The sequence below is a fragment of the Gymnoscopelus braueri genome, assembly GCF_963280865.1.
Source record: "Gymnoscopelus braueri genome assembly, chromosome: 10".
Taxonomy (NCBI): Eukaryota; Metazoa; Chordata; class Actinopteri; order Myctophiformes; family Myctophidae; genus Gymnoscopelus; species Gymnoscopelus braueri.
In genome coordinates, this window is record NC_137611.1 from 32,070,250 (window position 1) to 32,142,338 (window position 72,089).

The 72,089-nt window shown below is 42.6% G+C and overlaps 2 protein-coding genes across 2 annotated transcripts in view; one reads left to right on the forward strand and one right to left on the reverse strand.

The window, feature by feature from the left end:
- The first annotated feature begins 18,074 nt into the window (after positions 1-18,074).
- On the forward strand, positions 18,075-41,134 carry LOC308093289 (polypyrimidine tract-binding protein 2-like). Its single transcript, XM_080439584.1, has 16 exons — positions 18,075-18,127; positions 19,528-19,549; positions 21,091-21,142; positions 21,791-21,954; positions 22,411-22,482; positions 22,578-22,649; positions 22,896-23,054; positions 23,520-23,630; positions 23,773-23,944; positions 26,297-26,409; positions 29,552-29,585; positions 30,351-30,443; positions 30,773-30,889; positions 34,303-34,402; positions 34,495-34,572; positions 35,164-41,134. The coding sequence occupies exons 1-16, from the start codon at positions 18,120-18,122 to the stop codon at positions 35,291-35,293; spliced, it is 1,497 nt and encodes a 498-aa protein (XP_080295710.1). The 5' UTR covers positions 18,075-18,119; the 3' UTR covers positions 35,294-41,134.
- Positions 41,135-53,414: 12,280 nt separating this feature from the next.
- The window catches only part of plppr4a (phospholipid phosphatase related 4a), a gene marked incomplete at both ends in the record, with an annotated part of 30,555 nt that continues 11,880 nt past the window's right edge, over positions 53,415-72,089 (reverse strand). The window contains 8 exons of the mRNA XM_080439850.1: positions 53,415-54,337; positions 56,411-56,558; positions 59,565-60,171; positions 60,912-61,149; positions 61,671-61,806; positions 65,059-65,232; positions 68,388-68,445; positions 70,882-71,077. Coding sequence (XP_080295976.1) covers positions 53,415-54,337; positions 56,411-56,558; positions 59,565-60,171; positions 60,912-61,149; positions 61,671-61,806; positions 65,059-65,232; positions 68,388-68,445; positions 70,882-71,077 — 2,480 coding nt within the window. The remainder of the gene's footprint in view (positions 54,338-56,410; positions 56,559-59,564; positions 60,172-60,911; positions 61,150-61,670; positions 61,807-65,058; positions 65,233-68,387; positions 68,446-70,881; positions 71,078-72,089) is intronic.

Genomic DNA, 72,089 nt, shown 5'->3' on the forward strand with positions numbered 1-72,089 from the left:
AGTTTACAGTTACTGCTTTGTGTATGCTAGATTCTTGTGTATGTTAGATATGGCAGTGTGTTCAGTATGCACTTTTTTTTTTACAACTTTTTAGGATTTATACAATCCGACATAACCCACATATACCCCACCCTCCCTGGTTCCCTCACAGAAAATAAAAATGACAATAAAACATTTATAAATGGGGGGGAAAAAATAAATAAAAATAAGGAGCAGTAAATAATTTGAAGTTGGAAATAAGACAAAAATAAAAATAAAATGAGCCTAGTAAGCTTAAGGGGGTTTAGCGCATCCAGACCATTCAATTGTACAATTGATTTGACAAATATCGGCTACCACACATCCAAGTATCTCTATAGACATGAAGAATTACAGTCAGAACAAGAGTGACCAATTTTTCTAGAAACTACAGTAAACGGGAAAAAATGAAAACAAAGACATGCGTCATGATACGAAAAACACTTATTCAGTCAAAATACAGTATCACTTCCAGTAGTTGTAGAAAAAGATAGAGAAAGGGTGAATTCAATAAAGGGGACCAGGCCTTTATACATTTTTGGCAAGACTTGTATCTGTTGTACCTGAGCTTTTCGGTATAAAGGACAGCACATCCTTGACCCAACTCGCGAACATTGGTGGTTTATCGGATTTCCAATTGCGGAGAATAAGCCTCCGGGCTATAAGTGAAGAGACTGCTATAAAGTTGGCCTGAGGAGAGGTAATTGGTTCATCATCAGTATGCACATTTGTACGTAACGTAATTGAGGTCGCACCTGTATTAGAACATTGCGCGTTTGAATCTGCGTGCTCGTGGCATGATGATATCCAAAGCGCCCTCCCTGTAATGAAACGCAGTGTGTGTGGACACGGGCCGTAAATGAAAGTCCTTAATAAGTTTGCAGCATTCGAACAGTGGCCATGTGCAGTTTGATCATTCATCCCATAGCTTGGGGTGTTATAACCATGGCGACGGCTCCCATAGCCCAAACACTGAATCTCCGGTATTGACATAAAAGCGCTAATAAACAGCTTACATTTTGGGAATGTTAAAAACGGGCAACGTTATTTGGTGCATATGCTAATGGTCAATGGCCGTGTGCAAATTCAGATCAATTGCTCCAGCCATCGAGGAGAACCTGGCAGGACAGAGAGATTCTGAACAAACAGATCCTGTCCACAGTGGTTTCCTTAATTATATGTCCCTGGACAATAATAAGTTGACCGTGATTAGCGTTTCTTAGTTGTTTTGTCATAAAATATCGAAATTAGAAATGTTACACTCTTGAATGTTCCCCTAAAGATAGGTATTCTGAACATTTTGAGCACCTCAGAAAATGTGTGGCGAGGACGGCCAAAGAGGAGATTCATGGATGTAGTGAAAGAGAACATTAAGTTTTTTTTATGAGCCCTGTTTTAACCAAGCACAAGAATGCTTGGTTATACTGTACTGTACCGTAACTATATAATGATAAGTTATGTTTTTCTTTTTTACTGTTCTTTTATGCAAAGATAATTATTGATTCTCATTTCATCCTGTGTCATGGCAGAGAGAATGTCGACACCACAAGCCAGCATCAACACAGCCACAGATGATGGAGGCGTGAGATAAGGACCTACAGGAGAGACATTTGTTGTCCAAGAGAACAACAATGCAAGTTCAGCCAGTGAAACCGTGGATGAAGAGCTCATTGTTATTTCAGCTGAATCATCTCCAGGTGTGATATGATGCATGCTTCACTTACCAATATTCATTTTAGAATCTCTGACAGGCCAGGAAGCGGATGGTATGTTTTCGCCTGTCTGTGTGTCGGATTGCAGCTGATAATATGCGATGCGAGAGTGCGGTCTAGCCAACACCAACTCTGGACTCCTGAATCGCTGCCCTCCACACTCGCCTATCTAACATAGGGTCTTGAGCTCTAGAAGATAGAGCCATGTTGGAAGTAGCACACAGGGTTTGGTCATTTTGAAAAGGTTGTGGTCATTTTCGGGTATTTCTCCCCGGATAGAGAATTTCTCAGTTCCTAAGAAATACGGGCTTTACTGGTGAAAGTCCAGGGCGCACTGGGGGGGTGGTAACTAAGACTCTCAAATACATCTACGATAGCCAAGACTAACTATTACCTAACTAGTACGCTAGTCCAGTGGTTCTCAACCTGTGGGTTGGGACCCCCAGGTGGGTCCCCACATGATTTTCTTTTTTTGTGAGGGGGTGGGGGTCCCCAGATGACAGTGAAGTGATAATTTAAAAAAGAAAGACCCATTACTTCATCAAAAGTAACCAACAAACTACATATATATATACTATAAAAATTAGTCAAACATTGGCCAAATTGTCAAATAATATAAGAAGGAGGCAAACATTGTCGTTGTAGATCCTTGTAGATCTGCTATTTTCACAATGTCTGTGGAACCAAGTCAAACTAAATGTAATGCCTCAACTCCTACAATTCCAAGTGCTTGTCAGGGTGGGGGGTCTCCAGTTCAAATATGATTTATTTTACAATACATTACAGATCAAAAGTAATTTGTTCGACTCTGTCTCCCCTCAGAAACCTGGGATACAGTCATGGAACGAGCTCAGTCCACCAATCGATGATATTAGTGGAATATTAAAGATACTCGATGGCATTGTTGTTTTGGCCTTCAGTCCGGCCAGAGAGGATGACGAAACTAAGATGAAAAAAAAAAATGAAAAAAAAGGGTCATCTGTCTCGATGAAACAGAAGCTTGGAGATTGGCCTACCGGTTCCCTGGAATGGTTGTAAAGGCAAAAATAAAGCTGACTGAGGCAGGCAAAAATAAAGCTGACTGAGGCAGTACAGGAAGAGGATCTGAAGGACTGGACTTTTGGGTTTGTCCAGGGAGTCACCAGTCACAGGATAGAAGCGATCTACAAAGACTCAAACTCAACGTAATTTGTTGTGACAGGTGAAGTGGTCAATGTCCACCATGACACATATAGGCTTTAGGCTAACTATGTTAATGCTCGACAGTTGGGATGCTCCACAGAGAGTTAATTAAGGAACGGTGGGCGTAGTCACATTCTAGTACAGCCCGAATACCCAAGCTCAGCACTGGCCTCAGTGGCGCACCTCGCTAACCATAGATTCCCAACCCACTACTACTAGGAGTCTGGGTTCGACTCCCGCTTGAGACATTACGTTTTCAAACAACCGCGGACTACTTTTTTTCGCCGATAAAGTATAGTTTTGGACCGGACCGTGACGTAGGGGCGCAGTCTCAAGCGAACTTGAGCCACGAGAAGCACCACCGAGCGCGATAAAGCGAGCGAGGTGCCGAACATTGCGAAGTTCGCTTGTGCCTACTCAGCCCCGTCCGAGTTATGTACCGATAGGCACATGTGACTACTGGCCAATCACAGCGCGTCTTTGCCGGGACTTCCCCAACTCTCAACTTCCGGTCCCCAACTCCCGTGCACTAACATAGCTTGCGTGTGTATGTGTGCGTGTGTGCCCACGCAACATGTTTGCATACATATATATAAAAATCCTTTCCCCCCCCCACACACACACACACACACACACACCGGCAGACTGAAGACCTGTTAGCCTGTTTATTGTCAGTGAATCTCTGTCTGTCCTCCTCCATCTCTCTCTCTGCTCCAGGTTTATGAGATCAGTCCAATCAGTGATGGAACGAGATGGTGTGGCGATCTGTGATTCGAGCAATTTTTGTGGCGGCTGGGCTGGACGTACCAATAACCCTAACGAGAAGCAGGAAGCAGAAGTGAACTTCTGTGACGGCATCGGAGGAGGAGACACTTATCAGTTGTGTTCCTATAAGCGACGGATGTCAGCGAGAAACTGGCTGGTCGCCAAGCACGAGAAGTCCAGGGTAGGACTAGACCCACACCCATGCCAGATTCTTGGGTCCGATGCCGATCCCAATTTAGGAGAATGCTAGACCACTGATTGCCGATATTTGATTTGAGGACAATTATTTTGGAAGACCTATGAAAACGTTTGAAAAGTGGGATGCCAACAACATAATTCACAACAGCACTCATTAAATAAAGAAATTACATACAACTGAAATATCAAAATACCTTTCTTCACAATTGTAATAATAAATTCAAACGGGGGGGGGGGGGGGGGGTCACTAAGATATAAAGACTCTCGTAGATATAAAAGTCGAAATCGATAACATCTACTGTATCAAAGTCTGCCCTTCCCCAACACTTCACTGCCAGGTGACCCCAATCAAGGCCTAACGAGGTGAAGGCATATAAAACTGCTGGCTTTTTAATTCCTAATCCTTTCCAGACCAGCTCAGATGGAGTGAGCACACAGTTGAAGAGCAGCGTTTTCTTTGTCCTTCATGACATGTGCACAAACGACGCAAAGTAAGAATGGACATTTGCAATGATAGTTATGTTGCCTCCACTTTTCTGTGTCGTTTGCTTTTTTGGTTTTTGTGTTTGTTCAATTGGTAATTTGTTGGTTTAGTTTACAGTTACTGCTCTACGTATGCTAGATTCTTGTGTATGTTAGATATGGCAGTGTGTGTTCAGTATGCACTTTTTTTTTACAACTTTTTAGGATTTATAAAATCCTAAAACCTATGCTAGGTTGAAAGTGGTTTTTAAAAAAAGTCACTATATCTGTGGGGCAGCGGGCTCTGCTAATTATAAGACCTGTTGAATTCTACATGCATGCACACTCACAGGTGCCGAATTATGTGCGTGCTCCCAGGGGCTAACCCCTCCCCCCCCAGTGTCCAAACAGAGAATGAATCTTGTTGATCCTGTAAATTCTGCACATATGCTATTGTTGATCCTGAGATCTGGTGTGTTTTCAGATTGCAAACCTGATGTTCGCAGAGAAAATGTTAAAGGAATACGGCCTGCATTTTCTTGACTGGACATCGCTCATCGGAGACGGGGATATACAGAAGACCATACTTTTGGCACTTGCTGACCTGGTGAGACTCAGATCCATAACAGTTTCAGATTTACTTTAACCACTGAAGCCCTATATACTTTGTATGATGAATTTTTAAAACGGCTGATCTAAAGCTGAAAGCTCACAGTGCGTCACATTGTGACAATGCATGTTGTGAGCTTGCAGAGCCACTACTTTGGCTAGTTTTGAAAGAAAAAAATAAACAAGCCCAAAATAGGGACTCCAAGTTGAAAATGGTTAATTACGGTAAAAGTGTTTTTCTGCAGTGTCTGCTATGCAGTATAGATGAAGAAGGGGCTGACCGGAGGAACAAGAGACAGCAAGTTGCTGCACTGATTGCAAACCTGATGTTCGCAGAGAAAAGGTTAAAGGATTACGGCCTGCATTCTGGCCTGCATTTTCCTGACTGGACATCGCTCGTCAAAGACGGGGATATACAGAACATACTTTTGGCACTTGCTGACCTGGTGAGACTCAGATCCATAACAGTTTCAGATTTACTTTAACCACTGAAGCCCTGTATACTTTGTTGTATGATGAATTTGTAAAACGGCTGATCTAAAGCTCACAGTGCGTCACATTGTGACAATACATGTTGTGAGCTTGCAGAGCCACTACTTTGGCTAGTTTTGAAAGAAAAAAATATAAACGCCTAAATCATTAGAGCATTCCCTGGGTTACATCTGGGCCAAATGTGGTGCTTTTACACTGATTTGTGCAAAAAAAAAAGGCCCTGGACAATAATAAGTTGAATGTGATTAGCGTTTCTTAGTTGTTTTGTCATAAAATATCGAAATAAGAAATGTTACACTCTTGAATGTTCACCTAAAGATAGGTATTCTGAACATTTTGAGCACCTCAGAAAATGTGTAGCTCCAACGGTTTAGAAGATAGAGCCATGTTGGAAGTAGCACACAGGGTTTGGTCATTTTGAAAAGGTTGTGGTCATTTTCGGGTATTTCGCCCCGGATAGAGAATTTCTCAGTTCCTAAGAAATACGGGCTTTGCTGGTGAAAGTCCAGGGCGCACTGGGGGGGTGGTAACTAAGACTCTCAAAAAAGATAGAATACATCTAGGATAGTCTTGTCTAAGGCTAACAATTACCTAGACTAGTACGCTAGTCCAGTGGTTCTCAACTTGTGGGTTGGGACCCCCAGGTGGGTCCCCACATGATTTTCTTTTTTTGTGAGGGGGTGGGGGTCCCCAGATGACAGTGAAGTGATAATTTAAAAACAAAAAACTAAGAAAGAAAGAAGACCCATTACTGCATCAAAAGTAACCAACAAACTATATATACTATAAAAATTAGTCAAACATTGGCCAAATTGTCAAATAATATAAGAAGGAGGCAAACATTGTCGTTGTAGATCTGCTATTTTCACAATGCCTGTGGAACCAAGTCAAACTAAATGTAATGCCTCAACTCCTACAATTCCAAGTGCTTGTCAGGGTGGGGGGTCTCCAGTTCAAATATGATTTATTTTACAATGCATTACAAATCAAAAGTAATTTGTTCGACTCTGTCTCCCCTCAGAATCCTGGGATACAGTCATGGAACGGGCTCAAGACACCAGTCAAAGATATTAAGGAAATATTAGACATATTCAATGGCATTGTTGTTGGAGACCTTCAGGCTGTACAGAGAGGACGACAACTCGAAGGTGGAGACAATAGAAAAAAAGAAAATAATAGCATCGGATCGCGGTCCCAGTGAAGAAGAAGCTTGGAGATTGGCCTACCGGTTCCCTGGAATTGTTTTAAAGGCAACAATACGGCTGGCGGTGGCAGTAAAGCAAGGGAATCTGAAGGACTGGTCTTTTGGGTTTGTCCAGGGAGTCACCAGTCACAGCATAGAAGGGATCTACAAAGACTCAAACTCAACGTAAGTTGTTGTGACAGGTAAAGTGGTCAATGTCCACCATGACACACATAGGCTTTAGGCTAACTATGTTAATGCTCGACAGTTGGGATGCTCTACAGAGAGTTAATTAAGGAACGGTGGGCGTAGTCACATTCACACCGGCAGACTGAAGACCTGTTAGCCTGTTTATTGTCAGTGAATCTCTGTCTGTCCTCCTCCATCTCTCTCTCTGCTCCAGGTTTAAGAGATCAGTCCAATCAGGGATGGACTTCGCACCAGATGCGAAGATTCTCTGTGATGCGCGCGATTTTTGTGGCGGCTGGGCTGGACCTACCGAGAACCCTAACAGGAAGCAGAAGTGAACTTCAAGGACGGCATCGGAGGAGATGTTGGCATTCTGAGAGAGGAAGACGACACTTATCAGTTGTGTTCCTATAAGCGACAGATGTCAGCGAGAAACTGGCTGGTCGCCAAGCACGAGAAGTCCAGGGTAGGACTAGACCCACACCCATGTGTATGTATATATACTTTGTCGTATGACAAATTTTTTAAACGGCTGATCTAAAGCTCACAGTGAGTCACATTGTGACAATACATGTTGTGAGCTTGCAGAGCCACTACTTTGGCTAGTTTTGAAATAAAAAAATAAAAACGTTTTTGCCTGTAATCACAAGCCCAAAATAGGGACTCCAAGTTGAAAATGGTTAATTACGGTAAAGTGTTTTTCTGCTATGCAGTAGAGATGAAGAAGGGGCTGTATTCGATCCTTCTGTGACCTCCCCTCTGCTGTAGCGCCGGAACTCGATCACATAAAGCGAAGATCATCCGGCTTATGTACGTGTATTTCTGATCATCGTATCAAAAAAGGTTGTCCCGGTATCTTACAGATGCATGTAGTTCTGACTATCTGGAAAAAATAATCAACGGGGATGAAACAACCTTTTAAATAGTCTTTTTTGCCAGCCTGCACCGAATGTAACGAGAATCACGTTCATAATCAGGAATGCGGTGCCTTGATAGAGGCGTGTTCCTGATCATCATAATTCTTACCTATGTAATGGGTAAGAATATAATATATATTGTATAAATGAGTTGTGTATGATGCATGTGGCTTGTCTTGCATCTGAACACACTCTGTCAATGAGTTCGAGTCCAGTTTACAGACATGGCCACAGACTCATTTCGATTTTTAAATGCCACCTCCCCTTCTCCTCCCCATGCTCAAAACTAACCTTGCTAAAAACTGACCTGTTCCTCCTCTCCCATACATGTTTCCTCTAGGTCTCCAAGGGGGGTCTCGGCGCGACCAGGTCGCCGACAGGCCACGGGCTCCAAAGCCAAATTACCCAGGGTCCATGCCCCAGACCGCCCAGCCCACTCCTCTCCATCCTCCTCCCCATCACCTTCTTCAGGCCCCTCATCCCTCCCCTCCACTCACTCAGTCGCCACCCAACCACATCATCCCGCCTCCATCCTACCACCTTCATCTACTACATCCTCCACCCCTCTTCCCTTTCCCCCCCTTCACGCCCACCTTCCACACACACACACACACACACACACACACACACACACACACCCAACAACGGGACCCCCTACTCCCAACAACGGGACCCCCCACTCCCAACAACGGGACCCCCCACTCCCCCTCACGCCCTCTTCCCATACACACTCCCAACAACGGGACCCCCTACTCCCAACAACAGGACCCCCTACTCCCAACAACGGGACCCCCATCGGGCCCCCGATCACGCCTCTCACACTAAGGCGCCCCTTCCACTCAACCCAACAACCCTCTAACCCTACCTTCAATGGCATTGTTGTTAAGACCTTCAGTCCGGGCAGAGAGGACGACGAAACTGAGGTGAGGGAAATAGAAAAAAAGGAAATAAGAATACGATCGGATAGCGGTCTCAGTGGAGCAGAAGCTTGGAGATAGGCCTACCGGTTCCCTGGAATTGTTGTAAAGGCAACAATACGGCTGAATGTGGCAGTACAGCAAGAGAATCTGAAGGACTGGACTTTTGGGTTTGTCCAGGGAGTCACCAGTCACAGCATAGAAGGGATCTACAAAGACTCAAACTCAACGTAAGTTGTTGTAACAGGTGAAGTGGTCAATGTCCACCATGACACATATAGGCTTTAGGCTAACTATGTTAATGCTCGACAGTTGGGATGCTCTACAGAGAGTTAATTAAGGAACGGTGGGCGTAGTCACATTCACACCGGCAGACTGAAGACCTGTTAGCCTGTTTATTGTCAGTGAATCTCTGTCTGTCCTCCTCCATCTCTCTCTCTGCTCCAGGTTTAAGAGATCAGTCCAATCAGTGATGGACTTCGCACCAGATGCACCAGATGCGAAGATTCTTTGTGATGCGCGCGATTTTTGTGGCGGCTGGGCTGGACCTACCGAGAACCCTAACAGGAAGCAGGAAGCAGAAGTGAACTTCAAGGACGGCATCGGAGGAGATGTTGGCATTCTGAGAGAGGAAGACGACACTTATCAGTTGTGTTCCTATAAGCGACGGATGTCAGCGAGAAACTGGCTGGTCGCCAAGCACGAGAAGTCCAGGGTAGGACTAGACCCACACCCATGCCAGATTCTTGGGTCCGATGCCGATCCCAATTTAGGAGAATGCTAGACCACTGATTGCCGATGATTTGAGGACAAATTTATTTTGGAAGACCTATGAAAACGTTTGAAAAGTGGGATGCCCTGTTTAAAGTGGCAAAAAATTGGGACACATCGTGTCATAATTGCCAATACCGATGTAGTCAAAGTAAAGAAGGCTGGGTTACCGCATCTGATTGATGTAATCATGCAGTGATGCATCTTGATTAAAAACAACAAAAAACGGATTAAATGGAGTTAATCCACACACACAATTTTCCATATTTTCTCACAAATTGGCTATTTTAACTGACTTGGCATTTCCTAGACGGGATAGGAACAACACAGGTGATTGGAACAAATACTTACAGTATAATAAGTGGTACTGTATTTCCCTGAATACCTTTTAAATAAAGTGTTAATGGGAATGTCATTTCTCAAATGTGAGGGTTCATTAAATGTCATAGTCTACAAAAGTGTTTACAATACTGAAATTTTGCCAACAGACACTTTTTTGCCAGCCGGCACCGAATGTAACGAGAATCACGTTCATAATCAGGAATGCGGTGCCTTGATAGAGGCGTGTTCCTGATCATCATAATTCTTACCTATGTAATGGGTAAGAATATAATATATATTGTATAAATGAGTTGTGTATGATGCATGTGGCTTGTCTTGCATCTGAACACACTGTCAATGAGTTAGAGTCCAGTTTACAGACATGGCCACAGACTCATTTCGATTTTTAAATGCCACCTCCCCTTCTCCTCCCCATGCTCAAAACTAACCTTGCTAAAAACTGACCTGTTCCTCCTCTCCCATACATGTTTCCTCTAGGTCTCCAAGGGGGGTCTCGGCGCGACCAGGTCGCCGACAGGCCACGGGCCCCAAAGCCAAAATACCCAGGGTCCATGCCCCAGACCGCCCAGCCCCCCGCCCACTCCTCTCCATTTCTCCTCCCTACCTCCCCTCATCCCCTTTCATCCTCCTTCCCATCACCTTCTTCAGGCCCCTCATCCCACCACTCATCCCTCCCCTCCTCCCCTTCACTCAGTCAGTCGCCGCCCAACCACATCATCCCGCCTCCATCCTACCACCTTCAACTCACTCCATCCTCCACCCCTCTTCCCTTTCCCCCCCTTCACGCCCACCTTCCTCACACACTCCCAACAACGGGACCCCCTACTCCCAACAACGGGACCCCCTACTCCCAACAACGGGACCCCCTACAACCCCTCCTCCCATACACACTCCCAACAACGGGACCCCCTACTCCCAACAACGGGACCCCCATCGGGCCCCCGATCACGCCTCACACTAAGGCGCCCCTTCCACTCAACCCAACAACCCTCTAACCCTAACTTCCTCCCACAGCGGCACCACACACACACAACCTTCTCTCCACAGTGGCACCACACACAACCAATGCATTCCCCTGTCTCCATTCCAACCTTCAATTCAATTAATACAAACCAATTCTCTCCACAGTGGCACCACACACAATCAATGCATTCCCCTGTCTCCATTCCATCCACAATTCATTTCAATAAATACAACCCAATTGTTTCTCTGTTTGATGGTGTGGTCTTTACTAGTGAAAGACATTTTTCACCATATTTGTTCCGTTTTTGGTTGAATTTGATCTGGATGTTGTCGAACATGAATTATTTATAGAAAGTGTTTACTATATTTCTTACTAACAATAGGGTATATTGAAGTATTTAACTGCACTATAGTATATTAAGTTGATTGTACCACCAACCACCACCGTAACCAGAAATACAACTACATTTTTATCCCTCAGGCTATCCAAAAAAAACACCAATCCTGTGCATTCACCAATGAACGGCTGGCATGTGAAGGGCTGGCATTTGATGACTAAGATTTTTTTGTTTATTTGGAATTAAAAAAAATTATACACAAATGTGGGATTTATAAATCCCACATTTGTCACTAAATCATTAGAGCATTCCCTGGGTTACATGGGTATTCGGAACCTTTTTTGAGCACCTCAGAAAATGTGTGGCTCCAACGGTTTAGAAGATAGAGCCATGTTGGAAGTAGCACACAGGGTTTGGTCATTTTGAAAAGGGTGTGGTCATTTTCGGGTATTTCGCCCCAGATAGAGAATTTCTCACAGTTCATAAGAAATACAGGCTTTACTGGTGAAAGTCCAGGGCGCGCTGGGGGGGGGTGGTAACTAAGACTCAAAATCGATAAAATACATCTACGATAGTCTTGTCTAAGGCTAACTATTACCTAGACTAGTACGTTAGTCCAGTGGTTCTCAACCTGTGGGTTGGGACCCCCAGGTGGGTCCCCACATGATTCTTTTTTTGTGAGGGGGTGGGGGGTCCCCAGATGACAGTGATAATTTAAGGACTTTAAAAACAGAAAACTAAGAAAGAGACCATTACTGCATCAAAAGTAACCAACAAACTATACTATAAACATTAGTCAAACATTGGCCAAATTGTCAAATAATATAAGAAAGAGGCAAACATTGTCGGTGTAGATCCTTGTAGATCTGCTATTTTCACAATGTCTGTGGAACCGAGTCAAACTAAATGTAATGCCTCCTACAATTCCAAGTGCTTGTCAGGGTGGGGGGTCCCCAGTTCAAATATGATTATACATATACATCACAAATCAAAAGTAATTTGTTCGACTCCGTCTCCCCTCAGCAATATTCCAATAGGGGGATATGTTCATGGACCGAGCTCAGTCCACCCTTCCAATCTGAGAGAATATTCTTAATATTCAATGGCATTGTCGTGGATTTCAGTGCGGTCAGTGCGGATGCAAATACCTTCTTTGGGCTGGCATTTGAAGAAAAAGGTGTCAGTGAAACTGTGGGTTACAAGTTCCCTCGAATGCTTGCAGTAGCAAAGATAAGGCTGACGGCGCCAGTACAGTATCACATGCACTGGACTTTTGTCCAGGGAGTTACCAGTCACAGGGCAGTATATATCTACAATTCACCTAACCCAGATGTCCCCAAGTAAGTTGTTGTGAAACTATTACCTAGTAGGGCTTTCACGACTAGAGTTTTTTATGGGTCGACTAATTTGACCCAGTGGTAGTCGACTAGTCAAAATTTACATTAAAAAAAAAAAAAAACTAGAACTCTATTCCAGAAAAGAGTGGAGCCAGTGATGTATCAAAAGTGTGTAACATATTACCATTAATGCTATATTGCGGTTGTTAACAATACTGATGCTATTATTAGTACTACAGCAGCAGATGGGCTACAATTATACTGTTGCTGACCTGACATCTACCATTGCCAGTTCTACAGTACATCCTCCTATAATTTGAGAAACCTCTGTCTGTAGTGCGTGGTGAGGCCAAAAACTGTTCTGCCCGGTTCTCCTCAGTGGCTGGAGCAAATGATCTGAATTTTGCACACAGCCATTGACCATTGTGCACGGAACAGCAGAGCCCGTTTTTCGATTTCACCAAATCTCAGCTGTTTATTAGCGTTTTTCTGTAAAGGAATGTCGCCATGGTTACGGGGCTGCCCAGCTATGGGACGAACTGACTCCCGGGTTGCCAGATCATGTGCGCATATCCCCCCACGGATGCGTCGACCGGGTATGGACTAGTGTTATTAATACTACTGTTTGGAAGGTTTTCACAATTCATAAGAAACAGTGAACATCATGTTCGTAACCAAGTTGTTTGGGCTGAACACCCACTCACCCATAAATGCTGTTGAGTTGAAAAAGAAGAGCTACAATATAGGTTTCAAGTCAAATGCAGACCAAACTGTGATGCATGATACTATAGGACATAAGCAATAATTAATAATGAGGTAGGTACCTTGGTATCAATAGATCTCTAAATCTTATGGTGCACCCAACTACTCTGACTAATATCTGTATGCAACTTAGTTGCAGTATTCAAACCAGTTCAGTCAAATCAAATACTCAATTAGGATTTGAATCCAAAAATATCACATTGAGCATTTACAATAACCAGGACAATAAATCAAAACGCATTCACTGACAATAAACCCAGACACCACTGGCTATAGAATAGTCCCAAAGACACAAAGTGTCTGAACCTTAGCATGTGTGTGTGTGTCTTGCAGGGCAGAGAGTTGTGTGTGAGTTGGTGCTTATTATCCAGTCCTGCGCTGTTCCTCACAGGGCAGAGGGTGTGGTGAGTATGCATGTGTCAATGTCCAATTCTGCACTGCTGGCAGGGTAGAAGATAGTGTGTGTGTGTGTGTGTGGTTCTGTATGTGTGCATCACCGTCCAATACTGCACTGCTCCTTGCAGGGCAGTGTGTGTGATATTTTCCTACCACACTGAGGACAAGGGCTACGGCTTTGGGTCTGTCCAAGGAGAATCTAGCACGGTCTGGGTTCTTCCAATCTTCAACACGGGTAGCTCGCCATCCTTGGCTCGGGCTGCAAAACAGATGAATCCAAACAAAAAACCTGGCCTGCATTAAGCAAGGCCAGAGCAGGCATCTCTGTGTTAATGTCTAAAACAATACCATTAACACAATACTGCATAAGGTTTCACTTCAAATACTGATAAATACATTCAACCTTTCAAATTCACATTAATAACAATTACAATTCAACAATAGTTCTTCTCACCGATGGTGGTGGTGGTGTATCCCTTAAACCCACATTTGTAATGGCAGGGTCCAGCAAATAACCATGTGAGTGAGACACTATAAATCAAAAATGAGGAGTGACATTGAGAGCACATTCTTTTGATCAAATGAAATTATGTGCAAAAAAGTTTTTTAGCTGAACACAAAACAAACAGCCTAGTCACCAGCAGTGCTGGGACTTCACTCTTGGCATGTAAGCCATCTAGCAGCTAATGCAGCCAATTGTTTTATATCATTTTAATCGTTGATTAGTCACCTTTAACAAGGTACAGCTTGTAAGGATCGGGCAATCGTGAAATGAGAAACAGCTAAACGTGTGGGTAGCGTTGCAGGACCCATAATCAGGTGCCAGTCACCTGTGACTGGCACACACCTGCCTGCAAATGGTATCAGGGCTGACACCAAATAATGCGTAATCTGCGTAACGGAACACCAGCTTCAGTTGCCCTGTTGCACAGGCCTTATCCTGAAGGGACAAAGTAGCATCTTTCCATGGGGGCAGTGTTGCTGCTTGGAGCATACACAAACTCAACAAAGTTGCAAGACCCATGCTCAGGTGCCAGTCAGTCTGGCAGGTCACTCAAAACAAGAATGATTACCAACAGAAGCATATTGGGAGATTTTGGCAAATCTTTTGGGGACGCTACCCACACGTTTAGCTGTGTTGCTCATTCCATGAATGCCCGGTCCTTACAAGCTGTACCTCGCCGTAAAGGTGACTAATCAACGAAAAAAATTGTATAAAAGACATAATACCTTCAATAATACCATTGGTATTATTGAAGTATTATCAATTATTGAAGGGGAGAAATAATCGACCGAAGTTACGTTTCCGTACCTGCACCAACTCAAAGCACAATTTGTCTGTAGCATCGTCCATGAAGCTGTAGGTGGTGTACTTGGCACTGTCCCCAGGGGAGTCAGACCTAAGACAAAGAAAACAAACTTGAACCCTAGCATCCCTATTCTGGGACTAACATTCACTAAAAATAGCACATCTACAAGCTCGAAACGTGTCACAACTCAATGCCTTGGGAGCTTGTAGATCGGCTATTTCTTGTAGATCGGAGGCCTATATGGACAGGTTGATCTTTTGATATTTATGGCAGCTGGCGTTGACTCTGGTAAAGCAATGTTACACAGGTATGGGCAGTATATACACCATAGGATATGTCCAGTAAACTATTCAACTTGGATCTAACATGGATTCAGGCCCCTCAACCTCCCTTTCATTTGTGGACATCTCCAGGCTATTTGATGCATACACCTTAGAACACATCATATGGAGATATACTTCAATAAAAGAGATATTTAAAATAAAATGGAGTACATCCATATTGCCAGAATATAATTCAAAAATACCTTCTCTTGGTGAGCTTTGCTGACACTGTAGTATGTCCCGGATATGGATTGACACGGACGTGCCCTTGATTAAGTAATGTCTTTTTCTGCAGGACTCATAATCGAGGCCAAAGCAGGAACATGTGTTTTCAGAACCAGGGATTTCCTGAAATAAACAGAGGGTGGGTTATACATTAGAACAAACTGTACTGTATTGCCGTGGTTCTCAAAGTGGGGTCCAGGACCCCCAGGGGTCTTTGAGGGTGTTCCAGGAACACCCAGAAATGATTTAACATATAAAAATCTGTTTAACCACTTTAACTCTACAGTATATGGTTGGCTGTTTGAATAGCAGATGAACAAGCTCACAACAGGTGAGCTTGTAGATCGGCCATTTTCAAAATATCTTGAAAACATTTGACAAATTAGGAATATTTTTGATACATTTTAACAACACAAATCTTGTATGGAGTCCCAGGCAAAAAAGAATTAAGATGGGGTTTGCGGTCAAATATATGGTATTCCTCGACATGAAAACGAGAACGACCGCTTTGAGTGAAAATTATAGCTACTGTACATAGCGCTATACATACTACATATCGTCTAGATACCTGATGCCAAGAGGTGAAGAGACGAACTGGCGTAACGGCGTAGTATAAGCCAGATAATGATCTGTGTGGTCGTGCCTGTCTAGAAGAGGCCTTTCTGAGCACTGGACTGTACAGCTCAAGATTTGGAATACAGGATGGGAATTCTTCAGAAATTGACTGTAATTAAATAAAAAAGATAAGAAAATGAATCGAATTAGCAAACAAACACTATTAGGTTGTGTTTTACAGCAATATCATCATGTTATAATACACATTACACAATCACACTATAAGACACATTCAACTATGAATCCAGTATGAAACACTATGGATGAAGAATGACCAGGGGTCATCAATGTGACAATGTGTCTGTGGCTAGACTTGGTCTTGTCTGTGGCAAATTTTAGATTTTTACATTATTTTGATCATAAGACTAAATTACTGAATGTCTCAGTCTCCAGGTTTTCCTCAGAATATGCATGTCACGTATTTACTGTGACACTATGTATGAGACATTAGGAGTCCACTGGTACAGTGGTTCTCTAACTTTTTATTTTCAAGTGCACAAATGGACCATTTGTGCACACCATTTTCAAAACCAAATGGACCCATATGGTCCATTTGGTTCCATATGTGCACTCAGTTGTAAAGGTTTGTGTGTTTCTACAGTAATATAATTTTCCACTAATTTTTATTTCCATGACAAATATAGAATTTTGACAAAAATGTCCACCACAAGCCAGCATGGCGATGACCCCTGAGCATGACTGTAGGCTAATAAGTGTTTGTGGTTCAGGAATTTCCTGTGAAAAGAACAAAAACAACTGGTATTCAACTTATTAGGCTAGGGTATAGGCTCCTTTGGCTTTCCCCACCAAAACATATAATCTAGCTAGCTATCTGGTACTTACTAAATATCTTCTTCTAGCATGTTCCTCAGGAACCAGTTTACAAATCTAGCAAAGTGGGAAAAGGCTCGAACGGCCACGGCTCCAGAAAGCCCACCAATGCAGGTTTTTGTGTTTTATTTACCTCTCCCAAAGTGCAGGGTAATTGACAGTGCAGGCCTGGGCAAAAATCATAGTTCAAAATCATTCACTGGCCAAAACAAAGCTCCAAATAACAGAACTGAGTAAACAATTGACAGCTAAAAATAAATGAAACAAACCAGGACCTTAAGAAACTAGAGCAGGGAAAGCCTTCAACAAAGGCCCTGGTAGCTCTCCCCTTGATGTATGCACAGCTAGTCTCAAGCCAAACTGAATTAGTTCCTGCACCTGTAGCATGGAGTTAATCAGGTGAGGCAAACATCACATGATTACTAATTGGTAACTCTATAAACTCAAACAAGGATAACTAAGGCTCATGAGATATTTTACACAATTATGTCATGATGAAGTAAGCTAAATATGTTCATTAAAATGTTTCCCAGGCACCACTTCATTCACAGATTATTAACTAAAGCCAAAACATGATACCAACATAAACACACACCCCTCCTCCTCTTCAGTCCTTCGCCCATTCCAATCAACAGGATTGCCAGCACTGCAGAGGAGAGACCTGTGACCCCACAAACAATTCAACTTCCCCACACAGAGTCAATCAATACATATTTAAGTGTTACAAAAGTTGCAGGCCTGTACCGGGCATATAGGCTGAAAAATAGCATGACAGCACTTATTTAGAACGCATTTGTTTGTAGAATCGGCCTCAGGTCTTAAAAACTGAGAGGCTGGGGGTTTTACTGAACAGTGTCACTAGGGCAGTGGTTCTCAAAGTGGGGTCCAGGGACCCCCAGGGGTCCATCCTTGAGGAGTTATGGGTCTGTAACTTTGAGAGTGTGCAAATGGAACCAAATGGTCCATTTGGTTCCATTTGCACACTCTCAGAGTTAGGATTTTATAGTATGGATTGGGGTCCCACTGTCCCAGAGATAGAAACTTGTATCAAATGGGGGTCCTTTGGCATCATTCATGCATGACAGACTGGGGGTCCTTAATGAAATTACAGAGTTTGAGAACCAATGCACTAGGGGGCAGCAGTGCTCCATAACGTTGGACATTAAAAAAAAAGAGAAAAGGAAGCTGCATCCATTTTGCTGCGATATCATTAATACGGACGAGAGACGAGCTGTTGAAACAAGAGCCAGCAAAACATTGCAATGGACGGGTAAATAAACACAGGCGTGCATTTCACATTTACTGCAACAATAATACCGTATATAATACCGGGCTGCTGTGCTCGTCGATTACGAAACTAAATGTTTGCATTATTATTATGTCGTTATTATCAGCGTAGATAGAAACGGTTACGATGTTGTATTTTTTGCTACATATAGAAATGACTCTAGATACTTGTGCTTTTTAAAACGGTGTTTTTTTATTTTATTTTATAGCAATTGGAATTTCAATGTCGTTCATTTATTTAATAGGCGTTTAGCCCGGTTAGCCTAGCATAGCTAATTGTGTCGGGTCGGTCCCTCCTTTGTTATGAACTGCAGGCTGTCTTTTGTCTTCAGCTTATTGCTAACTGTAGAGGCCTAAACATCAGTGTTGCCATGTTGGCTTATTGTAAGCGACTTTTTGCTTCTTTTTCTGTGAAGTTGCTTGTATAAAAGTGGTAGTTGCGGGTTGCGGTTTTATGGCTTAATTCTGCAGTGCACTTTCTTATTTAGGCTTGCTTCCTAAAAAAAAAATCCCCCTTTTTTTTTTAAACAAGTGGTACTCAAATATTTTCATAAATGTTTTGTGCCAGGGAGCATTTGCGGTGTTAGAATATTTAAAAAAATATATATTTCAAGAGTATTTGAAAATATTTTCAAATAGCCGATGCATGTAGGTTTAAAGTGCTCAGACCTGGTTGCTTATTTCTCTCACAAAATATGGCAACACTGCTAAACACGCTAACCAGGATGGACTGTCATGGCAGGTGGATTGTGTGAATAGTGCAGGACCTTGAATTAAAATTACATGAGTGTGAAGGTGTCATTGTTGTAAGCTAGTGGTTCTCAACCAGTGGTCCGGGGACCACCAGTGGTCCTTGAAGGGATTCCAGGTGGTCCCCAGCTAAATGATGGAGAGTTGGTAACCAAATGGACCCTTATAGATTTTTTTACTCTTGAGTGTCAAATGAACCCTTACAGGTCCATTTTACACTCCTGAGAGTTAAATTATTGTTACACATTTGCATTACAAGAAGTCTATACAATTAGAGAATGTAGAAGAATTGTTATTTTCATCAACGTTTGCCTGTTATCTCCTATGGTACGACATCAATACAGCATGGAATTGTGGACACAATTTTATCTAACGACAACAAAATATTCTAAGTCTTGGGTCTGAAAATGGTGGTCCGTGGCTCAAATGCTGACTAAATAATGGACCTTGATATGAAAAAGGTTGAAAACCACTGGGGGTGATGGTACTATTTATTGCTTACAGTTGGTCATTTCATCTGCATTGTTGTTGCATAATGTAAAACTCATGCATGCTGTTTAATTTCAACCATTAAAATACTGCTCTTATTCCACTTTTGCCTCTTTGGTTTTCTCCATCCTCACCCACTGGCAGTGATGTTGCGGTTGGAATGAAGGTAAAGAGTCAACAAACAAACAAAAAAACAAACACACAGCCACACAGCCACAATGGAATGAAAAACTCAGGCTTATCCTTTTTTGTGCTATATGTACATGTAGCCTATATGCATTTCTGGCAACGAAAATGTCAATCAAAAACACACCATAACCCAGAGCTACATGCCTAATATAAACAGTTAATAGACAATATTGTTGTTAATTGTCTCCGCCAGGCCGAAAGGCATGGCGAGAGAGTATGTTTTACCCCCCGTCCGTCCGTCCGTCCGTCCGTGTGTCCGTCCTTGTCTGCGACCAGCTAATCTCCGCCACCGTTGGCCCGGTCGCTGTGAAACTGCACACACACACTCCCTGGATGTCCCAGCAGAACCTCTGCCCCACATTTTTCAGATCAGGCTGTCATAGCGCCACCATGAGGCCGACTTTTGCAAAACACATTTTTGGATATGACTCCTACAGATTTTCTCCAAAAAACACGCAAATCAGTACACAGTATCTCTATAGTCATGTGATCATCACAGATCTGTCCGATTGACCAGATTCCATCCTGATTGGCTAAGATTGGCTCCCAAAGTTTGCAGGATTGGATCATTTTGAACACAATGCCTCAAATCATGAACGAAGCATGCGATTTCCGTGACATTTTCCACGTAGATTCCCACTTGGCCCAGGAAGAAATGCCACTTGAAAACTTTCCTAACAGCCTCATGGTGGTGCTATAATAGGCCGATTCACGTTTTTCCCTATAACTGCACCGATCTGCGTGAAACTTTGCACGCACACTCCCCAGAGGCCAAGGAAAAACATCTAAACATCTGCCCTGCATTTTTCACATCTGCTTTTTATAGCGCCACCATGAGGCCGACTTTTGCAAAACACATTATTGGATATTACTCCTACAGATTTTCTCCAAAAAACACGCAAATCGGTAGACAGTATCTCTATAGTCATGTGATCATCACGGATCTGTCCGATTTACCATATTCCATCCTGATTGGTTAAGATTGGCTTCCAAAGTTTGCAGGATTGGTTCATTTTGAACAAAATGCCTCAAATCATGAACGCAGCATCCGATTTCCGTGAAATTTTCCACAGAGATTCCCACTTGGCCCAGGAAGAAATGCCACCCTTTTCACATTGGCCTGTTATAGCGCCACCAGCAGGTCTAATTTAGCAAACCACATTTTTGGAACAAAATGCCTCAAATCATGAATGCAGTGTCCGATTGTCGTGCAAGGCCTAATAAGAAATGGCACCCTTTTCACATTGGCCTATTACAGCGCCACCAGGAGGCCACAATAATCTACCTGACCTGGCGGAGACCTTTTTCTAGTTGATTCTCATTAAACGTGTTATTTCCACAGATGCTCAAATGTGTTTTACTTGGTTGGAGGAGTGGTTTATAATGTTGCTAATGAATGAAGATGTAATAATGAATCGAGATGCAATTTGAAATGCTAGGAAATTATGAATGTGTATTGTGGAAATGTTTATCGACTCTAGTCTCTAGTTTACTTACATTTTAATTGTCTTCTTTCAGAGAGGCTCAGATGAGCTCAACATGTACGGTAGCAGCCCTCCCTCTATGACTGGTGAGTCCACATCTAATGTCTAATGCTGCGTTCACTCTAGCAGAGACAAAAGCTACAAAATTAGTCTGACAAAGTGTGGTTGGCTACCCTGTCGCTGTTGAAGTGTTCATTGACATTATTATCATCATGCGTGCGTCTGTGTGTGGGAGTGAAGATCAAGAAAAATGTAAAGGAAAACATAAAGGCTTGGGTTGAAAAGTCTGGGGAGCAGGCTGATGGCAGTAATTTGTTTCCCCCAGTTATAAGAGGTATTGTGTGGGGAGAGAAGGGAAGTGGAAAGGGTGAAACAAAAACATTTGTTTGGTTGATGCTTCACTGCGTCTTTGGAGCACTAAAAAAAGATGAAGTGAGCTGAAATTTCTTTGTAGCTTTCCTAGCTCATCACGCAGCAAAGTGTTGGGCATCAGTTTGTTTGTTCTTGTTGCTGGCTTCTGTTAAAAATGGCTTTCTGTAGTTTGTTGCTTTATCGCTGCTATTGTGAACGGTGAACGCAGCATAACATGTTTACCTGCTAAGAATAAAAGATGTATTGTGTATTATACTATTTTATTAAGATGAATAGCCAAAAACACACAGCTGTTGAAAAGACAGGATGGTACATGGGAAGGTCAGGTTGTGATTGTAGGTTTAACATTACATTTTTTGCAGCCAACGGGAGTGACAGCAAGAAGCAGCGACTGGATGAATCCCCTCCCTCCAGAGTTCTTCACATCCGGAAGCTTCCCAACGAAGTCTCAGAGACCGAAGTCATCGCTCTGGGGCTGCCTTTTGGAAAGGTCACCAACATACTGATGCTTAAGGGGAAGAACCAGGTAAATAGTAAATGTAATTCCATGATACCCTAGGCAAAAATGTTGAGGCAAGTAATACTGGTGCTTGATATTTGAAGACTGCTTTTGGCTGCAGCTGAAATGATCCACAGTATTGACCCCTTGAGGGAAAATCTGTTGTCTTAATGCCACAGCAAAACAACATTAAAGAAAACTGAAATAAAATAAATACACCAGACCATCTTGGCACATAATTAACGCCATCAGACAATCAGTGTGCTTTCCCCTGTGGTATTAATATTGTGAACTACAGCAGGTATAACCGTCATAATCCATGCCATACTTATATTGTTGTAATGCAAAAGCAGCCTTGCCTAGTAAAGAATTATGTTGATGTTTTTCTTTACTTAGAATGATTGTCTATGGGTTGTCTCAAAACCAAATCCTCATGTGAACCTCATAATTGTCAATACTGATTTAAATATCACTATATTGCAGGCATTTCTGGAATTGGGGACAGAGGAAGCAGCTATCACTATGGTGAACTACTACACTGCTGTCACCCCCCAGGTTTGAAACACTCTTGTTCTCATAGATGATCTGTTATACCTAGTTTTACACTTGAATATGTGTCTGATATAAAATATATTGTGTCTGTCACACAGGTCAGAAACACACCAGTTTTCATCCAGTACTCTAACCACAAGGAACTGAAGACAGACTCTGCTCTGAATCAGGTATGTAATATACCTGTAATATTCACCGTATTCATACACACGGGCATAGATAGAATACGCATTTTCAGTCAGCAGTCTTAACGCACCATTCATTCCCAAGACTTGCACTTTCTCCCTGATCCAGCTGGTGTGTTTGTTTTGTCCTCCCCAGTGGCCCTGCTGGCCCATTAATTTATTTTTTATTCAGGGCGATCTGAGATGGCACATTTAATATGGTCTATGATGTGTTTTGTTTCTTGACCTCAGAGAGCTCAGGCGGTGCTGCAGGCAGTGTCAGCTGTTCAGGACGGAAGCTCTCCATCCTCTGAGCCTGGAGTTCTGGACTTGGCCCCACCCCCCAGCCCCGTTCTACGCATCATAATTGACAACATGTTCTACCCTGTGACACTGGATGTTCTCCAACAGGTGCATTTGTTTTTTTCCAATGTTCAGATAGCAATGACAGCTGATATGGAGCAGTATCCCGACACTCTCATGTCATAATCTTTTATTAGTTACAATAATTGTCTTGGAAATTCGGCCTGTGAATTCCTTACTGTTTACAAGAATTTAATTAACTTTTATAAGCAACCGTACGACACAGTTCAATCACTGGCTGAGTCATACCAAAGACTATAAAAATGGTAACCAATGCCTCCTTCCTTGACACTCGGCATCAAGGGTTGCATTGTCGGTAATTCCCTGCGACATGGTAGCGTCATGTCCATGGAGATGTAGTACATCAAGCTGCCACATGGCCCGGGAACCATTGGTTTCCCTTCTACTTAATTATACCACCACCTACCTGCGTAAATGTTTAATGTAAGTTTGTTTGTGGTTGGGTGAACTAACTGTTTTTTTTCTTCTTTTTGTCCTTCCCCGTCCCTCCAGATCTTTAGTAAGTTTGGCACGGTGATGAAAATCATAACCTTCACCAAGAACAACCAATTTCAAGCTCTGCTGCAGTTCAGCGATCCAGTCAACGCCCAGCAAGCTAAACTGGTAGGTTTACATCCAACAAATATTATGTATTAAAGCATGTTTTTGGTATGAAATGGTATTCCCAAAACTTCGTGCTTAATGCTCCCATCTTCCCTCAATTTTATTCATACACTCCCCCTCTTTCTTTCTCCCCTCCCTCCAGTCTTTGGATGGGCAGAACATCTACAACTCATGCTGCACGCTAAGGATAGACTTCAGCAAGCTGGTGAGCCTCAACGTTAAATACAACAACGACAAGAGCCGAGACTACACCCGACCTGACCTGCCCACCGGAGACGAGGGGTCCGGCAACAAGGACCATTCATCTTTACTGGGTAAGACGACACCCACTGCTCCTTCCCTTTGTTTTGGCTAGTGAGTAGTAAGTCAGTCACAGATATTTCAGCCGAGAGTTATTTATAATGAAGTGCAGCAGAGATTATGTCCAGCCATGCTCGGGTACGGAGAGACACGGCGACGGCTGTCATTCTGGGTAAATATGCTGTCTATTTCATCCCTCCTTCTCTCCCTCCTCTCTGTCCCTCTCTTCTCTCCTCCACTGGGTCAGTGAGCATTCAGGTAAACACTAAGTTGGTACTTGGGTTAATTAGTGTAGACTGTAGTATACGGGCACTCTAATGGAATTGCATCGTCACCACAATGATGAAGAGAGATTGTCAGGCCACAGCGGTCAACTGGAGACAGGAAGACAGGGCAACGGGGATTGTTCACCCTCTTAACCACTTGAACCCTGGCATCCCTATCTGGGCGTGTCATATAGGCCAAAAAAAGAAAGGAATGCGAAAATAGCAGATCTACAACTCAACGCATTGAGTTGAGATGCCTTGTGAATTTGTAGATCGACGATTTGCTACATTAGACATTTTGGGTCATTATTTGGTTAACTCCCTTCCTCCTCTCTTTTCCCCCTCAGTGATTTTATATCGCTCTCTCTTGTATGTACTTTACTTGTAAATTCCCTTTTGCGGATGGGGCCTAGTTGTGACATGATTATCTCTGCATTCCATAATAAGGATATCTTATTTTGAGAAGTTGAACGAAACCGATGCTCAGACAGAAAGTCGAGAGAAAATGCATCACTATGGAAACGTATTGACGTTTGATTCAAATATTGTGACGGCACTTCAAGTCCAGCTGTAGCTAGTTATGCAGGTTATCACAAGCATCTGCCTTCAAGTTTGCTGCACTGATTCAGCCATTGTGTAACTATTATAAAGCTGCAAGTAATGCAGTTGGATATTGTCCTAGTAGTTTAGCGACGTGGTCTCTTGTTCTACAGTAGGTTGCGGCTACGTTTTGTAGGTACATGGTTCAGGAGTGCTAGCTAACATTGCACCACTATGTGAAAGTAAATTAGCGTGGGTTAGCTTTGTGTGGTATAAACGTAGTTGTCATATTGTCTTATAGGTACCCCATCTGGAGCGCTAGCTTCCTACTCTAGTGGAGGAGGTTACTCGTCTTCTCTCTCCCTCTCGCAGGGTGGAGGTACCTATCCTTTCCTTTTTCTACTTTTCTTTTTTCCCCCCCTCTTTCTCTGTCTCTCTCCCTGTCCTCCTGCTATACTCTGTCTTTTAATACCTGTGCTAGAGCTTCTGCCTGGAAACACCAGGGCAGGGAAATGGCTTCCACTGGGTCATTGGCCACAATAGAAGTGTCTACAATAGAAACATTCCTTTAAACTCTTTATTGTAGATGAAGCCATTGGTAAGTATCTCCCCAGTGTTTGTCTGGTGATATTTCCTCACCCTGGTGTGTCCTCCACAGTCCATCCAAGCTGTCCTTGGGAATTTGCTATTATTACATTTTACAGACCGCTTTGTTAACCAATGAAAAAAATAAAATCCCAAGACATTTAAATGTTAGTTGTTGAAAGTAGAGTAAATGATGCAAATTGAGTTAACTAAACTTGCAATGCTGCTTCTACAAATAGATACTTTTATTGTGTGATAAGATTGCAGTTAAAAAAACTAATGCATCGCTGAGTACTTTCAAATGCTCTTTGAAGTGCAATGGCAGGGTATGTATTATGTTCTTTGCAAATTCTCAAATCATCTGGAAGGACTGAGAGCAGAGCTACACTGTATGTGAATGGGATGTGAATAAGGCGTTGATTGCTGTGTTTTGTTTGTGTGGGCATGGCATGTAAAGACTCTAATCCTTCCCCTCACATTATGTTTAATAATTGCCCAGTGCCCACTCTGTGAGTTTTTAATGGTGGGATTATTGCGATAAGGTGTTAATGGTCGCATTTATGTTTATTTTTAGGAGTCTGTTATTAATTGACTCTTGTAGATGAGGTATAACCTCGTTCCCCTAAGAAAAAGTGTTTGGGCCGCACCTAAATCATCCTGGCCCCCACACCAACTTCCTATTCCATCAGTACTTTGATTATGACGTTTGATGTAGAGGATGATATTAGCTTTTGTTATTTTTTTGTCTTTCTGGCTGCAGAATTGTAAATCATGTTGAAATATATGAAAAACGTAGATGCTTTAAGATTATTCAAGATGGTATAGCATGAAAGTACTTGGATTTGTTGACCCTTTCTCCTTACAGGAGCCACAGGTGCTGCAGCTGTGACCTAACAGACTAACTAACTAACTAGCAGTATTGTCTTGCTCTATGGCGTTTGTGTTCATTGTGTCGTGTCATTGCTGTCCTCGTAGGAGCCATCAGTCCTTTGAGTGCCGCTGCTGCGGCCGCAGCAGCTGCTGGACGGGTCGCTCTGTCTGGGTCCGGCGTTTCCGGAGTACTGTTGGCATCCAACTTGAATGACGAGGTACACTACACCAAACCACAATCTAGCCCTGGGCTTTGTGTTCTGTATGTGTGTCATGTATGTCTGTGGAAAGGTGAGACTGAGGTTCATTTGTAATATATTGGTTGAAACTGTAGCTCATTTGTGATGTATGTGTGTATGTGCACGCCAGAGAGAGACACACAGACTGCGTTCAATTAGCTTTTCTCAAAAATGGGAGAACCTATAATGGGAGATGAATGCTATATCGTAAACAAGTGAATGTTTTTATTGTGTGTTCCATTAGGAGGTGTGTGTTTCACAGGCTCTCTACAGACTGTCACATAGGCCTTATGTTCCCCCTCTCTCTGTTGCTGTGTCTGGGATCTTTCCTCGTCTGAAAAATGTTCTGCCCAATACTTTCCCCCCCCTTTCTCCTGATTTAGTCATTCTGTCAATTCCCAAGTCCCCTTGTACTGTAGTCCCTTGTCACTGCTAACCCTTACTGGTTGGTCTTAGGGAGGATGTAGGTCAGCACGTGTCTCTTCCAATACACTTGACACCGCCAGTCCACTTCTTTACGCCTGACAGTGAGGAGTTTCACGGGGAGGACAAAACGTGTGTAGAGGTACATGCTATACTTCTCAGTTCAGCTCCCCACTGCTCAAGGCGCCCTCACCAACATGTAGCAGACATGCAAAAGTGTCACTTTTCAGCTACAGTCACCTTTTTGAACCCAAATAGGGCAATTGTGTGACACCTGACCCGAAAGAAAACAACATGTTGTCACCTTTTTCACCTCGGGGCTGTTTGCATGCCTGATGTAGGAGTCGCTCCCACCTCGCTTCCCACCCTCAAACACGGTCAATTGTGTTTGTTGGGACGCCAAGACAGATTAACCGTGGAGGTTTCGAACCCCTATATTTTTCAACATTATGACAATCTTTGGTTAGAGACTCTTATTTTCTCCATTTGAATTTAGATTTTCAGATCCAGATTTCCTGGTCTATTATCTTTGTTTTTGTTCTTTTCTTTTGTTTTTTTTTCTGTCCGCTCATATTTGCCATCATCTAATGTGTGCAAGATTTCTCAGTTTGTAACTTCTGTTTTCTAGACAGGTTTCTGTATTTGTAAATCTCTATCTACTATATCGTCATAGTCCTTTTCTCTATTTCTATGAATTGTATCTCCCATCTCTCTGTCAGCGCCTCTCTCCTCTCTATAGCTGTCTCTCTGAAGGCGGCCTCCATTGTCTAATCTAGTGGTGGTTTTCACGTCTCTGTCATGCTACTAAAGCTGATTCCTGACCGCCACATAATGACAAAAAGACTGGCCTTTTTTTCTTTTTGATGTCTCTGGAATGCTAGTGATTGCTGACGTTCATACTATTTTAATGGTGATCGAATATTGATTGATTAAATACTTTTTTAGTCAGACATGTAAACAGCACGTGGTACCGTAAGACATTAAGGCTTAAAGGGATAGTTGACTTTTTTTCTATCTATTATTCACCCCATGGAGACTTGAATTCATGGATATTTTTTTGTTTTTGTCGCATTCCTAAGCCAATAATTTGATGACCAGCGGACCGGTAGGCAGCGGTTCCGGTAGGAGATACAAAGAAGACTCTTTTGTCTCCTACCGGAACCGCTGCCGGTCATCAAATTATTGGCTTAGGAATGCGACAGAAACAAAAAAATATCCATGAAAGAATTTTTAATGGATAACACAAAAAAAGAAAGTTTCCATTGTGGTCCTATTGTACTAATGTGATCCCCAGTAAGATGTAATTCACAATACTTATCGGCTTCAACTTCAAGGTTATTGTCACATAACAAGTGATTCATCATTTTGGGGCACCAAAGATTCCTCTATGCAGGAAAGTAATAGTAGTATGCAGTACTATGCACCCCTGTAACATCACACTATGGCAAGGTTCACAAAGTCTGACAACAGTGATTTTTATATTTTATTTTTGGCTGAAACAAAAAGTATTTGCTTAAAAAAAATATTTATTATTATTATCCAAGTTTTGACTGATGGATTACATTTATGAAACCAAGTGTAAAACAAGGACACCATTCACAACTGTCATTATGTGAGCCAATAGAAGCCCCTGGTTTATGGACAGTTATGGCGTCTTCATCCGTCACACCCAACCCATCCTCATGCAAGGTTCTGTGATTCAAAACAATTCCTCAAAGTCGGCGACAGAGGTGCGCATAGTAACTCTAGCTGTAATTGGTCTACCTGTTCTACACAACTATACTTTAAAAAAAAAATACAAAAAAACTGGGTTGTGTTCCCAGTGCTCGGAGTGGCATTTGGCTGCAATCTCACCCCCCCCCCTCCTCCCATAAACTGTCTCTAACCCATTGGCTACTGCCATCAGCTTGACGCTACATCTGACCTGACTGGCTAGCCACTGCATGACCCCCCCCCCCTCCCTCCTTGTTTACGCTTGATTACTACTCCCTTACTCAGCCACTTGTTTCTTTTACTTAAATGTACTCTTCAGTTTCCCCCAATTAGCTTCCTTTTCTCCCATCATTGATAATTGTGTCCGGTGGGGGTGGGTTAACATAACTATAGGAGTTGGCTGTGTGTGTGTGTGTGGGTCACCGTGTGCCGTTGTTTGGGACTCAAACCAGTGATCATTCAGATTCTGTTAATGTTCCACTGATGCTGTTTACTGACCTATGCTTTGATTTTTGTCCTCCTCCCATCCTTCCCTACCCACCACTGCTCCCCTTTGCCCTCTATTTCTCCGTCTGTTACGTTACTCCTCCCACCTTTTTCTACGGCATCATGTAATGTCGGTAAAAAAAAACTTTTGTTTTCCTGTTCTCATCTCTACCTCAAACTCTTGTTTTTCATCTCCTCCCATCCTCACCTCTATCCTCCTCCCCTCAACCCTCCCTTTTGTGTTGCCTGGCCCTGCCCTCTGTTACCTACCACTGTATACTGACTGGTCTAACCTGACTGCTTTTGCCATTTGACCTCCCCATGCCTTCCATCTTTTTGCTCCACTCCCCTCCATCGTCGTGGAAACCACCACCCTCTCCTCTCCTCCTCCGTTGCTGGCGGTCTGCTCTGTCCGTCCATGGCTCTCTACCTCCGTCTCTCCTCTTCCTCCTCTGCTCCTCCTCTCCTGTCCTCTGCTCTGCGGTCTCTCTCTCTAAAGATGGTCTCGCCTCAAAGTCTCTTTACCCTCTTCGGTATGTTTAACGTCTAATATTCAATCTATTTACCTCTACTATCTGTCTGTGCATCTATGCTGTCACTCCCTTGGGTACAGTCAACCTCTACACCTCTAGCTTTCTCTCTCTCTCTCTCTCTCTACTGTTTAATCTCTCTGTCCATCTCTATCGGCTCTCTGTCTCTCCCTGTCAAGTCTTGTTGATATTCAGTGCAGTCATAGTTTACCCATTAATCTTCATATTTAAGATTATTCAAGATGGTCCAGCATCTACAGTTTGGGTCAGTTTCCAGTCTGCCTCTTGATCAGCCAGCCAGCGAGCCACCCGACCAGCTAGCCTGCCAGAATGTCTATCAACCTGTCAACCAACCAGCCATTTAGTGAGTTTTCCTGTCAGTCAGCTAGGCAATCTATTAGTGTGTCAGTTTATTAGCCAGAGAGACACAGCCAAAAGCCACGTTATTGGAGTGAATCTGTAAAGCAGTCGAATGAGTTTGAGGTGTTTGCTGAAGAGGGTGCGTTCCTCACATTGACCAACTGTTTAGCGATCCCACAGGCAGCCACGCAGCGCACAATCAGTTAGCTGTCATCACGCGGGAAGGCTCCACCTCCTTTTCGTTTGTCCTTCCGACACTAACTTTGTTCCTTCCATCCTTCACGTCCTCCTCTTTCTCGAATCTCCGTCGGCTCCATCTCTCCTGCTCTGTCTATCCTATCAACCTTGTATCTCCTCCTCCTACCCTGCTCTCTCTGTTGTACTCTCCCTCACTCCATCTGTCTCCAGGCGTATACGGTGATGTGCAGCGTGTGAAGATTCTCTATAACAAGAAAGACAGTGCTCTGATCCAGTTATCAGATGCCAACCAGGCTCAACTAGGTGAGTGACGGCTTCATCTGACTCGGCACTAGGTACTGCACACAGCCGCACCGAGCTGGACAACATCTTGACATTTTTTTTCCTGCGAGGTGCTTTAATGACACAATTCTTCATTTAGTCTCGACTGTAAATAGCACACGTTAAAGGGGAATATTTATTTATTTATTTTCACTTAGACTTTTGAAAGATGCAATGAAAAATGTGTTTTTGATGTCTCGAATCATTTTCTTCAGTAGACTAGAAAATAGCGTGATGTGTTCTGGGTCCTATTTCCACCATAGATTCCATTAAGTTCCTGATGATCATAACATGTCCTCCTCCCTCCTTAGCTATGAGTCATCTGAATGGCCAGAAGATGTTTGGTAAAGTGATGAGAGTCACACTGTCAAAGCACCAAACCGTTGCTCTGCCCAGAGAGGGACTGGATGATCAGCTTCTCACTAAAGGTAAGACGGGACTGATCTGGTCAAAGGATGTTGTTTAACTACAATCCACCATTAATCATATTCACACTGTGGCTATTTTGCTGTGTTGTGTTTTCTTGTGTGATCTGTGTGATCGCATCCACTCAGAGACGTCTTCATATGTGCCCAGTGACACATTAGCACATCACGAACTCTATACATTTCATGCACTCACCAGCACCACACTACATCATACACACCTCATACTAAGGACTGCAATGGAAACGAGCTGTAAGCGTTTTTGCGTTATCCTTTTGATTATGGTGGGTGAGATGTATGTTGAGATGCATGTGACATATGATTTGATATATTTATTTATCAATCTAAGAGCAAAATGGCTGCCGTTTTGAGGACGTTAAATGCCCTCAATAAATCCAACAGACACTGTCTGAAATCAACTGTAATTGTAGACCGTACCAGTATATAAGTGCAAATATAAATCTGTAGAGGAAGACCGGTGCATTTTTGTTAGATGTCTTTGAATTCACCTCTGATAATTGACAAAAGATTAGTTGCTTAACTCTTTGACTGCCCCGGACGGGAATGCCCGTCCGATGGCTCTATGGCTATCATGGCCAATGACGGAATGACGAAAATATGAAAAAAAAAATATTTTGAAAAATTATTATTATTATTATTTTTTTTTTTTTTTTCTGAATTTTTTGGTCTTTTTTTTTTGGGTTTATCTCAAAGGAACTAGGAGATAACGCTATCCAAAAAAGTGCTGCTCCATTCACTTCAATGTTAAAAAACAAACAGAGGAAAATGCACCTTTTTCCTGGCACTGGGACGACACAGTCTGAAATAAGTCTGGCAGTGAAAGAGTTAAAGGACAGCTTCACCCATTTTCAACCCATCTTCATATAATTGTTTCTCACTAATGCTCATTATAATATGGTTCCATTTTCTTCTACTCGGTCTGTGTCTCAGGAGGTGGGCTGTAGACAGTAGGCAGGTTTGGTCATTTCTAGATTAATTTTGTATTAATGCGAGAACAATGGCTTCTATTATAGCATGCTAACTTGCCAGGAATAGAAAGTCGGCAGTTTCTATTAGCTCAGATTCCCCATTGGTGATGTCACTGGTAGGCGGGTTTATGAACTATCCACAGCCCACCTCTGAGACACAAAGGCCCTCATTTATCAAAGTGGTGTCGACCAAATAATGGGCGTACGGCGAGATCACCGCAATTTCCGGCATTTATCTATCTATCGTGACTTAGACTTCAGCGTACGGCCCGCTCAGATCTCACGTCAGGGGAGGGCGTATAGGCTTTGGCTGCACCCGTTTGTTACATCGTAGACATGCGGAGCAGCATTGTCTGACCATCTGACAGGCATCTGGACACATGTATCCACTCCAAAATGTATATCGCTTTCTTTTCAAGATCTTTTTATTGGTTTTTAGTACAAGGCCCAGGGGCAAGCATACTGCACACACATCTTTTCATATTGTATCACAAAAAAGACAAACAAAATGTACATGTACTACATACCCCTATCCCACCCTCCCCCCACCCTCAATCCCCAGGACAGTTGTAGGGAACAATCGTAAGAAAAAAAATTGACATAAAAGGAAAACTAAAGGCACGAAAATTAATCAAAGCAGATAGAATAGAAAAAAAGCAGATATCTAAAAATAAAATAAAAGACATTTTAGGTTTGCTGTGTGTTGCAGTCGCAACAGGGATACGCCACACTATGCAGCCTGAGTGTTGTGGTCAAATATCATGAACGGACCCCAGGTCTTATAGATTTTTTTCTCGGAGCCGGCTATTGAGAATCGCAACATCTCCAATTTAAGGCAAGACATTATATCGCGAAGCCACTGAGTGAGCACGGGCGGGGCAGCATCCTTCCATCGGAGCAGAACAGCACGTCTAGCGAGCAACAGGGCAAAGTCCACCATACGGCACTCTGTACGTGTCAATGGTGTCAATGGGAAATCCTCCCTTCCAGCAGTGCCAAACAGCGCAATTAGGGGGTCTGGGCAAAATGTATATCTCAACACACTAATACATAATCCCTGTGAAAATATAACATTTTATAAAGGCATACATCATGGACATGCACGGCTTGCACGCCTATTTTATTTCCAAGTGACATTGACAAGCAATTAAAATCTAACATATTTGCAATGTTAAAAGTTAGATGTTTAATCATTCACTCATTTAAACAAACTGCTTTAACAGTAATTCAGATAAGATTGCAGATCTGGCTGCATTGGCTATTTGAAAATAGCAGATCTGCAAGCTCACAACGTGTCACGATGTGTCACGTTGTGAGTTTATAGATCTGCTATTCTCAAAATATAAGGGTGCTTTTGCGAGAGCATTTTCCGGAGTCGGAACTGGCGATCTTTTCATGGACAGTGAGGTCTCCAAACTTATATAGTAGCGTGTCCTATGGAGTTATGTGTAACCTGGGTTAAGGATATAAACCCGCCAGGCTAACTATTTCATTGTGCTGTGTTGTATAATTATGATATGGATCTCCCTGGGTCTGAATTAATGAAAGATTGAATTGAATTGATATCTCTCATTAACGTGGCATCATGGCAGCCCGGGAGTCACGGGGAATACATGATTGCTTTATTTTAGTGTAACTAGACCGCGCTCTGGCACTGCGCTTTGTAACGGGTTAAATTAATATATGCTATAAACGTATTCCATTCATGACGATGTGACTGGTGTCATTCATGTACTACTTGACAAAGATTGTAACGTCACGGAATACATGGTAGTCCCACTGGCAAAGACTGCTGTTTCCACAGTGTTCCAAAATGTACACGCAGTTGGCTTGCGTGTGTGTGTGTGTAGTCAGACGCGGACATGACAGGCAGCGAGGCGGGCGGGGGAAACTCTTTCTTATTGCCTTTCCATACGTTGTTTGGTCGTATTCTGGTTCTTCATGGCGTAAAATTGGAGCGTTTCGCGAACATTTAAGGGCGTTTCAAGAACAACGTTTTGGTTTCAGCCGTCACATTTATCAAAGGACAGACCAAATGTAAGCTAGGATTGGCTGTATAGGATCGCTTGATAAATTTCACTTGGACTTTGGCGTAAGGTCAAATATAGGCAAAAAAATAAGCAGTTTTTTACACTCATTGATAAATGAGGGCCAGTGTGAGCAGACAGAAATGATGCCATTTTATAATGAGCATAATTAATAACCAATTCTGCGAAGATTGAAAAGTTGAAAATGGGTGAAGTTGTCCTTTTAATGTTATTTAATGATCTACTTCAGAGGCTTTCAAACTATGAGGCCCGCCACCCCAGGCAGGCGCTAAAGTGTCAAGGGAAGGTGCAGAGAGATGAGGGGGTACAGAACATATAGTGAATGAGATAACAGCTACAACCTTAATTAATTTGTCTTTGTCTCTTCTATATTGTGTAGATTTCTCTGGCTCTCCACTCCATCGCTTTAAGAAGCCTGGATCCAAGAATTTTCAGAACATATTTCCTCCCTCAGCAACGCTACATCTCTCCAATATACCGTAAGACTCACCGGACAAAAATTTCCTCTTTGAAATAAGGACTGGTTTGATTTGTAAGACAAAGAATTTTAAGGTGCACATTTTGTGTTCAGGGAGGGTGTATCAGAGGACGACCTGCGTTTGCTGTTTTCCAATGCTGGAGCAACCGTCAAGGCCTTCAAATTCTTCCAGTAAGAAACATTTATCTGTTTGACAGGCAACTCATTTGTTTTGTGCAAGAAACCATGCTGATTTCATAGCCAGACTTTTTTTTTAAACCAAGTCAAGTCCACTAGATTTGAGACTCTATGTTGGGACAAGGGCAGTTCATATTTAAGGAAAAGCACAGCTTCATGTTTCATCATGGCAAAATGTAATGCATGTTTGAGTAAAGACAGCCATTTTGAGTAAATGTGTGGAGCAACATGTGAGATCCTGTGTAAAGAGAGTATAGCAAACTAAATTGTGGCAAATAAGCATTTATGAAAAAGCCATGGTGGATTCACTTTCTGTCTTTATTTACAACTGAAAGTATTGAAAACATAATAGTTTATTACCTTTTTTAATTTTATTCAAATGGAATCCATAAAAATGTTCAAAGGACAAACTTTTGAAAGGACCGAACATATTCAACAAAGCTGTCATTAATCGTTACTGTTAAATGTATGACATTACCTTGAGTTAATGTGGGCAAGGAAGCAAAGGACAGATGTTGCAGAAGAGTACATTTATCTATTACTGATTCCTAACAAAGTTTCTCTCCCTCCCCTTCCCTCTGTCAGGGACCATAAGATGGCGTTGATCCAGATGTCCGCGGTAGAGGAGGCTATCCAGGGGCTGATTGAGCTTCACAACTACGACATGGGAGGGAATCACCACCTTAAAGTTTCCTTTTCCAAGTCGACAATCTAACATCCCAGTACTCCAGCTCCTCACAACTGTGACGTTGGAGAATACCATCACCTTCATTAATCTTCAGTTCTCTACAATCTCAACTGTAAATCAGTGTCTTGGCTTCCCAAATTAGCATATTTGTAACAGAGTTTTGGGCTTTTGAGTCAAGTCATTCACTTATGGCACTTTTCCATTGCGTAGAACCGGCAACACACTGGGATGTTTTTTAAAAGAACAGTGAAACTTGACATCAGGGTTAACCAAAGCCAGAATAATAAAAACCCAAACTACCTCTTTGATAAACACACTAACTAATTCTTGCTAGAAAACAAAAACAAACAAAAATTTGCCAGACCTAAACTCCCTTTAAAAAAAAGAGGAGAAAGTTAGTGATTCTCCCCTACTGCTCCATGCTATATTTACAAGTGCAATGGACTCTAGTCACTATACAGAAAGGATATTGGGGAAAGTCAATAGTAGGTGGATAAGGCTAATATAAAAACTTGCCAGTGTTATCTCACTGCAAAATTACCTATAGTAAACGCAAACATAATTTAGTATAATCTCACTGATTTCTACACCAGTTAATGACCCACAGGAGACATCTTTGCAAAAAAACAGAACAATACAAATATGGCTTGCCGTAACAACAGGATTCGTAAACTTCCATGGGGAGTCGATCATGATGTAATGACGCTAGTGATGATTCACATCATCTTTTGGTATCACCTCAGCTTGCTTGGAACCTCAACAGAGGTGATGCCAAAAAGGTACCCAGGTACTTTTGCCTAATGAAAAAACACAAAGTTGACTTAAGCCGGTACTTTGCAATGGAAAAGCGAAGTCGGTGAATGATGAGCGGTCAAGGCCATCTTTTTAGTCAAAGACCAGATGAGAATGACAATGAAACATTTACTTATTTTGCTTTTATGAAACGTTGAAATTTCAAGGCAGTATGTGTTTTGGAAGCACATTAACCCTGTTTAAAGGTAGTAATCATCATCCTTAGGTACAAACCAAATTGTGTACGAAGAATAATATTGTTAGTGAGACTAATGCTACCATTTTGTTTCCATCACTTATGTGACCAGTCATTCCTGTCAGCCTTTGGACAGGCACACAACAACGCTCATTCTTCTATGTCTAGATTTTAACTGAGTGGTGCTGTGAAGGCACCGTCACCCATGTCACTGGGTCGATTCACTTATTAGGTTTTATCACTTAGAATGTTGTCTTTGGCGCAACCGTGCATTCAAGAAAACTCGGAAGCAGAGCAAGGTCCTCAAAAGAGGTGGAAGCCCGAGGCTTGCTTTCCTTTTTTCAGAGCGGCATCCAGGTTGCTTCACCTCCCCTTCTAGATCTAGAAAGAAGAGTATTTACACTATAACACTTAATATAATAATTTGGAAGACAAATTTAATTGTTTGAAGGAGTTCTCATGATTTTCCAGCACCTTTTGAGAGCCAGCTCTCACACAGAATGCATTTCTAAGTTAATAAAATGTAGTGTAGGCTCGGTGACATAACCAACTAACTGCCTCCTGGTTTGACCCTCCTCTTGCTGTCCCAGGGGAACATGCTTCCTGGCAGTGCGTCTTTTCTGGGACGGTGTTTTGGGCATCAAGTCGGGCTCAGTGCTGAATTCACTGCATTTAAAAAAAAAAAAGTGGCTTGTTTACACAGCAGATGTTTCCTCAATATCACATGCATAACCACTTAAACCCCCCTTGTTGACAGGGGTCCCCCAGGGTTCTATACTGAGCCCCTCCTTAACCCTCTAGAATCTCTTGCAGATCATTGAATATAGCTGATCTCCAAGCTCAATACTGTTGAGCATGTAGATCTGATATTTTCACTAACTGTTTTCTGACTGAATAGGGCAGAATATTTCACACATTGTAAGTCACAATATGTGAAATATATGGCAGCGTGGACCAGAAATTTGGCTGATTGGTCCCAGTGTGTTGTGAGATTAGTCACAGACAGACACAGATACAGAGGCTCTTCTAGACGGCTCGCCTCCTAGGAGCACAGGGTGGTTAACAAAAGCCTGCAGTGGGGGCCCACCAGTTAAGCCTCTCCTGGACCTGTTGTTTTCTCCGGCAGATACACATGTGCCTTACTCAAAGCTAATTTATACTTTGTTTTATATTATTATTAGTGCTGTGAAAATTTAAGGAATTATATAAAGTTTGACAAAAGTGACGTATATTCTATTCTTCTATATTCAATGACACTTTTTCAGTTGGAAAAAAAAACTAGGGCTGATCTTCAAAGCTTTTTTTGGGCTTCAAAGGTTTTGGTGCAAATTTGAACGTAGTATTAATATTATATAATAATATAATATATGGAGATGTATAGGTATGCATTACGTTTTTAGATTTTTGATTGAATACTTTATTAACTCTCTCAGTGCCACGCCCCGACATATCCCGAGTTTTTCCCGAGTACCCTCAGTGCCAGCACGAGAAATCCCGAGTTTTTACTTTTGACTGTGGTCGCGCTATTCTGTATATTTTTCATGATCACTTTCGCTTCCTGACTACATCAGACTCACCCGGAGCCGGATGTAAAAAAAAATAATTCATTTCCGGGTCACGTTGTTTTTCTCCGGTGATTTTCGGCCAGAATAGGGAAAGTCACGGTTTTTCACACGGTATAAAAAGCGAACGGAGAGGTCCACGTCTACTCTCTTTGGTCTGGGTGACGATCAGTCATCGTAGTCGTGTATCGCATTGTAATTTAGCCCGATCAACGATTATCGAAAATGTCAACATCCGGTTCTGACCGGATATGACGTGAGCCTGTTTGGGAGGGGGCGAGTGAGCCAGCGAGATCATCAATGTGTCGATTTGTTGCTCTCTACTGGTAGAACTGTATTATGGGTTTAAAACCCCAATCAGATCATTTATTTGAATGAAAAATTACAAAATTACAAAATTTAAAAAAACGCAAATTCCTGGCAGTTTGGGAGTACTTTATGAAAATACTCTTGGCACTGAAAGAGTTAACAGTTTGCGGGTTGTACAGAGATATGGTTTACGATGATCGTTAAAAGGATAACACAAAATGCCCTAGTGGCTTGTTTCCATTGTGGTCCTGTCTATTCAATTCATTAAGACATTTAAAGAATGCCAGAATTGCCAATAATATATTATAATAATAAACTAGTTATTATCAACAACCTAATCAACACTAGTAGCAATGAACGTATATGTACAGTAAACATTGGGGGCTAAGCTTAGAGTGCTTTTCTAGGACCCTTTACAAATCCAGAAGGAGCGAGTGCATTTGCTTCCGCTGCCGGTAAATGCACCTGCTGTCCCTCTACAAATTGCAGACAGGTGCTCTTTCATGGCGGTCTTGAAGGAGATTCCGGTCCTCCTGTGTGATGTGCTCATGCCAGGGCTTCCTCGTGCCCGCTGCAGAGGGCATGGTGCCCACGCTGTACACACTGTCATTCATCCAACTTTTAAAACTGGTTTCCCATTGGAGGAGAGTGCCAGACAGCGGAGCTGGTCCTCTTGTTGAAGCGAGTTTTGTTGGTGTCGAATATCTCCTCCAGGTTGGGAGATGAGATGGTTCCAAAAGCATGCTGCTGCAGCTTCTGCCCAGGATGGAATGGGTTTTTGTGGTGCTGACTCGTGGTCCGGGGAATCGTCACTGTTCTGGCGGTCAACTCGGTCTTGTTTGCACCTTTAGGAGTGATGCTGAAGGTCTGTGGAGACTGCTCAAAATACATGGTGATGTTCAGTGCCGCAGCTTCGGTCCTTGTTTTGAAAAACGTTATTGACATTGTCGACCCCCGCTGTGTGTGTGTGTGTGCTGTTGAGCCTCCGCCCACAGGGCCTGTCAGGCTGGCATTGCAGCCTAGGGTGCCTGGACCGTCACGCTACGGCCCAGGCCGTGACGAAGCTTTTAAGCAAGCTATGTTATGACACTGCTGTAAGGGAGGGAGCTTGGGGTGGCAGTGGCCGGAAATGGGAGATTCCTGGCTCAATCCTCGGCTCTTCCTTGTTTCATGTCAAAGTGCCCTTGAGCAAGACACTTAACCCCTAACTACTCCCAATGAGCAGGCAGGTGCCCTGCGTGGCTGACACGGCCGCAGAATGAGGTGGCGATTTGAGTTTTTTTTTAAAGCGGTCTGTAAGCCTGGCTGTACAGAGACGGGTCAGTCCCATCATGGTGTCGATACTCTCCATCAGCCCCTCGGCCTGGTCGATCTCCTCTGTCTAATCTAGTGGTGGTTTTCACGTGTCTGTCATGCTGAAGAAGCAGTTCCTCATGCTGCTGCTTCTTCCCGTTTCTTCTCACGTTTTTTTTTTTTTTTAATCAAATTAAAATCATGGGAATAATGACTGTCTATGCTAATTCAAGAGCATAGACAGTCAAAACCGTCCCTCTTGCTGCGGTTTCATCTTCAGTGCTTCATGCTCCTGAAGTTCTTCGGCGGAGCCAGGTGTGTTCACACTGGCAGATACAAAAGATACAATTTGTAGTTTTGTATCTTTGCAGTTGTTTCCGGTTTCCTTTCGGGACCGGAAGTTCAAAGCTGGCGGATTTGAATTCGCTGAAAAAGTGGCTTCAATACGATCTGTAGAAACCAATGGGGCTCCCTTTGTCCATATATATTTTCTTTACAGTCTATGTTGCAAGCATATACTTATGTACTGTAGGTAACTTGTGGTCAAACATCCCAGTAATAAAACTACGGAATTCGTCAAGCTGAGATTGGCCTTTCCTTTTGCCTCCACAATAGTCAGGTACCTTCTAACATTTCCCTGGTTTCAGAGGCTTGCTCTCCCCAATTACAGCATATAAGGCTCATGAAACATCCAAATATCTGTGTGCATGCTTGCCTTCTCCTGAGCTCCTTCTCTGAGGGCTGAAGTCTCCAGAGGAAGGAAGCTCCCTCCTCCTCCATCCCCTCTGCCCACATCGTTGGCAGCACCTATCTCAGCATCCCATGCTGCTTGAAGCAGGCCATCTTGTAGCAGAGTGAGGGGGATTGTGCAAAAAAAGAAGAAAATAAATAACTCGGATATTCTGTTAATATTCCCGTTTGAATCCCATGGCATCGAACAAAGCTTTATGCGTCAAAGTAATTGGGTCAGCCCTAACAAATACGTCATTTTTGTCTAACGAAAAGTGTCAAGTAACCAAGTATGAATCAGCTTTTTGTCTCGCCAAACCGCACTCTATACCCAGGAGGGCCAAGGCACATTCTGCTACTTCTCATTTTCTCCAGCTGTTGCTGATATGTGTCACTTTGTAGAGGAGCAGTTATGCAGACACATATTTTTTAAATGACATAAATTCTAATTAATGCTAATTCATGAATAACCTAAGGAGTAATTTTTATAATTTGAGCCACCTTGAGTCCCTATACCGAGGAGGAATTGTGGTAGAATACTGTATGTTTGATAAATCCCTGCTGTATAGCAAGCCTATCTCTCTCTCTCTCTTAGGAATGCATGCTAGTGTCATCCTATTGGACAAGGTTTGAACATGTGATTATGGTCTTGGTGTCTGATTGGCTTTGATGTGTGACCTGTTGGGACCAAAGTACATGTGCCTTTAGTCTGTAGTATGATTGTTGCGGTTAAACAGTTTGTGTCTTCCTATGTTAACAGTGTTATAACATCATATAAACAGATTTATTTGCTTAATGGTTTTCAATGAGGGGTGCCTCTTCACTCTAATCCTCCTGTACATCTGCAAAAAAGGCTTTTTGGATGCTCTTCTGGTTCCCAGAGAATACACATTTAGTTTCTCTTGTATATTTTCTACCTGTTTTCAATCTCTGAGTCCAATGTGAAGGAAAATAATGGCACAAATTAAAACCTTTTCTACCGACAAGTCTAAGTTTGATGGTTCATGTGTGTTAAGACCTACTCTGTATCTTTCTTTCAATAAACCTCTATCTCTCTACTCACTCTGTTTCTCTGCTCTCGCTCCTTTCTTTCCCTCAGCTTCTCTAATATTCTGTACTCTTTCATTCAGTCTTTGTAGATTTACATAAACACAATTGCTTTTTACTAAGCAACTGAGGTCTTGGCTGTGGTAGAGCAGCTCTTAAGTTAAAATTGAACATCTCTGATTTACCGCAAGTTATATTTTGAAATCAATCCACTGAACTTCCAACTTTATTGTCGAATCAAAGGTTTAAATGTGTTTTAAAAAAAGAAAAGTGAGTGAATGCAGCCAAAAATTAGCAGACCAATGTAAAAAAAAAGAGAATGAACTTCTTTCACAGATTGACAAGCTGCAAACATCATACTTAGGCTACTAGATCTATGTTTGAAAATCACGTTAAACTGCTATGTAGTCTACTGCTTTCCTCAGAGATTTAGAGGATGCCAAAAAGAAACAACGGGATCCTCTATATTCCTTAACTTCGAATACTGGAGAGAAAAGAGAATGGCTGTGGGCTTCACCTAAACAAAGTCCTATAGTTTGTGTTGGGACTTGGAACTTCACCTGAACAAAGTCAAGTCCCATCTTTTGGGGTGATTGGACTTGGAGGATAAATATATTATGCAGAAATGGGGCAAATCTTAAAGTGCTCCCTTGACCTCATGCTGCAGATCATCCAGAAAACTAAGATACAGAAAGTTTTAAAAGCCAGAAAGTCCAATAAAGGCAAAAAGGCAAAAACAAACTATGACAGATGATGCAGGCTACATAGTATTAACCATGACCACTAGATGGTGCTAAATGATTAGAAACAAGTACAGAAAACTTGACTTTGTGTAGAATTGGTTTAACAAGGACAGGTACCCATAGAAAGTTCAAATACAAGTATAAAAACATTGATAAATGGACAAACTGAAATATTAAGTATAATCTAATAACATTGTGGACCAATCTATAGCTTAATGACTGGTGGGTTTGATCTGAAGAAGACGTTAAAACAACTTTCAAGCTCCCTATAGCTACCCTGATGTGATCCAACCCGATCACTCAGGGACCAGGGTTTCCCCTCAAAATTAACATTTGGACAACTAACAACTTTGGAATGAATGTGTGCATCCCAAGGCATGTTCGGATTCCTTCCTCTGGCAATTAACAGCCCAGAAAGATACCGCTCCCTCTTCAGCAGTTCTAATGTACCCATGTAACCCATTCACCTAACAAACATTTACGGGATGCTGGGCCTGAGACGGATGCCTCCATTGCTTCCCCAGGGCCTGGAGGCCCTGATGTCCCCATGCCAGGGTGTAGAGGGGTTTTCTCCGTCTCTACTTGTGTTATGTTCTTCTCAACTGGGTCAAACCCAGATGCAGAGTCCTCCCCCGCGTATGAGTGCTCACAAGCCCATTTCTGGCACTGTTGTCAGGGGGTCATTCAGAAGTCATTCAGCAGTGCCTTGCCGACGTTCAGTTTGGCAGGTCTTGCACTTTCAAAATGTTCTAGCTAGCCAAATACCGAATACCCCTAGCCAAATACCATTGATTCATCTCTCCATGCATTCTGTCAGCAACATACTATGGACAGTTTTGAAGAAAGATTGGCTGAGGGGGTTAGTAGGTAAAAACTTCTATAACCCCTCTCTGAGCTAATACAAACACAACCAGATAGCAATTAATTAATGGAGAGCGATTTGTCCACTGTGTCTGTCATCAGAAATCCTGATATAGCACTCTGGTGTATCAGTGCCCGGTCAAGCTGCTGACATGACTGAGCATGCAGACTGTGCCCGATGTGAAATGCTAACCTGGTCAGCTATTTGGTCACAGCTATGTTTATGTGAAGGCAGGCCCTATATACTGTGTGTGTGTGTGTGTGTGTGTGTGTGTGTGTGTGTGTGTGTGTGTGTGTGTGTGTGCGCGCACCCGTGCATCAATCATAGAATAAAAAATACGCTTTCTTTGTTTGTTTATTTGTGTGTTCCTCCTACCTAAGCTTAACGTTCCACTAGCCTTAGCACAGTCAAGGCCAAAGCTCACCACTGTGTAGTATCAACTGAGACCCTTGTTTTGACCTCCAAAGGCTCTGGGGAATTAAACGTGGAATTAATGTTGTTACAGAGGCGTTTCTACACAACAAGAAGTCACTTAGGTCAGAGCTTTCACTTTTTGTAATGAAATAACATGAGGTCCTTCAACTAGAATGGTTCCTTATACTAGGAAAAAAAAATACAATTCTAACTAGTAAGCATAACATACCTAGCAATTTATTATGTTGATCAGCTATTTTCGGTGCTCAACAACGTGCACAACTAAGGCTTAAGGTTCAAGTACAATGATGGTTGAGGCCTGCCAAACACAGTGGACAGATGTACTGCAGTGAAGGTGACCATGCAGCGCCGGCAGCGTCAGAAGACAGATGATGTTGACGTCAACAGGCTCTTATTCAGGACGGGGGGTTCTGTTGACCTTGTGACACACCGTCTGGTGTTGATACCCCACATAGTGTATTAGGCTAATTAGACACATCCAAGTCGGGGAGAGTACACACAGCAAAATCATGACTGTTAATTCAACTCGGAACGTGTAAAATGGCCCAATAGGTGCACTCCATGAGTACAGGTCTTGTAACATTTATGTTTATTGTTACTGATGTACCATTAATACTTAAGTCCTATACACTTCGTCATACGATGAATAGTGAAAATAGCCGATCCACAAGCTCACAACCCACAGTCTACGCTCACAACACGTCAAGTTGAAAGTGGTTGCTCTGAATGAAATGGTGCATTTATTTAGCACCTTTTTCCAAAGTGCTTTAAAATGTGCATTACACTCACACACACATTCACAGCAGAGGAAACCATGCAAGGCACTAACCTGCTCATCGGGAGCAGTTAGGGGTTAAGTGTCTTCAACACTAACCCAGGGGGAGCCGGAGATTGAATCGGGACCTTCGGATTCCCGAGCGGCTACTCTACCTCCTGAGCCACTGCCCCCCACCCCCCAAGAAATGTGTGTGAAGCTGGTGTCAAAAGCAATGTTGTGTTCAACAACATGACTGCTGACCTGTCATCAGCAGTTCCCTGCAGGCACATGGCTGCATAACAAATGCCAGAAACAATCAGATTGGACATATGGGGAAAGAAGAAAAGGGAGGTAATGGAAGGAGACAAAGGGATAGGTGAGAAAGGGAATTAAAGGATAAAACCACTTTCACGACAAATACGAAAAGTTGAACCGTATGTCACAGAGAGGCTTTTTCCCACCACAGCTTCCTTGGGTCGTGAGTCGTGACTGCTGCAACCCATGACCCACAGCCCTGGGTAGGCCACCTGGCCTGGCAGAGATATACGCTTTGTGGAGTGCACCTTTCTAGTTAATTTTGTTGTTAGTAATTCAACAAGAGAAAGATTATATCTTACCCATATAATGTCTTCAGATAGATGTTTCTGTGCTGTTGACAGCAGGTAGTACACATTAACTAAATTGCAGTCTGAGTTCAAATCTTCTCAGACAAATCTGCTAAACTTGACCTGGTAAATCTTTTTATACATCAATGTCACAGCACCCACTCCTTCCTGATTGATTGAATACTTTATTAACAGTTTGCAAATAGTGCAGTGGTAGGATTATACATGATGCTAAAACTATAACACAAAAAGCCCCCCAAGGACTTGTTTCCATTGTGGTCCTGTAAGATTCCAGTAAGAATTTATAGATTTCAAAATTCATCCTAAGATTGTGGTTTGAAGATTAAGTCAACAGAAACCGCACCATCATTTGATACTGTTTTGAGAGGGAGAATACTGACTTCATTTTAGTATTATGGTTTTAAATACAATGTAGTGTCCCGGGTCTTTGAGCCTGGCAAATACACTATAGGCCCCTTTTACACCAAAAGAACTGGCTCCGTTCTAGATTCTTGGAACCTTGGTGCTTTCACGGAACTGGCCTCAAACCGGCTTGCGTTTTTAGCAGAACCATTGGTTCTCTAAGCGGCATAGTTAGAGAGCCTGCCTGGGGAGCAGGAATCCCCAGTTGCACCAGGTTCGTTTCCAGGCCTGGCTTTAAATGGTATACTAAGCATACTAAGAGTAAGAATAAATACAAAATAAACCAATCATTTCCTATAGAATTATCTTTATTGCAACTTTAGACACAGATACAGTAGGAAAGAGTGAAACAAAGGGATTGTAAAAAATACTGTACACATTACAATCAGTGAACCACCACTACTCCTCACTTGAACATGGGGAGGTGAATGATTCGCCATGTTGCTTTACCTGTCCTGACTGGATGACTGGATGAAATCCTCTTCTGTTTGCTGTGTGTGGGTGTTGCTTGATAGTGTTGTTCAGCTAACGCCGTGCTCCACTGTGGCACAGTTGCCATGGTGAATTTCTACCCAGCCGATCAAGGCTCTTTCTGCAGTGTGTATATCTGTCAGTGTGTGTGTGTGTGTGTGTGTGTGTGTGTGTGTGTGTGTGTGTGTGTGTGTGTGTGTGTGCGCGTGTGCGTGTGCGTGTGCGTGTGCGTGTGCGTGTGCATGTGTATGTGTATGTGTATGTGTGTGTGTGTGTGTGTTTGTCTGTGAGTGTGTCATATACGTAGCTGACTGCAAGGCTGCCCTATGGCACTTGCAATACACAGACCCATGACACTACAAACAGAGACCAGGTAGGTTTCCTGGAAGACGTGAGGAAGCACAACTGTCTTCCCCCCATCCACTTGTTTTCTCTCTTCCTCTCTCTCTCTCTCTCTCTCTCTCTCTCTCTCTCTCTCTCTCTCTCTCTCTCTCACAAAAGCCAGGCAAGCTTTTACCTCCATTGTTGCCATGGCAACTTGACTGAGATTGCAAACTTGCAGCGCCCTTCAGATACGCACACACGCGCATACACACGCGCACACTGCTGGTAGTGACAGTTAAATAGGACACCACACTGTGACTGTGTGTGGTTCCATATACTGTACGTGTGTGTACACGCACATGTACAGCATGTGTGTGTATTTCAGAGGGAATGGAGGGATACTTCTTAATATGTCCTGCTCAAAATTTGGAGGGGGAGAGAGGATGTATGGATGCATGGATGAGAGAAATAAACACTTTCAGGGGTGTCATCCATTTACCATCCCTTGCCAGCTTCACTTTCAGCCTGCTCTGCCTGTCATCCAGTCGACAGTGTCATTCAAAATCCTCCCTCCTCATCACTGGTTCTTCATCGCCTCGGACGACGACGCCACCACCTCTCCTCTCCTCCCATTTATTCCCTTAATTCTCTCTGCATTCGGGCCATTGCCTCTCTGACCTACTTAAGACCTCCTGCTGATCAGAGCTCTCCCTTGACTCTTTCTCTCACCCTCCCAGACCGTTTCCATCTCTCGCCTTACCCTCCCCTCCTTATTTTGTCCACTCTGATCTTCCTTTCCCTTCCTTACGGCCTTCCTTCCCCTTTTTAATATGCTTTCCCTCTGCTTCCCTGGCGAATAAGTCGTACGCTGAATAGGTTCCAGTTGAACACGTCCCCATCCCTTTGTTTTTCCCTTTAAGTGAGTCCTCTGGTGCTGACATAGTAACTTTGAGTAACTTAAAGCCGCAGTGTGCAATATTTTTTAGCAGTCATGAAGTGTCTGTATGAAGGTTTCACTGAGACATAACGCAACCGACATGCTGATATATGCATGTGTCGGCTATTTGTGTTGCCCCTCGTTTTGCTTCAGCTCCAACTACGCAGTACACTAACCCTATTTACCTGTAATCCATTTGCTGTTCACAGACACACAGACGGACGGACAGACAGGGGTGAAAACATAGTCTTCGGCCCGGCCGTCCAGCATAGAAGAGACAATAATGTTTTAAATAATTTATTAGTGTGGTTAACCACAGTCTTGTCTTGCTCCTACTGTATATAGTATAGTAGCCTATAGTATAGTATAGTATAGTATAGTATAGTATAGTATAGTATAGTATAGTATAGTATATTATATAGTTTCCACAAAGGTTTGCTGTGCTACTCCAGTTTCTATACCTTGCCAGTCATGCTGATAGTTCTGGGGATTGGGGATGATCCATTATCGGCGTTAGCTTCTTGTGGTTACCAAAGTACTGTCTACAGGTTCAACAAGATTTTAATAGCCCTCTTGAGTGCCATCCTCAGTGTGAGGACATTCAGCTTGAACACAATAAACTTGAGGTTTGGCCACAGCAATGGGTCCATTGCCTGCAAAGTCCCCATTTCAAACACATTACTGATGTGAGCGATATCTGCCCCAAATGCATGATCAGTAAATAGAGCTCCAAACCTTCACTTTAGGATCATCAATTGAAAGAGTCTGCTTTTCATGAATTAAGAAAAACATCTGTATTTTCAGACTGTCAGTCTTACATTTTCAAAAGTTTACAATGGTATTTGAAATAGTTTCATGGATTCCAGGGTCATGGAACTTACTGAACACTTCATACATCATGTCACACTTTAACTCAAAAGAATATTTCAAAACAAACAGTAGTTCTGAGTTTTTTTTAGATTACAGTATATAAAAATGTACTCATTGCAAAAAAAGAAGAAAATCTTTATAGAAGGGTTCAATATCATATCAATACATCAACTGTATTATCTTATAAATTTGAATATGAGTGTTTTACCCTTTATTGTTGGAGGTTGGTTTATCCGATACGTTTGTGTTGTTAAGACGAGCAAATAATATTTGTATTTGAAACTCTTTCCACATGGAAAGTCTTTTAGTCTGTGATATTGATTAGCATTGGCCACATAGCTAACAATCAAAATCATGAGTCATTGATTCACACACTGGTGAGTCTAAATATACAAATGTCTATGTACAGCAATATAAACAGGGTACTGTCATCAATCATTATAAACAGCTAATAGTGCCATGTCTTCCACTGTTTATAAATCTGATAGAAAAACAACCCTAGTCAAAATGTATATGAGAATCCATTAGGAGAAACCGTGTGTGTGTGTGTGTGTGTGTGTGTGTGTGTGTGTGTGTGTGTGTGTGTGTGTGTGTGTGTGTGTGTGTGTGTGTGTGTGTGTGTGTGTGTGTGTGAGGGAGAACTGGTTGTTTGACTTGCTTTCTGTATAATGTTGGAAAACTCCCAAAGGTCTCAAAAATACAACAGATACAAAATCGAGTATTCCTAAAGGATTTTCTATGACATTTTTGACTGAAGGGCAAACTGACCACATGCACTGATATAAGCACAGATGGTTGCCATTGCAACTAGCGACACATTTGACAAGCAGATAGAAAACGTTCTTTTTCACGTACAGTCATCAAAATATATGTATATAGGCCTATCATATCAATAGAGTTTTGATGAAAGAAAAAAAAACATTAGATAGAAAATATGACATAATTAAATAGGTTATCTGTGGATCATTCACATTCATTCTATCGTAATATAAATGTTAACCAGAGTAACCTGGGTAACCCTACAAGCATACGAGCTGTACCCAGTATGCCATCAACTGTGTAACAATAGGTAGTATGGAGGCTACAGTAGGTAGCCAATAGCAGAACAAATAACAGCCCTATACACCAACAGAAGTACACTTTCTATATGGAGGCTAGCCCAGATTAATTAGGTTATAAGTGTACCAACCTACTGGTCCAAATCTAAAAGATGTTCCAGTGTTCATATAAATAGCCACAGGTTGGGTGGCACTGGCCACAATGCACACCGATTAACTGGTAGCTTTTAATCTGACATTTTGTAGAAAACATTCAGTGAGATGAGTCTGTACAGTCCAAAAGGTTGCCTTATAGATGTGAATGGGTGTGGCTTTCACACAATTACCTTTACTTAATCCGAGCATTCTATTGTTAAGCCTGCAAAGTTGTTCCACTTGAAAATCAAACAGCATCACTGCACGTAACCGGGTACAAGAAAATTATTACAGAATGCTATGGCCCTGCCATCTTAAAATATCTAAATATCATATACATCTGTCCATAATACCGACATGTAATTAATCAATATCAAAACATTTTCCAGTAATATAAAGCCAAAGGCATATGTTGGGACAGTGAGCTAAAGGGTGCGCTCAAATTATGCCTTAAATCACTTTCAACCTGGCGTCCCTGTTTTGGGCATGGTGAAAATTAAAAATAATTAGAAAATGATTGAAAATAGCAGATCTACAAGCTCATACTCCCCCCCCTCCCACACATACACACACACTTCTGTTTCACCTTTGCAGTCATGCAATAAGTTAGTCAAAGCCTAACTAGCTTGCTGCTTAGCAGAAATGGACATTCAAAAATATATTTTAAAGATATTTTACAATATATTTTTGTGAACGGAAATGACAAACAAATGACAGATTCCTGTGTACAACATTTGTGAGGCAGACGTGTTGCGTATATATCTATATATATATATATATATATATATACAGTATATATATATATACTGATATACACACACACACACTCACACTTTAGTTCAGACTGATGAATCCGAACCATAGTTAATGTGGAGCTACTGATCTCAAAACATGTATGCAATGGTTTACATTCTCAGAGATAAAATAACACTGATGATTGTACCATGTAGGCTTTCAAAAGACCACATTTAGGTCTCTGTTTCCAAATTTAGGCTTTAAAATTACCAGCTTTTGCTCACGATCCCAATACATGAGCCACATTGACAATATGTCTTCCATCTAAATTATATTGCACACAACATTTTACACCATATTGCACTGACATGTCTAACCAGACAAATCAATAGTATACAATAAATATATCAAAAATGGTTTTCTATGGGCCACTTCAGAACAACTGAAACCAACTGGATTACTTGATTTACTTCAATGCTTTAATAAGGTGAAAACAGACTCCAGTGCTCCAGTGTCTTTGGGGTCAGTTGTTAAAAATTGCCTATTTTGTGCCCTTTCTGAGAGCACTAACCTCCGTTTTGCGAGTGGCTCAATAAATACCTGTGTATCAGTCCAGCTAACCCTACACTACACGTATATTTTGCCCAAAGAGTTGACCATATTTTGCAGATCTTTCATACAAATGTATTTTCCTCATCCAGTCACCCAGTATTCCATTCCAAGTTAAAGTCATTTTTAACCAAAATATCTTTATACCAAAACATTCCTTTCTGCCTACAAAATGTACTTCTATTCCATGGGTATTATCTGTTCAAACTTCTCTGGAAATCTTTCATATATATATATATCAACCCAAATTTAAATTGCATGCATATGATAACAAATCATATTTCATGACAATATCAGTGAAAATATACTCCTCTGCACATCATTTAAAACATAGGACTGTTCACTTCCCCACATTATGCCTAGGATGAATATTTATATATGTCTACAGGGACAGGTACAATCACAGTTGCAGATTGCAGCTAACTGCCCATAACATCATATCACAGTATTTAGTTCAGATTAGTCCTTGGAGCAGGTTTGTGCACATATACCCCTTTGATGCCCTAACTCAGGGGCAGTTTAAGGTTCAAATGATCCAAGAGGTTGAACCAGCAACCCTTTTACCACGAAGCTTTACTAGCCTGCTAGTCCACTGGATTTTTCTGTCTGTACCAGTGGAAAAAAAAGTTGTGATTAGCCACAATCTCAATGCGGAAAGTACACAATATATTATAAAACAGGTGGTTCTACTGTATCTGTGAACATTGATTACCAAAAACACAGCCCGGCATTAGCATTAATACCATCATGATAGCCTACACTGTCTGAAAGTTGACTACAGTAGGTACACCCTAATCAAAGAAAAGAACACCATGTTGGGTACGATGAAACGCATATTACCAATAAAACCCTGTGTGAAAAATAATTAGTAGTCTAAATACATGGAAACATGACTAACTAGCTCAATAGTTAGTAAACCAAAATACTGTAATTTCATTTTTCATAAAGCATAGTTGTATCGCCTTTTGATCATCAGACAGCTTGGCCGAAACAACCCGCTGTATAATTCAAATATTTTATATTCCATTTCTGTAAATGCCATTGATCTCTTTTTAAAACCAAAATCTTAATCCATTACTTTAAAACACTCAGCAATACTGTATTCATGTACAGGTTTAAAACTAAAACATACTTATTTTAATGTTAGTTAAAAGATAGAAAATATGTCAAAAGAAACCTGCGCATTGAATACCCATACATCTGGCAATACCCGCAGCACAAAAAAATCCTATAAATATATACACAGAACAATTAGGGGGAAAATATTTTGTTTCTGTTTGACTTTTTCCACCAAGCTGTAACTGTGCTTTTTGTAGTTCTGTCCAGACACTGTTCCCAGTGCCAAAACGTTTTCTTTAGGCAGGTTGGCCATGAAAATACTAATTGGGTGGTACACCTTGTGAGAGTCATCAGGTATTGCTGCCAAGTCCAGCTTTAGCACACTTTATCATCATTGCTAACTTGTACAACAGGACCTAAGCTTTCATAACACATGATTTTAAACAAAGGACCCTGGACAAAGAAAGTAGGTACAATCATATCTGCTGCTCTGTCCAAATGTGAAAGTATGTGCTGTTAAATTGTATTTATCTAACATTCGAATAATAGACCATTTTGTTCTCAGACATCAGGACATTGAATTAAACTTTTTATACTTTCTTCACAAATTTGGCTGACTAAAAATGGGTAAAGTACTGAATGTAAAGAAGAACCCACAATGCCCTGAGACTTGATGATTAAACTAATGTTAAGCACCTCAGTATGGTCTGGATGTTATATGTTGACATTTGTTTACAATGCTGTACATCAGTGTACAGTACAATTAGCACACAGAAGAGATTGTTTACACTGTACACAATTTGGACACAGCACTATGAAAATGAAACCAACCCCCTCACTCATAATACTTGTTTCATTAGGAGTAATGTAATGTATGCCCAATATTATTGTTCATAACCAACCCTCAGTTCAAACACAATGAGTCACTGACATAGAAGGTATTTGATTATTGCCCAAAGGGGACCGCCTGTTGCTCAGTATGCAGAGCTTCGCTCCAACATCATTAAGACTGGAGGATTAATTCCCACTGTGGCCACCCACATTAAAACATGTATGTTTAGGTACTGTTAAAGGCTTTGTGTACACGTGTCCATCGAATGGCATGTATCATTATACTGTACATTCCCTACAGAACTATTCCTGCGCTTGTGAAAAGCTGACCACATGTCTGACACGCCAGTCAAAGAGTTAACTGGATGGAAAGGACGAAAGGATGATGGATAAGGATGGGTGTGTGTGTGTATATATATATATACAGTGGGAAGGTTTTTCTTTTTTTCCCTCTCTCTCTCTCTCTCTCTCTCTCTCTCTCTCTCTCTCTCTCTCTCTCTATATATATATATATATATATATATATATATATATAACAAAGAAAAACCTTCCCACTGCTTCTCTTAGGAAGGGACCGCACACTCCAATGACGATGGACAGGACTCAGACTCGGTTAATGCTTCATTTTTGCTTTATTCGCATGACGCGTTTCGCCGTGTTGGCTTCATCAGGTGCTATATGATTATATATATATATGTAGCACCTGATGAAGCCAACACGGCAAAACGCGTCGTGCGAATAAAGCAAAAATGAAGCATTAAACGAGTCTGAGTCCTGTCCATCGTCATTGGAGTGTGCAGTCCCTTCCTAAGAGAAGCAGTGGGAAGGTTTTTCTCTTTCTAATATGCATTATCTTGCCAAACCAGCACCTCTACCCTGGATGTGCACGAGAGCTACCTGACTATATATATATGTATATATATATATATATATATATATATATATATATATATATATATATACACGTACAGATACAGTAGATAGATAGATAGATAGATAGATAGATAGATAGATAGATAGATAGATAGATAGATAGATAGATAGATAGATAGGATGCGAGGCAGAGGCACACTAAATTAGGCTGTGGTCACTCCACTGCCTGTTTTCTTAAACTATGAATCAGGGTCACTCAAATGGGTCTATTGCTGGGACCCAACATAAGAATAGCAATTTAAATGAGCCCTATAGCTCCAGGGTGAGAGTCTAAATTGTTGACTTCCAAACCAGTTGGCAGCTTGTTGGCCAAGTAAAGATTACATTTTATTGCCTATAGCCTCAAGGATATGGGCTTGTTTATGTGCCTAAATTACTTGTAATGCTTAGGAGAGAGGAGAGGCTCAAAACAATCGGCCTATTTCAATGAATTCTATTTCAATTCAGCACCATGCCACTCCTTATAGGCCAAACCAAGGGTCGGCGGTGGGGTGTGAGTCAGAATAGGCCGGGGCAGGGTGGGCGGAGGGGTGGGGCCTGGTCGGCCATAGAACCCCTGCAACCCCTGCCTGTTGGGGTGATTGGGATTGTCTTGGAAACGGCTGTTGGGATTGTCTTGGAAACGGACGGTGGGAGTGTCTTGGAAACGGCCATTGGGGTTGTCATAGTAACGGTTCCCATTGTCGTTGCCGTTGTCATAGAGTCGGTGGCTGTGGTGTGGGTCGGGGCTAGGCCCTCGGTCGGTGCACAGAATGACGTTGCCGCCAGCCTGCCTCCTCAGGGTGGACTCGCGGCTGGACGAGGCTGCCGACTGGCTGTCGGAGCCTGCGTCGCTGCCAGGACCTGCCCCCTCCACTGGGGTGACCCTGATGGTGGTGACGGCCTGGGGGTGGGGGTGGAACGGAGGGGCGAAGCTTGAGTTTGGGGCAAAGGGCGAAGTGGGCTTGTTGGAATTGGGGTGAGGATTGTTGAAGTTAGCGGGGTTTAACATGTTGTTCTGGTGGGGGTTGTTGGGGTGCATGGGATGCAGGGGGTGCACGACATGAGGATGGTTGCTATATACACCTCCTCCGTCTCCATCTCCTCCTCCTCCATCGCTCTCCATCTCGAACCCTGTAACACTCCTTCTGCCGTCCAGCACGCCTCCATCCCGCAGCGAATCAGGGCTGTCTGTGTGTCTGTTGAGGTCGTTGGGGGCAAAGGCTGATTGGTGGAGAGATGCACGTTGATCTGGAGGTTTCCAGCGCCAAGAGCCGCTGCCATCCGTACTGGGTGGTTTAACCACCGGTGGTCTGTGTCGGGACTCAGGGTGGGCGTCCACACGCACTATACTGCCGCTCCGCTCCAAACCCCCTCCTGAATAATAACATAGTTACCGGTACATTTATATCAATACAATTGAATAAAATGTTTAAATATTGCAATATGGCTGTGAGCAACAGTTGTCAAATTGGACAAAAAAACATTAGCATTTTTAAAACTACAAGCTACTATAGGGCATAGCAGTGGCGGCCATTTTCTGGTTCCACTTCAAAATAGTCAATGCATTTTTCCCATTGACATTTCCAAAAATATTTATATCGATTATTTTAAGCCTAGAATCAAGCCATCCAGGGTCCTGGTGAATCATGACGATAAAACGTTTGATTCTGTGAAAAAACTTTTTTGAAAATGGCAAAACAAAGGGTATTTATGAAATATAGTATATCATATAATTAAATATAAAATAAAATAAAATCACAGAAAACAATGTTTTATGGTCATGATTCACCAGGACCCTGGATGGCTTGATTCTAGGCTTAAATTAATTGATACAAATATTTTTGGAAATGCATTGACTATTTTGAAGTGGAACCAGAAAATGGCCGCCACTGCTATGCCCTATACGTTTTATGCCTGTTGGGTCAATATCCGACAGACAGAGAGCGGTAACGGCAATGATGTCCGAACCATAATCAGATGGTGGCACATCTAGTGTCAATTACGGTGTGCCCGCCTGCTTCAAATATCTTTATTGACCTTGTCAACCAGCAGGTGTCCTACCCTACATCATGGTTGAAATTTCTCAATGGAAGAGTAGGGAGACCACCCACAACCACTGCATATATATGTGCTAGTTATATATAGTGTTTCTCAGTGAGGGGCGGTACAGCCCCCCAGGGGGGCGTACAGAGTACACTTGAATAATATATTCAAGTGTACATTTTCTGCATTTCATCCTAGACTTTTTTTCATTAACGCTGCAGTCAAATGAGGCGTGGTTTCTGAATTGTGTGTAATTGCATGTTGTTTATTGGGATGATGATGGAAGATTGGCTAGATTTGTATGTGTTGAATGGGGTTTGTACAGGTGGAAGCATGTTTGGAAAGGCTACTGAAGCCTAATCTATACTCCACTGTACAACGGTGTTGCTTGACGATATCCTGACATCATACTGACATGATACTGACCATGATACTGACCTTGATACTGACATGATACTGTCCATGATACTGACCATGATACTGACATGATACTGACATGATACTGACCATGATACTGACAATGATACTGACATGATACTGACCATGATACTGACCATGATACTGACCATGATACTGACATGATACTGACCATGATACTGACATGATACTGACCATGATACTGACCATGATACTGACATGATACTGACCATGATACTAACATGATACATGATACTGACCATGATACTGACATGATACTGACATGATATTGACATGATACTGACCATGATACTGACATGATACTGACCATGATACTGACCATGATACTGACCATGATACTGACATGATACTGACCATGATACTGACATGATACTGACCATGATACTAACATGATACTAACATGATACTAACATGATACTGACATGATACTGACCATGATACTGTCATGATACTGACCATGATACTGACCATGATACTAACATGATACTGACCAGGATACTGACCAGGATACTGACCATGATGCTGACATGATACTGACCATGATACTGACATGATACTGACCATGATACTGACCATGATACTGATCATGATACTGACCATGATACTGACATGATACTGACATGATACTGATCATGATACTGATCATGATACTGACCATGATACTGACATGATACTGATCATGATACTGATCATGATACTGACCATGATACTGATATGATACTGACCATGATACTGACCATGATACTGACCATGATACTGACATGATACTGACATGATACGGACCATGATACTGACCATGATACTGACCATGATACTGACATGATACTGACATGATACTGATCATGATACTGACCATGATACTGACATGATACTGACATGATACTGACCATGATACTGACCATGATACTGAATTATGTATTAAGGAGACAGGGAAATGAAAGCATGTTTAGAGATAAAGACACCCACCTCCTGTTGTTGCTCCTGTGGTGGAGGTGGGTGGGGAGGGGTCCTCCTGGTCTGTCAGGGCTCGGTAGCGGATGGATCCGCTACAGCTGCCACCATCCTCCGACCGCGGGGAGTGGAGCAGACCCTGCTGCTTGGACAAGGCTATCACCTGAAACACAATTATAAGGTTGTTAGATTATGAATAGCCTGGAGTGTGTGTGTGTGTGTGTGTGTGTGTGTGTGTGTGTGTGTGTGTGTGTGTGTGTGTATATATATATTTTATATATATATATATATATATATATATATATATATATATATATATATATATATATATATATATATATATATATATATATAATGGGAGATGTAGTCGTTAGGTCATCTACGCCTGAGAATTGGACTCGATCTTGAATAAATTAGTACTTTTCCACCATTCGTTTTTGTAACCATATGAGGAAAATCGCTGGAGTACTTTCTTTTCTTTTTTTTACACACTTACGTGATAAAACAATTATCACGTAAGTGATATTACGTGAAAAAAAAAACTTTATGTGAAAACATTTCAGTGACCCAGGGGGCGTGGTTGTTTATGTCAGACCTCGGTACTATAAGGAGCTACCCAGAGCAACCACAGTCTATACTATTAGTTACTAAAGAGCTCCATGGGAGCTGTTTGAGATATAAATGTTGACACAAGGCTCCTGCCTGCTCTCAGATTATCTCAACCTTCCTTCTAGCTGTGAGCTCAGACACCCAGCAAAGTACTGTAAATACTGAAAACCATAAAAGAGCAAAAGTAAATCTCTCATATAATGATAATACATCTTAACGACAATAAAAAGTGGGGGAAATTTTAATAAACACACACCCACTCAGGTTTCCCTCGTGTGAAACTAGGTCAAACCTATTGCGGCATGGTTGCCAAATAATTGCCAAAGCAGCAGCCCACAGATTGAAAGTGCTGCACACAGCTCATCTGTTCAAATTCTGCTCAAATGTAGGATGATAATGAGAATCAAACAGTGTTCACTGCAAATTGAATGTTGGTTTATCTCCTCATCTCCATCTCACCGAATCAAGCCAGGATCGAAGGCACATTGATGTAGAGGGAAAGAGCCACACGCTCTCCAAGTAGATGATAGCAGCGTGCTTCACAATGCACTTATTCACACACAGCTGGAAGGTCTTCTACTTGGTATGCACTGCTGCTCATGTGACTGGAAGATCTAGGTATGTGCATGCAGCTGTACTTTTGATTCAAAAGGGAACTCTTCCATGCTCAAAATGCATTGAAGAACTGAAGACAGGAAGACAAGGATACCAGGATGTTTTGTTGCTTTGTTGTCTCCGCCAGGCCGAAAGGCATGGCGAGAGAGTATGTTTTGCCCCCTGTCCGTCCGTCCGTGTGTGTGTCCGTCCGTGTGTCCGTCCGTCCGTCCTGTCTGTGTGTTAGCACCAAATCTCAGGCACCGTTGGCCCGGTCGCTGCGAAACTGTGCACACACACTCCCTGGATGCCAATTCAGAACCTCTGCCTCCAATTTTTCACATAGGCCTGTCATAGCGCCACCAGGAGGCCGATTTGTGCAAAACCCATTTTTCCCCATTACTCCTACAGTTTTTAACCAAACCTCATGCAAATCGGTACACAGTATCTCTATAGTCATGTGATCAACCCTGATCTGTCCGATTTCCCATATTCCATCCTCCTTGGCTAAGGTTACCATCCAAAGTTTGCAGGACTGGTCCGTTTTGAACAAACTGCCTCAAATCATGAACGCAGCTTGCCATTTCCAAAAAATTGCACACGCACATTCCCACTAGGCCGAGGAAGAAATGGCACTTAAAACTTTTCACATCAGCCTCATGGTGGCGCTATAACAGGCCGATTTGCATTTTTAACTATAACTGCACCGATCTGCGTGAAACTTTGCACGCCTACTCCCTAGAGGCCAAGGAAAAACATCTGCACTGCATCTTTCACATCTGCTTTTTACAGCGCCACCAACCGACTTATGTCAAATACATTTTTGGATATTAATCCTTCAGATTTTATCCAAACATCACGCACATCGGTACACAGTATCTCTATAGTCATGTGATCAAGACGCATCTGTCCCATATTTCATATTCCATCCTGATTGGCTAAGGTTGACTTCCAAAGTTTGCAGGATTGGTCCGTTTTGAACAAAATGTCTGAAATCATGAACGTGGCGTGCGATTTCCGTGAAAATTTGCACGCACATTCCCACTAGGCCGAGGAAGAAATGCCACCCTTTTCACATTGGCCTATTATAGCGCCACCAGGAGGCCACAATAACTTACCTGACCTGGCGGAGACCTGTGCTCCGAGGAGCACTTTTTCTAGTTTGTTTGTTTGTTTACCTCAGCTTCAACTTGAAATCTTGTGTTTTTACATTCAGTATTTACTGCGTATGGATCATTGGTTCTCAAAGTGGGGTTCGGGGACCTTGGGGGGGGGTACCAGGGGGTCCCCATCAAAATTAGTTAATAAAGAGTCAAAATCATTTTAACCCGTTTATCCATATTTTATACTTTGCCTATTCAAAAATACCAGATATACCGTAAATTTCGGACTATAAGCCATTTTTCGACCCTGCGGCTTATATAACGGTGCGGCTTATCTATGGATTTTTACAGCTAACGGCCACTAGGGGACCTCCTAAATCTATGGATTTTACACCCGCGGCTTATAGTCCAGTGCGGCTTATATATGTACAAATCATTCAATTTAGCTGCTGCGGCTTATATTCAGGTGCGGCTTATAGTGCGAAAATTACGGTACAAGCTTATAGCGTGGCTAGTGCCGCGCTATGAACTTGTAGATCTGCTATAGATCTGCTGTAGATCTGCTTTTTTTTTTTTAATCGTGCAAAATTTCTCTTTTTTTTTGCAAATCTTTGAATATATTTTTTAAGCGAACATTTGTAACTCAAATCTTTGCTTCTGGGGGTCCCTGGAACAAAATGTTTTGAGATGGGGGTCCGCGGCCAAATGCATATCATTTTGGGGGTCCTTGACAAAAAGTTTGAGAACCACTGGTATAGATACCATGATGCCATGAATTCTCTCAACAAATGCAATTAATTTCTAGACGGCTACACAGGTAGACATACAGACTGACAGACAGACAGACAGACAGACAGTTTCACCTGCATGAGACGAGGTTGTCCCCCTGCACTGAGTGGTCTGCAGGGGAGGTGGGCCTTCTCAGTCACTCTTAACCACTTCTCTCTCACTGAACCGCCCCCGTCCACCATACTGTCCTCCGATTCGCTCTCCATGTCCTTGGGGGCGGGGTTATCCTCCTCGGGAATGTGAACGAGTTGCGAGGAGCCGGGCCGAGGCTGGATGGACACTCTGGCCCCGCCGGCCAGTCCGCCGCCATTTCCATTGTGCACCAGGTGATTATGATTGGCCATGGGCACAGAGCTGGCGGCCAGCATCATGTACTGAGCTGGGATGTGGGCTCCGGCGCGCATCTCCGCCTCCAGGCCCGCGGCCGAAGGCAGATAAGTCCCAGCACGGAGCTCTGCCTCCAGGCCCATGGCAGAGGGCTCGGAGGAGCAGCGCAGCTCCATGTTCCTCTGAGGGGAGGAGGCAGAGGTGGGCCGAACACCATCCATCAGCTTCCTGTTGTCGTTCTTGAGCTTCCATTGGCTGAGCAGCTGTTTGGAGCGGGTGGAGTCCATTGAGGCATGGATGGAGGCATGGCGCCGAGGAATGCGACCCTCCTCCGACGATGAGCCTCCATGGGACCTAATCGCATAATCCAGACAATTATTATCAATATTAACGCTGACAGAGCAACATGTGGAGTCAAATAAAAGTCAACATAATCAATATTTGGATAGTGCATTCACAAGTGCAAAAGTAACAGCTGAAGAGATTTACAGGTGTGAAAAGGCATGGAATAAATTGCTTAAAGGACAACTTTGTTTTTTTACAACCAAGGTTTATATTTTAGCTTGTAATTAAAGTAAATAAAAGATGAGTGTTATTTTTTTTTCATTTACTGCTTTCTATAGTTTTAGCAATTTTCGCGATATTTTTTACAGTGGGCGGGGTCATTCTGTCCGGTGGCTAAATATGCCTTTTTTACACAATAAAAAAGGTCCTGTGGTCTTTGATGGCCAGATGTGAGTTATTGGGGGCTAGAAGAGCTACTGTAAATAATAATAAAGAAAACACTGGGTTATTGTGTAAAAAAAGACATATTTAGCCACCGGACAGAATGCCCCCGCCCACTGTAAAAAAGATAGCGAAAATTGCTAAAACTATAGAAAGCAGTAAATAATTTTTTTTTAACACTCATATTTTATTTACTTTAATTACAATCTAAACATAAACCTTGGTTGTAAAAAACTAAAGTTGTCCTTTAAGCTTGTGATGTCTGTAAGAAAACATTTTTTTTTTAAATTATAGTGTGTTAAATGTTGCAAAACTTGAATGTGAAGACTTGATTAACCAAAACATTTCAAATCAACAGTGAACATTACCGTGGCAAGGTGCTGCTGCTGAATGTCATCATGTTGTCATGGTTTCCCAGTGGACTGGGTGGGCTTATCACCTCTACCTCGGCACTGGCCCTCTTTAGATTTAGATTGGACTCTCTGTAGGAAGGCTCTCGGTAGGAGGAGCTTCGTGTCAAGATGGGCTCCGATTGGTTGGACAGCATGTGGGAGGAGGTCCTTGTTAGGATGGGTTCTGGTTGGCTGGGAGCCAGGGTGTGGTGCCCTATTGGGAGGAAACAACAATATAGGGGGAAAATAATTCTATGGCAGCAGGTGATTTTTAAATTAAATTATTACTAGTGGCATAATTGGGGTGGGGGTATTATTTATTAATAATGATCATAATAATAATAATAATCCTAACTATTAGGAGCAGTGGGCAAGTGCCATTAATACAGCTCATGAGGAGCAGTTACGGGTTAAGTGTCTTGATCAGGGGCACATAGACTGGGTTGTGGGACATGGTGCAAACTGAGGACCTTTTGTTTCCCAGGCTTCTTCTGTATAGCCTACTGGATGATAAATTGATAAAGCAGGCCAAGGAAGGTCAGAACTGCTAGCTGTTGTACATCTCACAAACTTCAGTTCCCAACTACTTGGTGCAGGAGTCGGAAGTCACCTACATGATCTGAATGTATCCATAACCTGCTCCCCGGGCACCATGTGCTGTTGAAAACTATTGCTGCTTTTACGTTTTACACAATAAAATATAATTGCACAGCTATAATCCCTGCATGCATTTACCTTGGTGACTGTTACTAACAGTTGATTGGCTGACATTGGGAACAGAGGACAGAGGGGGCTCTCTCAGAGTAGGGGTTGCTGGTCGGCTTCTGGAACGATCTTCACTGGGCTGGAAATTCCCCACTGCATACACACCCTTTATGCACACACACACGCACGCACACACAGATACAAACACACGGACAGTAGCATAAGCTGTCACTCATAACCTTGGACAAGCCTGATTTATTATACCAGAGGTTCGGGCCAATTTGAATATAAGATTTTGCTTTGTCTAGCGCAGACGCTGCTGGCGTGAATTGGGCATAAAGGTGGTGCTGGTGGAAAGGCCATGGGGTCATCAAGATCAATGGACAGACTGTCCTACTGCACAGAGCCCTGCTGCAGGACTAAAATGCTTCAGCGTTGCTTTGTAGCTTTTACAGCATTATTAGCTCATTGGCAAAAGAAAAAAGCAGATAGAGGAGAAAACTGCATTTAAATGGACCATTTAAAACTGCTTTGAAAAGTACACTGCGTTTTGTTTGTGCGCGTGATCTCTCTTGTGTTCAGAAGTCTGGAAGTGTGTTCTCTGTAGCTTTGTGTGCATATTAGGCATGTGTGTGTGTGTGTGTGTGTGTGTGTGTGTGTGTGTGTGTGTGTGTGTGTGTGTGTGTGTGTGTGTGTGTGTGTGTGTGTGTGTGAGTGTGTGTGAGTGTGTGTGAGTGTGTGTGTGTGTGTGTGTGTGTGTGTGTGTGTGTGTGTGCGCGCGCTTGCGTGCGTGTGCTTCGTGGAAGTGGGTGTGTTAGAAGAGCGGAAGTGCATGTGTGGGAAGTGCTAAATTTAGTGGTAGCAGTGGTAGTCTCTACAAAGATAATTTTGCCATCCAGCTCTACTCTCAGTACATTACATATCATTACATTGACTTTGTGTTATTATGTTGAAGAAAATGACATAGGATTACATTGAAGAATAATCAATTTTACACACATTTCTGATGTGCAGCAATGTGTTGTGTACAGTAGTTGTTTTTTTAGCAGTTTGTTTTTTTACTTCAGCTCTGTATCTCGAATGCTAGAAAAATGTACAAAATAATCCGAAGATAACACATGTTTTTTTACTAGGTCCCGTAGTGTGAAATTAGTTTTTTATAAACAACGATGGATAAATAATGATATACTGTATGGCCTCTTATCCTGGAGTCATATCATGTAATAGTAATCATTCCTCCTCCTCTATGATATATTAAAATCCATATGGAGCAATTCTCTATGTATATAAATAATATAAATGACTAGACCATACCCGTCGGGGGATATGAGCACCCACGCTTGTTTCACGGATGTGGCAACACCGGTGCTTGTTTCACGCACATGATTTGTCAACCCGGGAGCCAGCAAACACAAAAACGCTAATAAACCGCTGACATTTGGGGAAAGCGAAAACCCGGCTTCGGTGTTCCGTGCACATGGTAATGGTCAATGGCTGTGTGCAAATGCAAATCAATTGCTCCAGCCACTGAGGAGAACCGGGCAGAAGAGAATTTGCTCACAGAGGCACGCACAGAGCTTTGTAGAATTATAGGATAGGATGATAGGATGGGATGATAGGATGATATGCAACCTATGAGTGTACTAGCGTCCGTCAAGTGGGAAGGGAGTCTGTTGTTAAACAGTCCAACGTCCTTCAGGGTACTGTACTTATGTAGACATATCCTTCCAGTTTTGTGGCATTGGCAGAATGGTTGTTATATAATTTATGTGCTGAGCCATGCCCTTTTGAAATTCAATGATCAATAACTTCAAAGTTTCGTGTAAAGCAGACTTTATTGTTTTTTAAATCAACTTCAGTTTTTTTTAAATTTCTCCCCAATTTTTAATCATTGTCAATTGTTTGTTATCAGTTTCCACCTTCAGGTAGTATGGATAGGCTATCTACAGTACAGTATCCAAGAAAGGTCTTTGTATATTATCAAGAGCTATGAATGAGCCTTTGCTTGACATAGAGTAGAATCTCCTCTATTCACTCATTATGTGTTGGAGGTACAGTAAGACATGTTTTCATTTAAATCGATTCAGGCACCTTGCCAGTAAAGTCCATAACATGCACAGACAGTATTAGCGTCTAGACTGACTCTGAATAAGGCTGTGATGGGGGTTTGGATCAATAGTAGTATTGATCCCCACTTAAGTGTATCAACTATTTGTAGTTATCTTGGAAGAGGACCAAAACATGGCCATGATTCACAGGAGACTGTTTGCACCTGTTACATGAATCACTTAACCCAATAAAACCGGGAAAGCATCTGTGTAACCACTTTAGCCATTATTTTATAAATTGGCTATTCAAAAATAGCAGATATACAAGCTCACAGCGCGTCACTTCGTGCCGCGCTATGAGCTTGTAGATCTGCTATTTTTGAAAAATCTTGAAAATGTGTGCAAATCTTTGAATATACATTCTTAAGCTAATATTTTTAACTCAAATCTTTGCTTCTGGGGGGTCCATGGAGCTAAATATTTTGAGATGGGGGTCGGCCACACATTTGGACAGCATAGAATCAATTTCTGTACCAGGAGGGTGACTGGGAAACTTGGGGTTCTGATTCTGAATGAAATGCCCACATTTATTTTAAGATAAAAATGAGAAGGAAGGTCAAAAGTCAAATGTCTTTTGAGAGCTCTGAAAAGGACATAAAAATCCCTTTGTTGTATACATCACTTTTTTGTGATTGTTACATTATTGTGCCAAAAGTGGAAGGTCAATTCAGAGCATGAGGATAGGGACAAATTATTATTTAATATAGGGGTGAGGATGGAAGAGCTGTGAAGGCTAAAGTGTTTTCTGAATTAGAACCACATTTTCTTGGAATTAGCGGTGAAGTTAGCACCCAAAGGAAGTTCAGAGCAAATCAGCGACTGAGGAGAAAGCGTGGTAATAGTTCCATATTGACCCATGGACATCCCAAGCATTTCCTTTTTTACAATCAACCCAATGTAATAGTTTATAGATTATTGCTTGCAATAATGGGCAATGTTGAGCAATGCCAGTCTGCCAAGACTTTAACGACTGTATATTTTAATATTATATTAAGGTTATGTACAGTATACTTGACTTAAAGTGGCACTATGTAACTTTTTTATTTTTATGAACAGGATCTGACCTGATGGTCAAGATTCAATTTATCCCCTGAGCAAGCAGGCCGGCTCTATTAGCTCAATGGTAAACATTTCAGGAAACCTGGTTCAAATCCGGGGTAGAAGAGGAAAGTTACATAGTGCAGCTTTAAGGAAAAGGCAAGTTTATTAAAGTGGGATTTCAGTAGCTTATCAAAAAGAAGGTACCAAATTAGCTAACCGAATTTCAGGCAGTCGGTTGTTCTAAATAACGACCATTTAAAGTCAATTACCAGGTAGACAGCAATGGCTCCTCCCAGAAGCCACCCACAGTAGACATCAACCGGATGGTTTCTGAACTGGATCATCCTCGTGAGGCCGGCCATGATAGCCAACATGATGAAGGAAAACACCAGGAGAGGTTTCAGCAACTTAGAGGAGTCTGTCAACACTGCATTGAAGTACATCTGTGGTACAAACACACACACAAAGACACAAATACATCAGTACAAGCACAAACTCATAAAAACACATGCACAGACAGAGAGCAAGAGTGTGTCATTCAGTTCAGTTGTCCATCTATCTCAAGTCCCTTTTTATCTCTGCTAGGCCATGTGGCCGGGAGGCGGAGATTATGTTTTCGCTCCTGTGCGTGTGTCTGCAACTAATCTCAATCTTTACATGCACAGTTGCACACTCCCAGTAGGCTCCCAGAAGGCTTTTGACACATATAAAAAAATTGGCCTCATGGCGGTGCTATAACAGGCTGCTTTACGTTATAATAACGCCTATAACTCTTGAACCATAGGTCATACAATCAAAAGAGATTTTCCAAAACTAAAACAAATCAGTGAGTCATGTGGTATGTGATGTGTGTGGGTGGGCTGTGGGACTCGATAGGTGGAGATGCGCATGGACTCTGATTGACTATTGACTACAGGAGCATTTGATTGCAAACAGAGTACCGCAGAGAAGATAAAAGTCTCAGTTTAACTTTCTTCTGGACTGGAGCAGGAGGGGGGGAACGCAATTTTTCGCGCATGCACGGAACACATGCACGCGCTGCGCGCATGCGTCCCCTTCGGTTCTAAAACCCTCTCTGCATCCTTGCACACACGCGCACACACACACACACACACACACACACACACACACACACACACACACACACACACACACACACACACACACACACACACACACACACACACACACACACACACACACACACACACACACACACACACACACACACACGCACACAGGGGCAAAAACATAATCTCCGTCCTTGGCCTGGCATAGGTAGGCTGAGGCTGAGGCTGAGAAGTGAATATGCAGTGGAACCGAGGACAAGACCAGTCCAAATGGGTCACTTTTCTGCTGAGTCATATTGTGCACAGCTTGAGGCTGAGTCAGAGAGTCAAGAGAGAGGAGTGGGTGTGAGTGTGTGTGTGTGTGTGTGTGTGTGTGTGTGTGTGTGTGTGTGTGTGTGTGTGTGTGTGTGTGTGTGTGTGTGTGTGTGTGTGTGTGTGTGTGTGTAAGCACAATGCATTTTCAGAAAGGCCTGTTCTACCTCTGACATGATCTTTGTGCTGCGTTTGATGCAGGAGAATGCCAAGGAGCCTTCATCAATCTGGCTCCCGCAACGGAACTCTGAAAACATGTGGCATTGCACACATACCCCTGATCACCAAGTTTTCTGGATCATAATAAAATTCAGTGTGGCACTAACATTTCTTAACATTATATTCCACAATGGCGTGTATAGCGCGTGTGACTCATTCTCCTCCCTTTCCCTGTACAGGTTGGAGTGGAACAGGGTGCTACTAGCTCCATTGATCTTCAATCTGTTTCTGGCAGCCGTAACCATCCTGTCACAACTGAAGTAAAGGACCCAAGTGCAGAACACACAGGCAGCAAACAGAGGTTAAGGTACAAACAGTCTTTACCGAAGAAGGTCAGGTAGACAATATAAGTAAGCCCAGGTAGCTGACTGACTAGCAACAAGCTAGACAGACAGGGAAGAACATTACTAACAGTAGCAGCTGGCATGAAGGAGTAACAATTAACGAATAAGTGCTAGACAAGGTGGGGTTGATCTGAACAGCAGTGGGACTGCAAACTGCTAAATCGGACCCCCACTGGAGACGAGAATGAGAGGATGAGACCAGCAGCGAGACAATCCCCTACATACTTTTCCTTATCCTCCATCTCCGGATCTGTGAGGGAAAACAGGCACCACGAGGCGGCAAGGATCTGGGCATAAGGTCTATCCTACAGTCACAGGGCCAATGGGGAGGCAGAGTTGCAGTTCGCCGATGTTTGAAGACTTATTCTAAGTCAGAATAAGCAAGAGGGTACACTTGTGAGGTCAGAGAAATCTCCAGGAGTAGCTGACGGGCTCTGAGCAGACCTAAGTCATTTGAGACAAAATGGCTCCCGCCCTCAACAGAACCTGTGGGCCAGGAAATTTGAAACCAGTGGTGGGTCAATTATATGTAGGGGAACAGAAACATACGCCCATCTAAGGCGTTAGTATTCAAGGGAGAGACGAGGGGCAGAGTGGATGGAAATGAGCCAAGTACGAGTCCAAGTTGTCCTGAGGGCATGGGACTGATTATTTCAGAAGAGATTACGTTCAAGTTCAGTACAAGAGGCAGAAGATTTATTCAATGTAATTTGTCTCTCCAGTACCCTCGCTCTTGTGGGTGAACCTGGTCTTTTGCTGCCTGGCTCTGTATCTAACAGGGGTATTGAGCAACTTGAAAACCAACGTACCAATCAACGAAATGTATTACATCAAAGCAGACTCCAACGAGCTCCACTCCAATCACACCTGTCACCTACACCTACGTATCTCCCAGCTCAACGTATACTCACATACTCCACTGCTCGAGCTGCGGAAAGACGTGGATCATGGAGTGGGCTTCACAGCCAACCTCCAATGCCACCACCGGCAACAGCCTCAACATCTCACAACTACAGTCATGGAATGGACGTCACAAAAGGAAACAATTAATAGTTGGGACAATTTAAGTTCAGGAGGAAAGACCACACCTGAAGATGATGCCTGTAGACAACTCCACCCGATACCAACAATGAGAAGCATAATACCTAGCCCACCAGTCCTTGTGCTTCATTATCTCACACATTTCCACCACCCCGTTCTCCAACCTTTCTTTCTTTTTCCAGTTCTTATCCCTCCATACCTGTGTGTTTCAATCCCTCTTTCTCTTTCAGTTTCCTGAAGAGGGGGTCTCCATTATCCATCAGCAGACATGCGTTCTGGACTCCCAAGATGCTCACGGTCAAGACCCTCACTCCTCGTCCTTCCATCAACCTGTACAACCTCTGCTCCTGGACTCCCAGACCTTCATCACCTAACCACTAATATCATCACCAGAACCATAACACTTTGTAATAAACAACCTACAACTACTGGCCGTTCTGTACCAAGTAAGTGTGTGTGTGTGTGTGTGTGTGTGTGTGTGTGTGTGTGTGTGTGTGTGTGTGTGTGTGTGTGTGTGTGTGTGTGTGTGTGTGTGTGTGTGTGTGTGTGTGTGTGTGTGTGTGTGTGTGTGGGTGGGTGCGTGTGCGTGTGCATGCGTGTGTGCGCACTCACTGAGATATAGACAGCAGCAAAGGCCGCCAAAGTTGCGTGCTGTGAAGGAAAAGACTTCCTAAAAGAAATGAGAGAGAAAAGACACACACAGTTAGACAGACAGACAGACAGACAGACAGACAGATAGACAGACAAGCGGAAGAAGCAGAAGAGAATAAAAACAGGGAGGGAGTAAGTGCTTGAGACAGAAAGACAAAGCGTTCTTTATGGTAATGATAATGCTAATGATCATGGTGAGCGTGCCTGTTAAGTGGCCAGACAGGAAAGGACATCTGAATATTCATCAGCAGCAAAGTCACTTTCAGTGCATCTGGAGAGATTGTACAAAGTTCGGGCATGCATACGTGCGTGCGTGTGTGTGTGTGTGTGTGTGTGTGTGTGTGTGTGTGTGTGTGTGTGTGTGCGTGTGCGTGTGCGTGTGTGTGTGCGTGTGCGTGTGCGTGTGCGTGTGCGTATGTGTGTGTGTGTGTGTGTGTGCGCGTGCAATTTACAATTAAAATTAAGGCCTTTAGCAGGTCTTAGTAAGTGGCATGAACTCTAGTCAACAGACAACAAGGTAAAATGTTGGTCACATAAGTAGAGAGCAAAGAAAAACAACTTAGCTGCTTCAAAGAACCTAGAACACCAGATAGACATCAAACCTAGCATCTGTCTAAACAACACGTGCCTGCATGTTTTCACGTGTGTCTGTTTGTGTGTGTCTCTACGTAGTCCCTCACATTGACGGCAGTGGCTCAGGAGGTAGAGCGGCCGTCTTGGAATCCGAAGGTTCCAGGTTTCGATTCCCGGCTCCTCCTGGCTGTGTGTCGAAGTGTCCGTGAGCAAGACGCCGAACCCCTAATTGCTTCCAATGAGCAGGTTGGTTGGTGCCTTGCATGGTTTCCTCCGCCATCGGTGTGTGAATGTGTGGGTGAATGTGAAGTACGTTGTAACACGCTTTGGAGAAAGGCGCTATATAAATGCAGTCCTTTTGCCATTGACCTCTCACATTATCAAGGAAGTTAGTTAATTAAATTGCATGTACAGTACAGGTCAGCCACGCCAACAGCGTGGTTCTTAGTATGAAAATGTTTAGCTAGCCTTAGATACTCAAATCAGCTGCCAAAGAAGGAAATACACAGTAAAATGCATGTTCATGTTTTCAGTTAACATGATCATAACAATGTGTCTCTGGTGCTTAACAGAGAACCAGAGACAAAGCATAGTGCTTACGTGTGTATGTGTAGTGCATACCAAGAGCAGACTGGCAAAGAATGTAATGATCCATGACGACCAAGAACTCCCTCCTTGCACGCTTTTCACCCTCAAAGGTTCATTTACCATGTGGATGATTTGATTGATCTGTGAACAAGCAAACAGCTTGTGTGTCCACAGAGGCCAAGTATGTTTTGAGACAGTATGTTAATTAGACAGATGCTACTGTAGGTTTGATGTCCACCTGCTATTCTAGTTACTTGCAGTCACTTTCAGTCAAATTTACACACTAGGCTTGGGAGATACTTTATATCACGATTTGTGGCAAGATCACCATGGGGGCGCTGTGGGGGGTGTCTTGTGTAGGCGCAGGGATTGATTGGTCATGCCTGAGAGGAGACACAGGCTGATGACACACACACACACACACAAACACACACACACACACACACACACACGCACGCACGTGCACGCCCATACACACACACACACACACACACACACACACACACACACACACACAGTTTAGCAATTTATTCATGTCCACACACAGGGAAAACATACAGGGACACAAATATTTTAGGTGCAATAAAGGTTGCATTCACAAACTCATGGATATGTCCTCATGATACAACACGCATGTCATTCAGCACTCCATAGGCACAAGTAGTGGCGGCTTTGCCTTACATGGCAGCAGAGACAGCACAATACTTGTGCCAGCCTTTCTGCCTCGTCTTTGGGCATCGCAAGTTGTCGAAACCCTCCAACAACCAGTCCATGGGTATGTCCTGCTGGATTACCAGAGGAAACAAAATTCTTGGTCTTGCACTGCTGCATGGTGTTAAAGCACCCTCTGTAGTTGTTCTCATGGGCCTGGAAGTCCACCTATTGCTATTCCGACAGCGGACGGACATACCGCTGGAAGGCCGCCGGGTCTATTGCCTCTCTTCCCGGTAGCTGTTCACGGGAGGGAGGGGCCGTTAGGTAGTGTCGGCTGTTGGTAGATTCCACCGGTGAGTAGTGCCTTCTTGTATGCAAGCTACATAGTCCACAGAAGTTGCAAATCCATCCACTGCACCTACTACATTGACGATGGTAGTTACAACGGGGCAGTTTAACGTCATGCCCAGGACACTCACACTCACACTCTCACACACACACACACACACACACACACACACACACACACACACACACACACACACACACACACACACACACACACACACACACACACACACACACACACACACACACACACACACACACACACACACACACACACACACCAAACCCTTACCTCCCAGCATTGATGAGTCCTATGTCCTGTCCAGAGCAGATGTCTTCAAGTATAAAGGCTTCTTCACAGGTGGACATGTTGATGTGTGTGAGGTTGGGTTTACACACATCTAACCAGTATGGAGTGTGCTGACCAGTGGACAGCTGCAAGACATCTGTGATCAACGCCGTCACACACAGGCCAAAGATATGGACACCTACAAAATACAATTATAATTTAATGTGATTAAAGTATCACACACAGTCAGTTAAGATTATTACACACAGTACAGAGATGTGGACATATGGAGAGAGAAACCATAAAATTCCTCAATGTGTCTTTAACAGTGTTTGATTTTCTGGCCCTGTGATTGTAAAAAATATTGCACAATGCAGCTTTAAGCCATTAAAGCCGGGAAAGTGTCACTTCAGATTTTAGCTATATACATAGCAACAAAAAGTTTTCAAAAAACTCTTAGAATTTAGAACAGTGGTTCTCAAAAATAAAAGATCTAGAAGCTCACAGCGTGTCACTTTGTGCCGGGCTGCAAGTTTGTAAAAGTTTTTGTTCTTTTTTTTATACACAAATCTTCTCTTCTGGGGGTCCCTGGCACAAAAAAAATCAGGTGGGGGTCCGCGGCCAAATACATATGGGGGTCTTTGGCACGAAAAAGTTTGAGAACTACTGATTAAGAAGACATTTTGTAGAATTAGCCTCAGGTCTTCTTAATGGCTTAATATAGGCTGGCACAATGTACAGTATATGAGAATACTAATACGCCTCAGATATGTTGTTTCTCCCCTGGGAAATCAAGCTGCAGATCCGACATGGGAAATCAGATATACAGTCATATCTCCTACTGCATACTGCTGACTGTGTTTAGCTGATCTTTTAACAACACATCCCAGTGGTGGTATTTGAAGCCTTGTATGAGGTGGAGATTCCTCCTTGCCTATCGTTTAGCCCACCATCAGCATTCTTTCATTGGCTTTTGGTCATTTACTCACCGAGTGATGAAGTTACCACATTGGTTTGCCTGTTGGCCTAACAACAAACTATCCAATCACAGAGCAATCCTCCATCCAAGCTATGGGATCACAAAAGCTTGTGAGACTCAGAATAATGGTGGCTGTCTGTAAATGAACTTTTACCTATACTGTCAGTGTCTAGCAAAACTGTTCCTGGTTCATATTTAGGTGGCCATGCAGGTGCTCAATATTGTTTAATTA

What these genes read in the sequence shown, in the direction of transcription:
- LOC308093289 (XM_080439584.1), top strand. An exon ending in CAGCCCTCCCTCTATGACTG is followed by an intron (nt 21,143 to 21,790) that starts GTGAGTCCACAT and finishes CATTTTTTGCAG; the next exon opens with CCAACGGGAGTGACAGCAAG. An exon ending in TGCTTAAGGGGAAGAACCAG is followed by an intron (nt 21,955 to 22,410) that starts GTAAATAGTAAA and finishes ACTATATTGCAG; the next exon opens with GCATTTCTGGAATTGGGGAC.